We start from the raw sequence: 70322 nt of genomic DNA, 5'->3' as shown, positions 1-70322 counted from the left end.
CACTGGGGAAAGGCAGGCAGAGAATTCCCTGCTAGCACCTTGTCTGTGCCTGGGAAGCAGAAGTCTTCACATTGCTTCGCAGAATCGCTTTTGTGCAGAAAACAGTAACACTTGTTCAGAACGAAAGAAAGCACAGAGCCCCAGATTTTATGTTGTCCTGGAGAGCTTGCAGAGCACTGGGGAAAGGCAGGCAGAGAATTCCCTGCTAGCACCTTCTCTGTGCCTGGGAAGCAGAAGTGTTCACATTGCTTCGCAGAATCGCTTTTGTGCAGAAAACAATAACAGTTGTTCAGAAGGAAAGAAAGCACAGACCCCCAGATTTTATGTTGTCCTGGAGAGCTTGCAGAGCACTGGGGAAAAGCAGGCAGAGAATTCCCTGCTAGCACCTTCTCTGTGCCTGTTCACATTCCTTCGCAGAATCGCTTTTGTGCATAAAACAGTAACACTTGTTCAGAACGAAAGAAAGGACAGAGCCCCAGACTTTACGTTGTCCTGGAGAGCTTGCAGAGCACTGGGGAAAAGCAGGCAGAGAATTCCCTGCTAGCATCTTCTCTGTGCCTGGGAAACAGAAGTGTTCCCATTGCTTCGCAGAATCGCTTTTGTGCAGAAAACAGTAACACTTGTTCAGAACGAAAGAAAGCACAGAGCCCCAGATTTTATGTTGTCCTGGAGAGCTTGCAGAGCACTGGGGAAAGGCAGGCAGAGAATTCCCTGCTAGCACCTTCTCTGTGCCTGGGAAGCAGAAGTGTTCACATTGCTTCGCAGAATCGCTTTTGTGCAGAAAACAGTAACACTTGTTCAGAACGAAAGAAAGCACAGAGCCCCAGATTTGCTGTTGTCCTGGAGAGCTTGCAGAGCACTGGGGAAAGGCAGGCAGAGAATTCCCTGCTAGCACCTTCTCTGTGCCTGTTCACATTGCTTCGCAGAATCGCTTTTGTGCAGAAAACAGTAACACTTGTTCAGACGAAAGAAAGCACAGAGCCCCAGATTTTATGTTGTCCTGGAGAGCATGCAGAGCACTGGGGAAAGGCAGGCAGAGAATTCCCTGCTAGCACCTTCTCTGTGCCTGTTCACATTGCTTCGCAGAATCGCTTTTGTGCAGAAAACAGTAACACTTGTTCAGAACGAAAGAAAGCACAGAGCCCCAGATTTTATGTTGTCCTGGAGAGCTTGCAGAGCACTGGGGAAAGGCAGGCAGAGAATTCCCTGCTAGCACCTTCTCTGTGCCTGTTCACATTGCTTCGCAGAATCGCTTTTGTGCAGAAAACAGTAACACTTGTTCAGACGAAAGAAAGCACAGAGCCCCAGATTTTATGTTGTCCTGGAGAGCATGCAGAGCACTGGGGAAAGGCAGGCAGAGAATTCCCTGCTAGCACCTTCTCTGTGCCTGTTCACATTGCTTCGCAGAATCGCTTTTGTGCAGAAAACAGTAACACTTGTTCAGAACGAAAGAAAGCACAGAGCCCCAGATTTTATTTTGTCCTGGAGAGCTTGCAGAGCACTGGGGAAAGGCAGGCAGAGAATTCCCTGCTAGCACCTTCTCTGTGCCTGGGAAGCAGAAGTGTTCACATTGCTTCGCAGAATCACTTTTGTGCAGAAAACAGTAACACTTGTTCACAACAAAAGAAAGCACAGAGCCCCAGATTTTATGTTTTCCTGGAGAGCTTGCAGAGCACTGGGGAAAAGCAGGCAGAGAATTCCCTGCTAGCACCTTGTCTGTGCCTGGGAAACAGAAGTGTTCCCATTGCTTCGCAGAATCGCTTTTGTGCAGAAAACAGTAACACTTGTTCAGAACGAAAGAAAGCACAGAGCCCCAGATTTTATGTTGTCCTGGAGAGCTTGCAGAGCACTGGGGAAAGGCAGGCAGAGAATTCCCTGCTAGCACCTTCTCTGTGCCTGGGAAGCAGAAGTGTTCACATTGCTTCGCAGAATCGCTTTTGTGCAGAAAACAGTAACACTTGTTCAGAACGAAAGAAAGCACAGAGCCCCAGATTTTATGTTGTCCTGGAGAGCTTGCAGAGCACTGGGGAAAAGCAGGCAGAGAATTCCCTGCTAGCACCTTCTCTGTGCCTGGGAAGCAGAAGTGTTCACATTGCTTCGCAGAATCGCTTTTGTGCAGAAAACAGTAACACTTGTTCAGAACGAAAGAACGCACAGAGCCCCAGATTTTATGTTGTCCTGGAGAGCTTGCAGAGCACTGGGGAAAAGCAGGCAGAGAATTCCCTGCTAGCACCTTCTCTGTGCCTGGGAAACAGAAGTGTTCCCATTGCTTCGCAGAATCACTTTTGTGCAGAAAACAGTAACAGTTGTTCAGAACGAAAGAAAGCACAGAGCCCCAGATTCTATGTTGTCCTGGAGAGCTTGCAGAGCACTGGGGAAAAGCAGGCAGAGAATTCCCTGCTAGCACCTTCTCTGTGCCTGTTCACATTCCTTCGCAGAATCGCTTTTGTGCATAAAACAGTAACACTTGTTCAGAACGAAAGAAAGCACAGAGCCCCAGACTTTACGTTGTCCTGGAGAGCTTGCAGAGCACTGGGGAAAAGCAGGCAGAGAATTCCCTGCTAGCACCTTCTCTGTGCCTGGGAAACAGAAGTGTTCCCATTGCTTCGCAGAATCGCTTTTGTGCAGAAAACAGTAACACTTGTTCAGAACGAAAGAAAGCACAGAGCCCCAGATTTTATGTTGTCCTGGAGAGCTTGCAGAGCACTGGGGAAAGGCAGGCAGAGAATTCCCTGCTAGCACCTTCTCTGTGCCTGGGAAGCAGAAGTGTTCACATTGCTTCGCAGAATCGCTTTTGTGCAGAAAACAGTAACACTTGTTCAGAACGAAAGAAAGCACAGAGCCCCAGATTTGCTGTTGTCCTGGAGAGCTTGCAGAGCACTGGGGAAAGGCAGGCAGAGAATTCCCTGCTAGCACCTTCTCTGTGCCTGTTCACATTGCTTCGCAGAATCGCTTTTGTGCAGAAAACAGTAACACTTGTTCAGACGAAAGAAAGCACAGAGCCCCAGATTTTATGTTGTCCTGGAGAGCTTGCAGAGCACTGGGGAAAGGCAGGCAGAGAATTCCCTGCTAGCACCTTCTCTGTGCCTGGGAAGCAGAAGTGTTCACATTGCTTCGCAGAATCACTTTTGTGCAGAAAACAGTAACACTTGTTCAGAACGAAAGAAAGCACAGACCCCCAGATTTTATGTTTTCCTGGAGAGCTTGCAGAGCACTGGGGAAAAGCAGGCAGAGAATTCCTGCTAGCACCTTGTCTGTGCCTGGGAAACAGAAGTGTTCCCATTGCTTCGCAGAATCGCTTTTGTGCAGAAAACAGTAACACTTGTTCAGAACGAAAGAAAGCACAGAGCCCCAGATTTTATGTTGTCCTGGAGAGCTTGCAGAGCACTGGGGAAAGGCAGGCAGAGAATTCTCTGCTAGCACCTTCTCTGTGCCTGTTCACATTGCTTCGCAGAATCGCTTTTGTGCAGAAAACAGTAACACTTGTTCAGACGAAAGAAAGCACAGAGCCCCAGATTTTATGTTGTCCTGGAGAGCATGCAGAGCACTGGGGAAAGGCAGGCAGAGAATTCCCTGCTAGCACCTTCTCTGTGCCTGTTCACATTGCTTCGCAGAATCGCTTTTGTGCAGAAAACAGTAACACTTGTTCAGAACGAAAGAAAGCACAGAGCCCCAGATTTTATTTTGTCCTGGAGAGCTTGCAGAGCACTGGGGAAAGGCAGGCAGAGAATTCCCTGCTAGCACCTTCTCTGTGCCTGGGAAGCAGAAGTGTTCACATTGCTTCGCAGAATCACTTTTGTGCAGAAAACAGTAACACTTGTTCACAACAAAAGAAAGCACAGAGCCCCAGATTTTATGTTTTCCTGGAGAGCTTGCAGAGCACTGGGGAAAAGCAGGCAGAGAATTCCCTGCTAGCACCTTGTCTGTGCCTGGGAAACAGAAGTGTTCCCATTGCTTCGCAGAATCGCTTTTGTGCAGAAAACAGTAACACTTGTTCAGAACGAAAGAAAGCACAGAGCCCCAGATTTTATGTTGTCCTGGAGAGCTTGCAGAGCACTGGGGAAAGGCAGGCAGAGAATTCTCTGCTAGCACCTTCTCTGTGCCTGGGAAGCAGAAGTGTTCACATTGCTTCGCAGAATCGCTTTTGTGCAGAAAACAGTAACACTTGTTCAGAACGAAAGAAAGCACAGAGCCCCAGATTTTATGTTGTCCTGGAGAGCTTGCAGAGCACTGGGGAAAAGCAGGCAGAGAATTCCCTGCTAGCACCTTCTCTGTGCCTGGGAAGCAGAAGTGTTCACATTGCTTCGCAGAATCGCTTTTGTGCAGAAAACAGTAACACTTGTTCAGAACGAAAGAACGCACAGAGCCCCAGATTTTATGTTGTCCTGGAGAGCTTGCAGAGCACTGGGGAAAAGCAGGCAGAGAATTCCCTGCTAGCACCTTCTCTGTGCCTGGGAAACAGAAGTGTTCCCATTGCTTCGCAGAATCACTTTTGTGCAGAAAACAGTAACAGTTGTTCAGAACGAAAGAAAGCACAGAGCCCCAGATTCTATGTTGTCCTGGAGAGCTTGCAGAGCACTGGGGAAAGGCAGGCAGAGAATTCCCTGCTAGCACCTTCTCTGTGCCTGGGAAGCAGAAGTGTTCACATTGCTTCGCAGAATCGCTTTTGTGCAGAAAACAATAACAGTTGTTCAGAAGGAAAGAAAGCACAGACCCCCAGATTTTATGTTGTCCTGGAGAGCTTGCAGAGCACTGGGGAAAAGCAGGCAGAGAATTCCCTGCTAGCACCTTCTCTGTGCCTGGGAAACAGAAGTGTTCACATTGCTTCGCAGAATCGCTTTTGTGCAGAAAACAGTAACAGTTGTTCAGAACGAAAGAAAGCACAGAGCCCCAGATTTTATGTTGTCCTGGAGAGCTTGCAGAGCACTGGGGAAAGGCAGGCAGAGAATTCCCTGCTAGCACCTTCTCTGTGCCTGGGAAACAGAAGTGTTCCCATTGCTTCGCAGAATCGCTTTTGTGCAGAAAACAGTAACACTTGTTCAGAACGAAAGAAAGCACAGAGCCCCAGATTTGCTGTTGTCCTGGAGAGCTTGCAGAGCACTGGGGAAAGGCAGGCAGAGAATTCCCTGCTAGCACCTTCTCTGTGCCTGTTCACATTGCTTCGCAGAATCGCTTTTGTGCAGAAAACAGTAACACTTGTTCAGACGAAAGAAAGCACAGAGCCCCAGATTTTATGTTGTCCTGGAGAGCTTGCAGAGCACTGGGGAAAGGCAGGCAGAGAATTCCCTGCTAGCACCTTCTCTGTGCCTGGGAAGCAGAAGTCTTCACATTGCTTCGCAGAATCACTTTTGTGCAGAAAACAGTAACACTTGTTCAGAACGAAAGAAAGCACAGAGCCCCAGATTTTATGTTTTCCTGGAGAGCTTGCAGAGCACTGGGGAAAAGCAGGCAGAGAATTCCTGCTAGCACCTTGTCTGTGCCTGGGAAACAGAAGTGTTCCCATTGCTTCGCAGAATCGCTTTTGTGCAGAAAACAGTAACACTTGTTCAGAACGAAAGAAAGCACAGAGCCCCAGATTTTATGTTGTCCTGGAGAGCTTGCAGAGCACTGGGGAAAGGCAGGCAGAGAATTCTCTGCTAGCACCTTCTCTGTGCCTGTTCACATTGCTTCGCAGAATCGCTTTTGTGCAGAAAACAGTAACACTTGTTCAGACGAAAGAAAGCACAGAGCCCCAGATTTTATGTTGTCCTGGAGAGCATGCAGAGCACTGGGGAAAGGCAGGCAGAGAATTCCCTGCTAGCACCTTCTCTGTGCCTGTTCACATTGCTTCGCAGAATCGCTTTTGTGCAGAAAACAGTAACACTTGTTCAGAACGAAAGAACGCACAGAGCCCCAGATTTTATGTTGTCCTGGAGAGCTTGCAGAGCACTGGGGAAAAGCAGGCAGAGAATTCTCTGCTAGCACCTTCTCTGTGCCTGGGAAGCAGAAGTGTTCACATTGCTTCGCAGAATCGCTTTTGTGCAGAAAACAGTAACACTTGTTCAGAACGAAAGAAAGCACAGAGCCCCAGACTTTACGTTGTCCTGGAGAGCTTGCAGAGCACTGGGGAAAAGCAGGCAGAGAATTCCCTGCTAGCACCTTCTCTGTGCCTGGGAAACAGAAGTGTTCCCATTGCTTCGCAGAATCGCTTTTGTGCAGAAAACAGTAACACTTGTTCAGAACGAAAGAAAGCACAGAGCCCCAGATTTTATGTTGTCCTGGAGAGCTTGCAGAGCACTGGGGAAAGGCAGGCAGAGAATTCCCTGCTAGCACCTTCTCTGTGCCTGGGAAGCAGAAGTGTTCACATTGCTTCGCAGAATCGCTTTTGTGCAGAAAACAGTAACACTTGTTCAGAACGAAAGAAAGCACAGAGCCCCAGATTTGCTGTTGTCCTGGAGAGCTTGCAGAGCACTGGGGAAAGGCAGGCAGAGAATTCCCTGCTAGCACCTTCTCTGTGCCTGTTCACATTGCTTCGCAGAATCGCTTTTGTGCAGAAAACAGTAACACTTGTTCAGACGAAAGAAAGCACAGAGCCCCAGATTTTATGTTGTCCTGGAGAGCATGCAGAGCACTGGGGAAAGGCAGGCAGAGAATTCCCTGCTAGCACCTTCTCTGTGCCTGTTCACATTGCTTCGCAGAATCGCTTTTGTGCAGAAAACAGTAACACTTGTTCAGAACGAAAGAAAGCACAGAGCCCCAGATTTTATGTTGTCCTGGAGAGCTTGCAGAGCACTGGGGAAAGGCAGGCAGAGAATTCCCTGCTAGCACCTTCTCTGTGCCTGTTCACATTGCTTCGCAGAATCGCTTTTGTGCAGAAAACAGTAACACTTGTTCAGACGAAAGAAAGCACAGAGCCCCAGATTTTATTTTGTCCTGGAGAGCTTGCAGAGCACTGGGGAAAGGCAGGCAGAGAATTCCCTGCTAGCACCTTCTCTGTGCCTGGGAAGCAGAAGTGTTCCCATTGCTTCGCAGAATCGCTTTTGTGCAGAAAACAGTAACACTTGTTCAGAACGAAAGAAAGCACAGAGCCCCAGATTTTATGTTGTCCTGGAGAGCTTGCAGAGCACTGGGGAAAGGCAGGCAGAGAATTCTCTGCTAGCACCTTCTCTGTGCCTGGGAAGCAGAAGTGTTCACATTGCTTCGCAGAATCGCTTTTGTGCAGAAAACAGTAACACTTGTTCAGAACGAAAGAAAGCACAGAGCCCCAGATTTTATGTTGTCCTGGAGAGCTTGCAGAGCACTGGGGAAAAGCAGGCAGAGAATTCCCTGCTAGCACCTTCTCTGTGCCTGGGAAGCAGAAGTCTTCACATTGCTTCGCAGAATCGCTTTTGTGCAGAAAACAGTAACACTTGTTCAGAACGAAAGAACGCACAGAGCCCCAGATTTTATGTTGTCCTGGAGAGCTTGCAGAGCACTGGGGAAAAGCAGGCAGAGAATTCCCTGCTAGCACCTTCTCTGTGCCTGGGAAACAGAAGTGTTCCCATTGCTTCGCAGAATCACTTTTGTGCAGAAAACAGTAACACTTGTTCAGAACGAAAGAAAGCACAGAGCCCCAGATTCTATGTTGTCCTGGAGAGCTTGCAGAGCACTGGGGAAAGGCAGGCAGAGAATTCCCTGCTAGCACCTTCTCTGTGCCTGGGAAGCAGAAGTGTTCACATTGCTTCGCAGAATCGCTTTTGTGCAGAAAACAATAACAGTTGTTCAGAAGGAAAGAAAGCACAGACCCCCAGATTTTATGTTGTCCTGGAGAGCTTGCAGAGCACTGGGGAAAAGCAGGCAGAGAATTCCCTGCTAGCACCTTCTCTGTGCCTGGGAAACAGAAGTGTTCACATTGCTTCGCAGAATCGCTTTTGTGCAGAAAACAGTAACAGTTGTTCAGAACGAAAGAAAGCACAGAGCCCCAGATTTTATGTTGTCCTGGAGAGCTTGCAGAGCACTGGGGAAAGGCAGGCAGAGAATTCCCTGCTAGCACCTTCTCTGTGCCTGGGAAACAGAAGTGTTCCCATTGCTTCGCAGAATCGCTTTTGTGCAGAAAACAGTAACACTTGTTCAGAACGAAAGAAAGCACAGAGCCCCAGATTTGCTGTTGTCCTGGAGAGCTTGCAGAGCACTGGGGAAAGGCAGGCAGAGAATTCCCTGCTAGCACCTTCTCTGTGCCTGGGAAGCAGAATTCTTCACATTGCTTCGCAGAATCGCTTTTGTGCAGAAAACAATAACACTTGTTCAGAACGAAAGAAAGCACAGAGCCCCAGATTTTATGTTGTCCTGGAGAGCTTGCAGAGCACTGGGGAAAGGCAGGCAGAGAATTCTCTGCTAGCACCTTCTCTGTGCCTGGGAAGCAGAAGTGTTCACATTGCTTCGCAGAATCGCTTTTGTGCAGAAAACAGTAACACTTGTTCAGAACGAAAGAAAGCACAGAGCCCCAGATTCTATGTTGTCCTGGAGAGCTTGCAGAGCACTGGGGAAAAGCAGGCAGAGAATTCCCTGCTAGCACCTTGTCTGTGCCTGGGAAGCAGAAGTCTTCACATTGCTTCGCAGAATCGCTTTTGTGCAGAAAACAGTAACACTTGTTCAGAACGAAAGAAAGCACAGAGCCCCAGATTTTATGTTGTCCTGGAGAGCTTGCAGAGCACTGGGGAAAGGCAGGCAGAGAATTCCCTGCTAGCACCTTCTCTGTGCCTGGGAAGCAGAAGTGTTCACATTGCTTCGCAGAATCGCTTTTGTGCAGAAAACAATAACAGTTGTTCAGAAGGAAAGAAAGCACAGACCCCCAGATTTTATGTTGTCCTGGAGAGCTTGCAGAGCACTGGGGAAAAGCAGGCAGAGAATTCCCTGCTAGCACCTTCTCTGTGCCTGTTCACATTCCTTCGCAGAATCGCTTTTGTGCATAAAACAGTAACACTTGTTCAGAACGAAAGAAAGCACAGAGCCCCAGACTTTACGTTGTCCTGGAGAGCTTGCAGAGCACTGGGGAAAAGCAGGCAGAGAATTCCCTGCTAGCACCTTCTCTGTGCCTGGGAAACAGAAGTGTTCCCATTGCTTCGCAGAATCGCTTTTGTGCAGAAAACAGTAACACTTGTTCAGAACGAAAGAAAGCACAGAGCCCCAGATTTTATGTTGTCCTGGAGAGCTTGCAGAGCACTGGGGAAAGGCAGGCAGAGAATTCCCTGCTAGCACCTTCTCTGTGCCTGGGAAGCAGAAGTGTTCACATTGCTTCGCAGAATCGCTTTTGTGCAGAAAACAGTAACACTTGTTCAGAACGAAAGAAAGCACAGAGCCCCAGATTTGCTGTTGTCCTGGAGAGCTTGCAGAGCACTGGGGAAAGGCAGGCAGAGAATTCCCTGCTAGCACCTTCTCTGTGCCTGTTCACATTGCTTCGCAGAATCGCTTTTGTGCAGAAAACAGTAACACTTGTTCAGACGAAAGAAAGCACAGAGCCCCAGATTTTATGTTGTCCTGGAGAGCATGCAGAGCACTGGGGAAAGGCAGGCAGAGAATTCCCTGCTAGCACCTTCTCTGTGCCTGTTCACATTGCTTCGCAGAATCGCTTTTGTGCAGAAAACAGTAACACTTGTTCAGAACGAAAGAAAGCACAGAGCCCCAGATTTTATGTTGTCCTGGAGAGCTTGCAGAGCACTGGGGAAAGGCAGGCAGAGAATTCCCTGCTAGCACCTTCTCTGTGCCTGTTCACATTGCTTCGCAGAATCGCTTTTGTGCAGAAAACAGTAACACTTGTTCAGACGAAAGAAAGCACAGAGCCCCAGATTTTATGTTGTCCTGGAGAGCATGCAGAGCACTGGGGAAAGGCAGGCAGAGAATTCCCTGCTAGCACCTTCTCTGTGCCTGTTCACATTGCTTCGCAGAATCGCTTTTGTGCAGAAAACAGTAACACTTGTTCAGAACGAAAGAAAGCACAGAGCCCCAGATTTTATTTTGTCCTGGAGAGCTTGCAGAGCACTGGGGAAAGGCAGGCAGAGAATTCCCTGCTAGCACCTTCTCTGTGCCTGGGAAGCAGAAGTGTTCACATTGCTTCGCAGAATCACTTTTGTGCAGAAAACATTAACACTTGTTCACAACAAAAGAAAGCACAGAGCCCCAGATTTTATGTTTTCCTGGAGAGCTTGCAGAGCACTGGGGAAAAGCAGGCAGAGAATTCCCTGCTAGCACCTTGTCTGTGCCTGGGAAACAGAAGTGTTCCCATTGCTTCGCAGAATCGCTTTTGTGCAGAAAACAGTAACACTTGTTCAGAACGAAAGAAAGCACAGAGCCCCAGATTTTACGTTGTCCTGGAGAGCTTGTAGAGCACTGGGGAAAGGCAGGCAGAGAATTCTCTGCTAGCACCTTCTCTGTGCCTGGGAAGCAGAAGTGTTCACATTGCTTCGCAGAATCGCTTTTGTGCAGAAAACAGTAACACTTGTTCAGAACGAAAGAAAGCACAGAGCCCCAGATTTTATGTTGTCCTGGAGAGCTTGCAGAGCACTGGGGAAAAGCAGGCAGAGAATTCCCTGCTAGCACCTTCTCTGTGCCTGGGAAGCAGAAGTGTTCACATTGCTTCGCAGAATCGCTTTTGTGCAGAAAACAGTAACACTTGTTCAGAACGAAAGAACGCACAGAGCCCCAGATTTTATGTTGTCCTGGAGAGCTTGCAGAGCACTGGGGAAAAGCAGGCAGAGAATTCCCTGCTAGCACCTTCTCTGTGCCTGGGAAACAGAAGTGTTCCCATTGCTTCGCAGAATCACTTTTGTGCAGAAAACAGTAACAGTTGTTCAGAACGAAAGAAAGCACAGAGCCCCAGATTCTATGTTGTCCTGGAGAGCTTGCAGAGCACTGGGGAAAGGCAGGCAGAGAATTCCCTGCTAGCACCTTCTCTGTGCCTGGGAAGCAGAAGTGTTCACATTGCTTCGCAGAATCGCTTTTGTGCAGAAAACAATAACAGTTGTTCAGAAGGAAAGAAAGCACAGACCCCCAGATTTTATGTTGTCCTGGAGAGCTTGCAGAGCACTGGGGAAAAGCAGGCAGAGAATTCCCTGCTAGCACCTTCTCTGTGCCTGGGAAACAGAAGTGTTCACATTGCTTCGCAGAATCGCTTTTGTGCAGAAAACAGTAACAGTTGTTCAGAACGAAAGAAAGCACAGAGCCCCAGATTTTATGTTGTCCTGGAGAGCTTGCAGAGCACTGGGGAAAGGCAGGCAGAGAATTCCCTGCTAGCACCTTCTCTGTGCCTGGGAAACAGAAGTGTTCCCATTGCTTCGCAGAATCGCTTTTGTGCAGGAAACAGTAACACTTGTTCAGAACGAAAGAAAGCACAGAGCCCCAGATTTGCTGTTGTCCTGGAGAGCTTGCAGAGCACTGGGGAAAGGCAGGCAGAGAATTCCCTGCTAGCACCTTCTCTGTGCCTGTTCACATTGCTTCGCAGAATCGCTTTTGTGCAGAAAACAGTAACACTTGTTCAGACGAAAGAAAGCACAGAGCCCCAGATTTTATGTTGTCCTGGAGAGCTTGCAGAGCACTGGGGAAAGGCAGGCAGAGAATTCCCTGCTAGCACCTTCTCTGTGCCTGGGAAGCAGAAGTCTTCACATTGCTTCGCAGAATCACTTTTGTGCAGAAAACAGTAACACTTGTTCAGAACGAAAGAAAGCACAGAGCCCCAGATTTTATGTTTTCCTGGAGAGCTTGCAGAGCACTGGGGAAAAGCAGGCAGAGAATTCCTGCTAGCACCTTGTCTGTGCCTGGGAAACAGAAGTGTTCCCATTGCTTCGCAGAATCGCTTTTGTGCAGAAAACAGTAACACTTGTTCAGAACGAAAGAAAGCACAGAGCCCCAGATTTTATGTTGTCCTGGAGAGCTTGCAGAGCACTGGGGAAAGGCAGGCAGAGAATTCTCTGCTAGCACCTTCTCTGTGCCTGTTCACATTGCTTCGCAGAATCGCTTTTGTGCAGAAAACAGTAACACTTGTTCAGAACGAAAGAAAGCACAGAGCCCCAGATTTGCTGTTGTCCTGGAGAGCTTGCAGAGCACTGGGGAAAGGCAGGCAGAGAATTCCCTGCTAGCACCTTCTCTGTGCCTGGGAAGCAGAAGTGTTCCCATTGCTTCGCAGAATCGCTTTTGTGCAGAAAACAGTAACACTTGTTCAGAACGAAAGAAAGCACAGAGCCCCAGATTTTATGTTGTCCTGGAGAGCTTGCAGAGCACTGGGGAAAAGCAGGCAGAGAATTCCCTGCTAGCACCTTCTCTGTGCCTGGGAAGCAGAAGTCTTCACATTGCTTCGCAGAATCGCTTTTGTGCAGAAAACAGTAACACTTGTTCAGAACGAAAGAACGCACAGAGCCCCAGATTTTATGTTGTCCTGGAGAGCTTGCAGAGCACTGGGGAAAAGCAGGCAGAGAATTCCCTGCTAGCACCTTCTCTGTGCCTGGGAAACAGAAGTGTTCCCATTGCTTCGCAGAATCACTTTTGTGCAGAAAACAGTAACACTTGTTCAGAACGAAAGAAAGCACAGAGCCCCAGATTCTATGTTGTCCTGGAGAGCTTGCAGAGCACTGGGGAAAGGCAGGCAGAGAATTCCCTGCTAGCACCTTCTCTGTGCCTGGGAAGCAGAAGTGTTCACATTGCTTCGCAGAATCGCTTTTGTGCAGAAAACAATAACAGTTGTTCAGAAGGAAAGAAAGCACAGACCCCCAGATTTTATGTTGTCCTGGAGAGCTTGCAGAGCACTGGGGAAAAGCAGGCAGAGAATTCCCTGCTAGCACCTTCTCTGTGCCTGGGAAACAGAAGAGTTCACATTGCTTCGCAGAATCGCTTTTGTGCAGAAAACAGTAACAGTTGTTCAGAACGAAAGAAAGCACAGAGCCCCAGATTTTATGTTGTCCTGGAGAGCTTGCAGAGCACTGGGGAAAGGCAGGCAGAGAATTCCCTGCTAGCACCTTCTCTGTGCCTGGGAAACAGAAGTGTTCCCATTGCTTCGCAGAATCGCTTTTGTGCAGAAAACAGTAACACTTGTTCAGAACGAAAGAAAGCACAGAGCCCCAGATTTGCTGTTGTCCTGGAGAGCTTGCAGAGCACTGGGGAAAGGCAGGCAGAGAATTCCCTGCTAGCACCTTCTCTGTGCCTGGGAAGCAGAATTCTTCACATTGCTTCGCAGAATCGCTTTTGTGCAGAAAACAATAACACTTGTTCAGAACGAAAGAAAGCACAGAGCCCCAGATTTTATGTTGTCCTGGAGAGCTTGCAGAGCACTGGGGAAAGGCAGGCAGAGAATTCTCTGCTAGCACCTTCTCTGTGCCTGGGAAGCAGAAGTGTTCACATTGCTTCGCAGAATCGCTTTTGTGCAGAAAACAGTAACACTTGTTCAGAACGAAAGAAAGCACAGAGCCCCAGATTCTATGTTGTCCTGGAGAGCTTGCAGAGCACTGGGGAAAAGCAGGCAGAGAATTCCCTGCTAGCACCTTGTCTGTGCCTGGGAAGCAGAAGTCTTCACATTGCTTCGCAGAATCGCTTTTGTGCAGAAAACAGTAACACTTGTTCAGAACGAAAGAAAGCACAGAGCCCCAGATTTTATGTTGTCCTGGAGAGCTTGCAGAGCACTGGGGAAAGGCAGGCAGAGAATTCCCTGCTAGCACCTTCTCTGTGCCTGGGAAGCAGAAGTGTTCACATTGCTTCGCAGAATCGCTTTTGTGCAGAAAACAATAACAGTTGTTCAGAAGGAAAGAAAGCACAGACCCCCAGATTTTATGTTGTCCTGGAGAGCTTGCAGAGCACTGGGGAAAAGCAGGCAGAGAATTCCCTGCTAGCACCTTCTCTGTGCCTGTTCACATTCCTTCGCAGAATCGCTTTTGTGCATAAAACAGTAACACTTGTTCAGAACGAAAGAAAGCACAGAGCCCCAGACTTTACGTTGTCCTGGAGAGCTTGCAGAGCACTGGGGAAAAGCAGGCAGAGAATTCCCTGCTAGCACCTTCTCTGTGCCTGGGAAACAGAAGTGTTCCCATTGCTTCGCAGAATCGCTTTTGTGCAGAAAACAGTAACACTTGTTCAGAACGAAAGAAAGCACAGAGCCCCAGATTTTATGTTGTCCTGGAGAGCTTGCAGAGCACTGGGGAAAGGCAGGCAGAGAATTCCCTGCTAGCACCTTCTCTGTGCCTGGGAAGCAGAAGTGTTCACATTGCTTCGCAGAATCGCTTTTGTGCAGAAAACAGTAACACTTGTTCAGAACGAAAGAAAGCACAGAGCCCCAGATTTGCTGTTGTCCTGGAGAGCTTGCAGAGCACTGGGGAAAGGCAGGCAGAGAATTCCCTGCTAGCACCTTCTCTGTGCCTGTTCACATTGCTTCGCAGAATCGCTTTTGTGCAGAAAACAGTAACACTTGTTCAGACGAAAGAAAGCACAGAGCCCCAGATTTTATGTTGTCCTGGAGAGCATGCAGAGCACTGGGGAAAGGCAGGCAGAGAATTCCCTGCTAGCACCTTCTCTGTGCCTGTTCACATTGCTTCGCAGAATCGCTTTTGTGCAGAAAACAGTAACACTTGTTCAGAACGAAAGAAAGCACAGAGCCCCAGATTTTATGTTGTCCTGGAGAGCTTGCAGAGCACTGGGGAAAGGCAGGCAGAGAATTCCCTGCTAGCACCTTCTCTGTGCCTGTTCACATTGCTTCGCAGAATCGCTTTTGTGCAGAAAACAGTAACACTTGTTCAGACGAAAGAAAGCACAGAGCCCCAGATTTTATGTTGTCCTGGAGAGCATGCAGAGCACTGGGGAAAGGCAGGCAGAGAATTCCCTGCTAGCACCTTCTCTGTGCCTGTTCACATTGCTTCGCAGAATCGCTTTTGTGCAGAAAACAGTAACACTTGTTCAGAACGAAAGAAAGCACAGAGCCCCAGATTTTATTTTGTCCTGGAGAGCTTGCAGAGCACTGGGGAAAGGCAGGCAGAGAATTCCCTGCTAGCACCTTCTCTGTGCCTGGGAAACAGAAGTGTTCCCATTGCTTCGCAGAATCGCTTTTGTGCAGAAAACAGTAACACTTGTTCAGAACGAAAGAAAGCACAGAGCCCCAGATTTGCTGTTGTCCTGGAGAGCTTGCAGAGCACTGGGGAAAGGCAGGCAGAGAATTCCCTGCTAGCACCTTCTCTGTGCCTGTTCACATTGCTTCGCAGAATCGCTTTTGTGCAGAAAACAGTAACACTTGTTCAGACGAAAGAAAGCACAGAGCCCCAGATTTTATGTTGTCCTGGAGAGCTTGCAGAGCACTGGGGAAAGGCAGGCAGAGAATTCCCTGCTAGCACCTTCTCTGTGCCTGGGAAGCAGAAGTCTTCACATTGCTTCGCAGAATCACTTTTGTGCAGAAAACAGTAACACTTGTTCAGAACGAAAGAAAGCACAGAGCCCCAGATTTTATGTTTTCCTGGAGAGCTTGCAGAGCACTGGGGAAAAGCAGGCAGAGAATTCCTGCTAGCACCTTGTCTGTGCCTGGGAAACAGAAGTGTTCCCATTGCTTCGCAGAATCGCTTTTGTGCAGAAAACAGTAACACTTGTTCAGAACGAAAGAAAGCACAGAGCCCCAGATTTTATGTTGTCCTGGAGAGCTTGCAGAGCACTGGGGAAAGGCAGGCAGAGAATTCTCTGCTAGCACCTTCTCTGTGCCTGTTCACATTGCTTCGCAGAATCGCTTTTGTGCAGAAAACAGTAACACTTGTTCAGACGAAAGAAAGCACAGAGCCCCAGATTTTATGTTGTCCTGGAGAGCATGCAGAGCACTGGGGAAAGGCAGGCAGAGAATTCCCTGCTAGCACCTTCTCTGTGCCTGTTCACATTGCTTCGCAGAATCGCTTTTGTGCAGAAAACAGTAACACTTGTTCAGAACGAAAGAAAGCACAGAGCCCCAGATTCTATTTTGTCCTGGAGAGCTTGCAGAGCACTGGGGAAAGGCAGGCAGAGAATTCCCTGCTAGCACCTTCTCTGTGCCTGGGAAGCAGAAGTGTTCACATTGCTTCGCAGAATCGCTTTTGTGCAGAAAACAATAACAGTTGTTCAGAAGGAAAGAAAGCACAGACCCCCAGATTTTATGTTGTCCTGGAGAGCTTGCAGAGCACTGGGGAAAAGCAGGCAGAGAATTCCCTGCTAGCACCTTCTCTGTGCCTGGGAAACAGAAGTGTTCACATTGCTTCGCAGAATCGCTTTTGTGCAGAAAACAGTAACAGTTGTTCAGAACGAAAGAAAGCACAGAGCCCCAGATTTTATGTTGTCCTGGAGAGCTTGCAGAGCACTGGGGAAAGGCAGGCAGAGAATTCCCTGCTAGCACCTTCTCTGTGCCTGGGAAACAGAAGTGTTCCCATTGCTTCGCAGAATCGCTTTTGTGCAGAAAACAGTAACACTTGTTCAGAACGAAAGAAAGCACAGAGCCCCAGTTTTGCTGTTGTCCTGGAGAGCTTGCAGAGCACTGGGGAAAGGCAGGCAGAGAATTCCCTGCTAGCACCTTCTCTGTGCCTGGGAAGCAGAATTCTTCACATTGCTTCGCAGAATCGCTTTTGTGCAGAAAACAGTAACACTTGTTCAGAACGAAAGAAAGCACAGAGCCCCAGATTCTATGTTGTCCTGGAGAGCTTGCAGAGCACTGGGGAAAAGCAGGCAGAGAATTCCCTGCTAGCACCTTGTCTGTGCCTGGGAAGCAGAAGTCTTCACATTGCTTCGCAGAATCGCTTTTGTGCAGAAAACAGTAACACTTGTTCAGAACGAAAGAAAGCACAGAGCCCCAGATTTTATGTTGTCCTGGAGAGCTTGCAGAGCACTGGGGAAAGGCAGGCAGAGAATTCCCTGCTAGCACCTTCTCTGTGCCTGGGAAGGAGAAGTCTTCACATTGCTTCGCAGAATCGCTTTTGTGCAGAAAACAGTAACACTTGTTCAGAACGAAAGAAAGCACAGAGCCCCAGATTCTATGTTGTCCTGGAGAGCTTGCAGAGCATTGGGGAAAGGCAGGCAGAGAATTCCCTGCTAGCACCTTCTCTGTGCCTGGGAAGCAGAAGTGTTCACATTGCTTCGCAGAATCGCTTTTGTGCAGAAAACAATAACAGTTGTTCAGAAGGAAAGAAAGCACAGACCCCCAGATTTTATGTTGTCCTGGAGAGCTTGCAGAGCACTGGGGAAAAGCAGGCAGAGAATTCCCTGCTAGCACCTTCTCTGTGCCTGTTCACATTCCTTCGCAGAATCGCTTTTGTGCATAAAACAGTAACACTTGTTCAGAACGAAAGAAAGCACAGAGCCCCAGACTTTACGTTGTCCTGGAGAGCTTGCAGAGCACTGGGGAAAAGCAGGCAGAGAATTCCCTGCTAGCACCTTCTCTGTGCCTGGGAAACAGAAGTGTTCCCATTGCTTCGCAGAATCGCTTTTGTGCAGAAAACAGTAACACTTGTTCAGAACGAAAGAAAGCACAGAGCCCCAGATTTTATGTTGTCCTGGAGAGCTTGCAGAGCACTGGGGAAAGGCAGGCAGAGAATTCCCTGCTAGCACCTTCTCTGTGCCTGGGAAGCAGAAGTGTTCACATTGCTTCGCAGAATCGCTTTTGTGCAGAAAACAGTAACACTTGTTCAGAACGAAAGAAAGCACAGAGCCCCAGATTTGCTGTTGTCCTGGAGAGCTTGCAGAGCACTGGGGAAAGGCAGGCAGAGAATTCCCTGCTAGCACCTTCTCTGTGCCTGTTCACATTGCTTCGCAGAATCGCTTTTGTGCAGAAAACAGTAACACTTGTTCAGACGAAAGAAAGCACAGAGCCCCAGATTTTATGTTGTCCTGGAGAGCATGCAGAGCACTGGGGAAAGGCAGGCAGAGAATTCCCTGCTAGCACCTTCTCTGTGCCTGTTCACATTGCTTCGCAGAATCGCTTTTGTGCAGAAAACAGTAACACTTGTTCAGAACGAAAGAAAGCACAGAGCCCCAGATTTTATGTTGTCCTGGAGAGCTTGCAGAGCACTGGGGAAAGGCAGGCAGAGAATTCCCTGCTAGCACCTTCTCTGTGCCTGGGAAGCAGAAGTCTTCACATTGCTTCGCAGAATCACTTTTGTGCAGAAAACAGTAACACTTGTTCAGAACGAAAGAAAGCACAGAGCCCCAGATTTTATGTTTTCCTGGAGAGCTTGCAGAGCACTGGGGAAAGGCAGGCAGAGAATTCCCTGCTAGCACCTTCTCTGTGCCTGGGAAGCAGAAGTGTTCACATTGCTTCGCAGAATCGCTTTTGTGCAGAAAACAATAACAGTTGTTCAGAAGGAAAGAAAGCACAGAGCCCCAGATTTTATGTTGTCCTGGAGAGCTTGCAGAGCACTGGGGAAAAGCAGGCAGAGAATTCCCTGCTAGCACCTTCTCTGTGCCTGGGAAACAGAAGTGTTCACATTGCTTCGCAGAATCGCTTTTGTGCAGAAAACAGTAACAGTTGTTCAGAACGAAAGAAAGCACAGAGCCCCAGATTTTATGTTGTCCTGGAGAGCTTGCAGAGCACTGGGGAAAGGCAGGCAGAGAATTCCCTGCTAGCACCTTCTCTGTGCCTGGGAAACAGAAGTGTTCCCATTGCTTCGCAGAATCGCTTTTGTGCAGAAAACAGTAACACTTGTTCAGAACGAAAGAAAGCACAGAGCCCCAGATTTTCTGTTGTCCTGGAGAGCTTGCAGAGCACTGGGGAAAGGCAGGCAGAGAATTCCCTGCTAGCACCTTCTCTGTCCCTGTTCACATTGCTTCGCAGAATCGCTTTTGTGCAGAAAACAGTAACACTTGTTCAGAACGAAAGAAAGCACAGAGCCCCAGATTTTATGTTGTCCTGGAGAGCTTGCAGAGCACTGGGGAAAGGCAGGCAGAGAATTCTCTGCTAGCACCTTCTCTGTGCCTGCGAAGGAGAAGTGTTCCCATTGCTTTGGAGAATCGCTTTTGTGCAAGTGATACCAAACTGGGAGGTGCTGATGACTCTCTTGAAGGACAGGAGGCATTGCAGAGGGGTCTAGATAGATTGGAGCACTGGGCAATCGTTAATGGGATGAAATTTAAGAAATGAAAATACCGGCTTCTGCACTTGGGAGGGCGCTACGGCAGGCACAAGCGTAATAGGGAGAGGAGTAGCTGGAGAGCATCCCTGCAGAAAGGGATCCAGGGGCACTGGCTGACAGCAGGCTCAGTGTGAGCCAGCAGCGTGCGCCCTGGCAGCCAAGAGCGCAAACCGCACCCTGGGGTGCATCAACCACAGCATAAGCAGCCGGGCAAAAGAGGGGATTATCCTGCTGTGTTCAGCGTTGTTGCGGCCTCACCTTGAGTGCTGTGGTAGTTCTGGGCCCCACCGTTTGAGAAGGCTGTGAAGGTCCTGGAATGTGTCCCGAGGAGGGCAAGCAAGCTGGTGAAAGGGCTGGAAGGACTATCCTGTGAGGAGCAGTGGGGGACTTTGGGTTTGTCTGGCTTGGTGAGAAGGAGGCTGAGGGGTGACCTCATTGTTCTCTAGAGCTTCCTGAGGAGGGGGAAGGGGAGGGGGAGGTGCTGATCTCTTCTCCCTGGTATCCAGGGTGAGGGTGTGTGGGAAAGGTTCAAAGCTGCGCCAGGGGAGGTTTAGGGCGGACATTAGGAAGCATTTGTTTGCCAAGAGGGAGGTCAAACACTGGAACAAAATTCCTGCAGAGGTGGTTGATGCCCCAAGCCTGTCAGTGTTTAAGAGGGCTCTGGACAATGCCCTTAACAACAGGCTTTAACTTTTGGTCAGCACTGAAGTGGTCACGCAGTGGGACTGGACAATCCTAGTAGGTTTCTTCCAGCTGAACTATACATTCCCTTCCCCATTTCCCATTTCCCTTCCCCACTTCCACTTCCCTCCCAGTGAGACGAACAGCAAGGAGACTGTCGCTTGCCTGAAATGTCAGGGCTTTTTGAGCTCCAAAACCACTTTCAAGGACACGCATCACAAAGGTTACAAGGGCTAACAGGATTTTATTGTCTTTTTCTCAAGCTGTTTCAGAGCAGATGCTCACAAGCATTAACATGGTGCAGATGCGTAGCCAGGAGCAGGCTGATGCAATCCTCGGTTTAGCTTGAAAAAAACATCACTTGAAGCCTGGCAAAGGCAAGTGAGAGCCACAGAAAGTCACAAATGTCCTGCGTCGTGTGGAGGGACAGATGCGTGGATATTATGGTTAAGAAAATATTAATCTTTGCCGGAAAAAGGAAAGCAGATAACTGAGATGCACAGAGAAGGTGCTCTTGAGAGCAAACTGAAAAGTTTTAAGAATGTGACCTTTCTCCCTTTTTTTGGGAATGAACTATTTTCACATGAATTTCCATCCTGGCATCCAAAAACCACCTAAACATTCCTGCACCTAGTTTATAATTATTTTTATATTTTTATAATTACATTTTAATAATATTTATATTTTTATAATTTTATTTTTTATTATTATATTTTTTTGCTCTTTACTTTTTATTCTTTTGATTGGGCTTTTAAAATTATTTTTATCCTTAGTTTTCCTCTCGCGTTTCTACATCCTTTCTTTCAGACTGTAAGAAAGGACGATCATCAATGCCACATTTGATTTATATAATTTTTAGAATTATATTTGTATAATTCGATGTTTTAACTGTTTATATTTGTTTTAAAAGCTATTCCTATAACTATTTTATAACTATTTGAATGGCTATTTTTATTATTAATTTTCCTCTTTACCTTTTATTCTTTTAATTGGGCTTTTAAAATTATTTTTATCCTTAGTTTTGCTCTCATGTTTCTAAATTCTTTGTTTCAGACTCTAAGAAAGGACTATCATCAATGCCACGTTTGATTTATATAATTTTTTAGAATTCTATTAAGGTAATTCGATTTTATAGCTTTTTACATTTGTTTTTATAGCTTTTCCTATAACTATTTTATAACTATTTGGCTATTTGTATTGTTAATTTTGCTCTTTAATTTTATTCTTGTAATTGGGCTTTTAAAATTATTTTTATCCTTAGTTTTGCTCTCATGTTTCTAAATCCTTTGTTGCAGACTCTAAGAAAGGACTATCATCAATGCCACGTTTGATTTATATAATTTTTAGAATTATATTTGTATAATTCGATGTTTTAACTGTTTATATTTGTTTTAAAAGCTATTCCTATAACTATTTTATAACTATTTGAATGGCTATTTTTATTATTAATTTTGCTATTTACTTTTTATTCTTTTAATTGGGCTTTTAAAAATTATTTTTATCCTTAGTTTTGCTGTCGTGTTTCTAAATCCTTTGTTGCAGACTCTAAGAAAGGACGATCATCAATGCCACATTTGACTTAAATAATTTCTAGAATTCTATTTTGATATTTCGATTTTATAGCTTTTTATATTTGTTTTTATAGCTATTCCTATAACTATTTTTATAACTATTTGAATGGCTATTTTTATTATCATTTTTGCTCTTTACTTTTTATTCTTTTAATTGGGCTTTTTAAATTATTTTTATCCTTAGTTTTGCTCTCGTGTTTCTAAATCCTTTGTTTCAGACTGTAAGAAAGGACGATCATCAATGCCACGTTTGATTTATATAATTTTTAGAATTCTATTTTTATAATTCGATTTCATAACTGTTTATATTTGTTTTTATAGGTATTCCTATAACGATTTTATAACTATTTGAATGGCTATTTTTATTATTAATTTTCCTCTTTACTTTTATTCTTTTAATTGGGCTTTTAAAATTATTTTTATCCTTAGTTTTGCTCTCATGTTTCTAAATCCTTTGTTTCAGACTGTAAGAAAGGACGATCATCAATGCCACCTTTGACTTAAATAATTTCTAGAATTCTATTGTGATAATTTGCTTTTATAGCTTTTTATATTTGTTTTTATAGCCATTCCTATAATTATTTTATAACTATTTGAATGGCTAATTTTATTATTAATTTTGCTCTTTACTTTTATTCTTTTAATTGGGCTTTTAAAATTATGTTTATCCTTAGTTTTGCTCTCATGTTTCTAAATCCTTTGTTTCAGTCAGTAAGAAAGGACTATCATCAATGCCACGTTTGACTTAAATAATTTCTAGAATTCTATTGTGATAATTTGATTTTATAACTGTTTATATTTGTTTTTATAGCTATTCCTATAATTGTGTTTATAACTATTTGAATGGCTATTTTTATTATTAATTTTGCTCTTTACTTTTATTCTTTTAATTGGGCTTTTAAAATTATTTTTATCCTTAGTTTTGCTCTTGTTTCTAAATTCTTTGTTTCAGACTGTAAGAAAGGATGATCATCAATGCCACGTTTGATTTATATAATTTTTAGAATTCTATTTTGATAATTCGATTTTATAGCTTTTTATATTTGTTTTTATAGGTATTCCTATAACGATTTTATAACTATTTGAATGACTATTTTTATTATTAATTTTCCTCTTTACTTTTATTCTTTCAATTGGGCTTTTAAAATTATTTTTATCCTTAGTTTTGCTCTCGTGTTTCTAAATTCTTTGTTTCAGACTCTAAGAAAGGTTGATCATCAATGCCACGTTTGATTTACATAATTTTTTAGAATTCTATTAAGGTAATTCGATTTTATAGCTTTTTACATTTGTTTTTATAGCTTTTCCTATAACTATTTTATAACTATTTGAATGGCTATTTTTATTATCATTTTTGCTCTTTACTTTTTATTCTTTTATTTGGGCTTTTTAAATTATTTTTAGCCTTTGTTTTGCTCTCGTGTTTCTAAATTCTGTTTCAGACTCTAAGAAAGGATGATCATCAATGCCACGTTTGATTTACATAATTTTTTAGAATTCTATTAAGGTAATTCTATTTTATAGCTTTTTAGATTTGTTTTTATAGCTTTTCCTATAACTATTTTATAACTATTTGGCTGTTTGTATTGTTAATTTTGCTCTTTACTTTTATTCTTTTAATTGGGCTTTTAAAATTATTTTTATCCTTAGTTTGGCTCTCGTGTTTCTAAATTCTTTGTTTCAGAATCTAAGAAAGGACTATCATCAATGCCACGTATGATTTATATAATTTTTAGAATTCTGATAATTAGAATTCATAACTGTTTATATTTGTTTTTATAGCTATTCCTATAATTATTTTTATAACTATTTGAATGGCTATTTTTATTATTAATTTTGGTCTATACTTTTTATTCTTTTAATTGGGCTTTTTAAATTATTTTTATGCTTGGTTTTGCTCTCATGTTTCTAAATTCTTTGTTTCAGACTGTAAGAAAGGACTATCATCAATGCCACGTTTGATTTACATAATTTTTTAGAATTCTATTAAGGTAATTCGATTTTATATCTTCTTATATTTGTTTCTATAGCTATTCCTATAACTATTTTTATAACTCTTTGAATGGTTATTTTTAATATTATTACTCTTTACTTTATATTCTTTTAATTGGGCTATTTTTATTATTTTTATCCTTAGTTTTGCTCTCGTGTTTCTAAATCCTTTGATTCACACTCTAAGAAAGGACTATCATCGACATCTTTGACTTAAATAATTTCTAGAATTCTATTTTGATAATTCGATTTTATAGCTTTTTACATTTGTTTTTATAGCTTTTCCTATAACTATTTTATAACTATTTGAATGGCTATTTTTATTATTAATTTTGCTCTTTACTTTTATTCTTTAATTGGGCTTTTTTTAATTATTTTTAGCCTTAGTTTTGCTCTCGTGTTTCTAAATTCTTTGTTTCAGTCAGTAAGAAAGGACAATCATCAATGCCACGTTTGATTTATGTAATGTTTAGAATTCTATTTTGATAATTCGATTTTATAGCTTTTTAGATTTGCTTTTATAGCTATTCCTATAACTATTTTATAACTATTTGAATGGCTATTTTTATTATTAATTTTCCTCTTTACTTTTATTCTTTTAATTGGGCATTTAAAATTTTTAGCCTTAGTTTTGCTCTCATGTTTCTAAATCTTTGTTTCACACTCTAAGAAAGGACTATCATCAATGCCATCTTTGACTTAAATAATTTCTAGAATTCTATTTTGAAAATTCAATTTTATATCTTTTTATATTTGCTTTATAGCTATCCCTATAACTATTTTTATAACTATTTGAATGGTTATTTTTAATATTATTTTTACTCTTTACTTTATATTCTTTTAATTGGGCTTTTTTTATTATTTTTATCCTTAGTTTTGCTCTCGTGTTTCTAAATTCTTTGTTTCAGACTCTAAGAAAGGACGATCATCAATGCCACGTTTGATTTATATAATTTTGATATTTCGATTTTATAGCTTTTTACATTTGTTTTTATAGCTTTTCCTATAACTATTTTATAACTATTTGGCTGGCTATTTTTATTGTTAAATTTGCTCTTTACTTTTATTGTTGTAATTGGGCTTTTAAAATTATTTTTATCCTTAGTTTTGCTCTCATGTTTCTAAATCCTTTGTTGCAGACTCTAAGAAAGGTCTATCATCAATGCCACGTATGATTTATATAATTTTTAGAATTCTGATAATTAGAATTCATAACTGTTTATATTTGTTTTTATAGCTATTCCCATAACTATTTTATAACTATTTGAATGACTATTTTTATTATTAATTTTGCTCTTTACTTTTTATTCTTTTAATTGGGCTTTTAAAAATTATTTTTATCCTTAGTTTTGCTCTCGTGTTTCTAAATCCTTTGTTTCAGACTGTAAGAAAGGACAATCATCAATGCCACGTTTGACTTAAATAATTTCTAGAATTCTATTTTGATATTTCGATTTTATAGCTTTTTATATTTGTTTTTATAGCTATTCCTATAACTATTTTATAACTATTTGAATGGCTATTTTTATTATTAATTTTCCTCTTTACTTTTATTCTTTCAATTGGGCTTTTAAAATTATTTTTATCCTTAGTTTTGCTCTCGTGTTTCTAAATCCTTTGTTTCAGACTGTAAGAAAGGACTATCATCAATGCCACGTTTGATTTATATAATTTTTAGAATTCTATATTTATAATTCGATTTCATAACTGTTTATATTTGTTTTTATAGGTATTCCTATAACGATTTTATAACTATTTGAATGGCTATTTTTATTATTAATTTTGCTCTTTATTTTTTTTTAATTGGGCTTTTTTAATTATTTTTATCCTTAGTTTTGCTCTCGTGTTTCTAAATTCTTTGTTTCAGACTGTAAGAAAGGACGATCATCAATGCCACGTTTGACTTAAATAATTTCTAGAATTCTATTTTGATAATTCGATTTTATATCTTTTTATATTTGTTTCTATAGCTATTCCTATAACTATTTTTATAACTATTTGAATGGCTATTTTTATTATTAATTTTCCTCTTTATATTCTTTTAATTGGGCTATTTTTATTATTTTTATCCTTAGTTTTGCTCTCATGTTTCTAAATTCTTTGTTTCAGACTGTAAGAAAGGACTATCATCAATGCCACCTTTGATTTATATAATTTCTAGAATTCTATTTTGATAATTCGATTTTATAGCTTTTTAGATTTGTTTTTATAGCTATTCCTATAATTATTTTATAACTATTTGAATGGCTATTTTTATTATTAATTTTGCTCTTTACTTTTTATTCTTTAATTGGGCTTTTTTTAATTATTTTTATCCTTAGTTTTGCTCTCGTGTTTCTAAATTCTTTGTTTCAGACTTTAAGAAAGGACGATCATCAATGCCACGTTTGATTTATATAATTTTTAGAATTCTATTTTGATATTTCGATTTTATAGCTTTTTACATTTGTTTTTATAGCTATTCCTATAACTATTTTATAACTATTTGAATGGCTATTTTTATTATTAATTTTCCTCTTTAATTTTTATTCTTTTAATTGGGCTTTTAAAATTATTTTTATCCTTAGTTTTGCTCTCGTTTCTAAATCCTTTGTTTCAGACTGTAAGAAAGGATGATCATCAATGCCACGTTTGACTTAAATAATTTCTAGAATTCTATTTTGATAATTCGATTTTATAGATTTTTATATTTGTTTTTATAGCTATACCTATAACTATTTTATAACTATTTGAATGGCTATTTTTATTATTATTTTTGCTCTTTACTTTTTATTCTTTAATTGGGCTTTTTTTTATTATTTTTATCCTTAGTTTTGCTCTCGTGTTTCTAAATTCTTTGTTTCAGTCTGTAAGAAAGGACTATCATCAATGCTACCTTTGATTTATATAATTTCTAGAATTCTATTTTGATATTTCGATTTTATAGCTTTTTAGATTTGTTTTTATAGCTATTCCTATAACTATTTTATAACTATTTGAGTGGCTATTTTTTTATTAATTTTGCTCTTTACTTTTATTCTTTTAATTGGTCTTTTTAAATTATTTTTATCCGTAGTTTTGCTCTCGTGTTTCTAAATTCTTTGTTTCATTTTGATAATTCGATTTTATAGCTTTTTATATTTGTTTTTATAGCTATTCCTATAACTATTTTATAACTATTTGAATGGCTATTTTTATTATTAATTTTGCTCTTTTTATTCTTTTAATTGGGCTTTTTTTACTATTTTTATCCTTTGTTTTGCTCTCGTGTTTCTAAATCCTTTGTTTCAGACTGTAAGAAAGGGCTATCATCAATGCCACATTTGACTTAGGATGATAAAGTGGCAGCAAGAAAGCAGGCCAGGTATTCCCTGTTTCCTCAAGAGCGAGAATCTGCAGAATGAGGACCAGGACCAATGACACACTTTGAAAAGAGGAGGAGCGAGAAGGAGGTACGTGGTATTTTCCAAAGTATTACACTTGCCAACGCCAGTCGTACTTTCGGCCCTCCAAAACCTGCTCTGCTGTGCTTCTGGGCCAGGCATGGGAAGGAGAGCCAGGGCACGAGGGGTGTTTCTGGCTTGGTGGTGCCAGAGCCGCAGGCAAGGACGGAGCCAAAAGGACTCAGAGGAGCCCTGACAAGGGGCTGTGCTCAGTGCTACAGAGGACAAGCAGCAACCCCCGGGGGCCACCCTCGGGGCGCACCCTGGGAGTCTAGAAAGCTTCCTCCCCCCGGATGCGGGGCACGAGGGCCACCTTCATGGAGCAAGAGCAGCAGGCAACTGGCCAGCATGGCCCAAAGGACCCCTGGCCAGGGGCCGTGCTCAGCGCTGCAGAGGAAGGCAAAAAACCCCAGGGGACACCTGCTAGCCCACCGTGGGGGAAAAAAAGCCTTCCTCCCCCCAGCTGAAGGTCATGAGAGGCCATCTTCGTGGTGCACGAGCAGCAGGCAGTAAGCCAGCCAAAAGGGACCGGAGGACCCCTGGCAAGTGGTCCTGCTCAGTGCTGCAGAGGAAGGCAAAAAACCCCCGGGGACCAGTGCCAATGTGCCCTGGGGGAAAATTCCTTCCTGACCCCAGAGTGCTGGCGATCGGCTATTCCCTGAGCAGGTGAGCAAGACCTGCCTCCTCATCCCACAGGCTGGTCATGCCTCCCAGGAGATGCCCAAGCCCTGTTCTCCCTCACCTTGGAGCCATCTCAGGGGCTTCCGAGAGTGGCCAAATGCCCCTGGTCAGATTGACCTTGGGGGCAAGAATCTTTCCTGTGCCTGTCTAGCGGGTGCTTCAAAGCACTGGGACCCCTGACAACATCCCTGCATCCCATTTCTTACGGCTGCTGCCCCTGGCTCCGCAGGGGTGAGGACGGCGAGTTCTGCAGTGCTCCTCAAGAAGGCATTCATTCCCTTCGGCTGGCCACGGCTCTCCAGCAGAAACGGCCTGATAGCCTAGGGCACATCCAGCGCTTGGTGGCTCTTCTCATCTCCTGAGGGGTTTGCATCTGTTCCCGGAAGGCTTGAAGCAGGATTTCCATCCATCAGATGAGATTTGAAGGTGGCCCTGCCAGGAGCTGGCCTTGCAGCAGAGAACCTCCAGCATCCTCGAGCAGGTTCCAGCCTTCCTCCCTCAGCCCCCTCCCAGTAATCCCACCCTCTCCTCAAGGGCTTCCTCTCAGATGTCTTTGGGCTGCCCCTGGGGCAGCTCTGGCACAGCTGGACACTGGCAGGTGCCCCCTTTTATACTGCCCCGGGGCACTGCGACTGCTGCGTTGCCGGGGGTGACATTGTGACGTGGGGGCGGCATTGTGACGTGGGGGTGACTGACAGTGCCCCCCACGCGCAGCCCCGCCCGCCCCCTCCACCCAGCACCCTTCAGAGGAAGCCTTTGGGGTGCTGACCTCGAGGCAGTCGCTGTGCCCAGGAGGCCCAGGGGCTGTCCCTGCCCTTGGTGGCCATGCGCTGGGCACAGCTGAAACTGCCTGGATTGGTGGGGGGATGAAGTTACTGATGAGGTTATTCAGATGCAAAGGAGCTGCTTTTTTTGGTTTTCTTTTAAATTAATAAAAGCAACGATATAAACCAATCCTCTAGCACATGCCTGGTAATGAATCAGTCTGCAAAACTAGTGAAATGAGGGCGGAAAGCTGCCAGGCTATGTTGACTCAGTTAAAGAATCACAACATTTTGATGCCAGCCAGGTGTGAAGAGACAGGCCCTCGCCCCTGTCCAGACATGGCTCTGATGGAGCAGCAGGCAGAGTGAGGCTAGAGATGAGTTCCCTTGCCAGGAGTGCCCCCTCTGCAGAGGGCTGTTAGGAAGAAGACAGCCTGTCAGGAGCCAGGACTTCAAACCACATCTACTTTATCAGCTAAAACCTGCACTTTGAGTCACACTTGGAAACGAACCAGTTTCCAAGGCAGTGCATCTTAAGAGCATGCTTTCCTCTTTGCAAGGGCCCTGCAAGGCCAGGAGGTGCTGAAATAGCACATCCTGAAAGAATTTAACTCTGGCAGTACTAACTGCATTCCCAGACAGTGCTCAGTATCAATCGATCACTGCACTGACTGCCACATCCAAAAACACAGGTCGTATCGTTTAGAACAGACTAGAATAGACTGTTTCATGTGGAAGGGACGTACAGCGACCATCCAGTCCAACTGCTTGATCAATTCAGGGCTGACCAAAAGTTAAAACCTGTTGTTAAGGGCGTTGTCCAGATGCCTCTTAAACACTGACAAGCTTGGGGCATCAACCACCTCTCCAGGAATTTTGTTCCAGTGTTTGACCTCCCTCTTGGCAAACAAATGCTTCCTAATAACAGGACGTCTTGGCTCAACCGTTCATCTCCATCGAGGAGGCTGGTCCTAGCAGGGACGAAGGTCCCAGGTGGAGCTCAGTGCCTGCCAAACGCTCTTTCTGCTGGTGAGAAGCCCAGAGGTTGGCTAGGGGTACTTGGAATATCCCAAAGCGCTATCCCTAAAATTTCAGATTCAAACTCCAATTCAGATAAAACTTCAGACCTACCTTACTCCATGTTTTAAGACCTTTTATTTTAATCTTTTTAGCACTTGTCATTTATTCCTTCTTTCCATCTGTCCTGAGAACTGCAGATGATGTGGAGGATGTAGCTGTCGCTGTATTCTTCCACTTTGACAAATGTTGCTTAGTATTGCTGCTGCGGAATGAGAATCCTGGCCGGCTCCTCTGGGTCCAGGCGTTGCGTATGTGGGAATGATTTCTGGCAAGAGCATTTTGAGCACTGGCGCAGTAGCAGCTTTCCTGGTGGGAAAGGTTTCTTCTGCCCCTCCTGAGAGGTGAGCCGTGATTACCAGCAGGGGCTTGAGTTGGTTGACGGGAGGCGTGTTGGTGTCAATGAGTTGTCAGTCTTTGGAATAGAGAGGATGCCCATACGATTGACGGTGATCACACCACGCGCCGCCCGCCCCCCCCCCCCCCCCCCCCCCCCCGCTAGGATTGACGCTGATCAAGCCACGCAACCAGAAGCCACCTGCAGTGACACAGGTCTGACTCCCTCCCCGCTGTCACACGAGGTCGTCTCGGCAGACACAAGGTCAGACGCTCCTGCGGGGAGCCAGGCTGCCTTGTTCGCAAAGCCCCGTCTCTCTCTCTCTCTGACTTGGTACTTAGAGAAAGACATATTTGACCTTTTTAATTATGCTGAAAACTGTGAATTACTAAACTCTTAGTTTAGACGCATTAAGCGTTCTTTTGGGGCTAGAATGTGGTTTTCTAGATGTGATGCATTCTCATTTTCTCAAATTCTTGCAGAAGCATTTAGCCATGAGTTTTTCAAAATGAATTTTGCAGTTGTTCCAGGCCTTCCTTCACTCGAAAGAATGTATTTATGCGTCACCATTTAAAACTGCATCAGACCATCCTAGTTAAATCTACGTTTTAATAACTTTATTTATTGAAATGTTTTACAGGGTCATACCTAATTTCTAGTAAGGAGAATTAATGGGTTTCGTTCAGTGAATGATGTCAGCATGCACAATATTATCAGTGTTTTTGAAGAAGGGATTGGTGACATGGTAATGTTAAATCACGCTTGTGACAGCAGAAACTCTGATTTCACAGGGGTGATGCCAGCATCATCCAGCAACTCGAGTCGCTTTAAAGGATCACATACAAGTCATTTGGCAAATGTTCTCTAATTTAACTGTATGTGTTAAAAATATGTTTTACTTTGAAATCCTTAGCCATCATGTTAAAAAACCCCTTCTATATTATCGGCTTCACTGTGTTACACTGAACTCAGGAGGACTGGGAAGAAAGCTTATCACAAATATACTAATGTGGATTCTTATCTCAGAATTTTTTTTGTATTTCCTTCTTAGATGTTTTTGAGACTTGAGAAAGTTTCTAAGTTTTGACATTTCACCCACCTAGTGGTGAAGGGATGGCAGTGGATGTAGTTCTTCTGGATTCTAGTAAAGGTTTTTGATAGTGTCCCTCATAGCATCCTTCTGGACAAGTTGTCCGACTGTGGGATGAGCAGGTTGATGGTGCACTGGGTGAAGAACTGGCTGAAGGGCAGAGCTCAAAGCCTTGTAGTGACTGAGGCTACATCTGGTTGGAGACAAGCCACCATCGGCGTTCCTCAGGATTCAGTCCTAGGGCCAGCTCTGTTCAGTATTTTATCAATGATCTCACTGGAGGAGTTGAATGTACCACTGGCAAGTTTGCCAGTGATACCAAACTGGGAGGTGCTGATGACTCTCTTGAAGGACAGGAGGCCTTGCAGAGGGATCTAGATAGATTGGAGCACTGGGCAATCATTAATGGGATGAAATTTAAGAAATGAAAATACCGGCTTCTGCACTTGGGAGGGCACTATGGCAGGCACAAGCATAATGGGGAGAGGAGTGGCTGGAGAGCATCCCTGCAGAAAGGGATGCAGGGGCGCTGGCTGACAGCAGGCTCAGTGTGAGCCAGCAGTGTGAGCCGAGCAGCACGGGCCGGCTCCCGCCACCCCCATCCATCTCCTCAGCCTTGTAGGCCACCGCCTTCCACCCCCTGCAGAGCTCATATTTCAGCACCCGACCGCTGCCTCCCGCTCAGCCACCACTGGACCCCTCCGCCATGCTGCAGAGCACCCCTGCGCAGTGTGGAGGACTCCTGCACTTGCCCCAGCCCCGGCGCCACCGGCCCCGCACCCTGGTCTGCTCTGGGTTTACTCCAAAGCAAGCAGGTTTAGTCCAAAACCAACGGTTTAGTCCAAAACTAGCGTGGTTATTGCAAAGGGAAGGGGGTTAGTCCAGAGCAACCGCTGTAGCAGTAACTGCGCCCTCAGGTCACGCCCCAACGGCTGCGGCCTTGAGCCCAAGGGGCTCCTGGGGGGGCACAGCTCACCTGTGAGGGGGAAGGCCCCGGAGGTAGTAGACCCAGGAGACACCCCCCGCCCCAGTGCAGGACACCACCATCTTGCGGGTGACGGGGGCTGTGCCAGGGGTCAGGCCACCCTCGAAGGAGATGGAGAGGGAGGTGGTCTGCTTGGAGCGCAAGCTCTCGGGGGCCCTGAGGGTGAAGGCCAGGTGCTCCACCCGGTACTGGAAGGCCATGGGCTGCAGGAAGATGTTCTTGAAGGGGATGGAGGTGCTGTCATCAGCCTGGATGGGGGAGGGGCCCTGGGACTTGGGGGGAGGGCCAGGCCCAAGAGGGGGATGCTGTATTCCCCACCAAGCAGGGAGGAGAGCTGCAGTGTGGCCCTGGCTTCACCCAGCTGGCAGGGCTCAAAGGTCACATCCATGCTCACCTCCGAGCCTCCCGGGTTGGCAGGGGACACGCCGATGGTTTTCTCCGTCAGGAAGCCGGCGCAGTTGGTCTGCACAGGGGAGAGAAGAGACCATGGAGGGGGCGGGTCACAAAAGCAGATCCAGCACCTCAGGAAGAAACAGAAGGTCCCCACCGTCACATTGTCTAGGGTCCCTGTCCCTTGCCTGTCACTGCGCCTGTCCCCCCCACCACTTGCCAGTGAGGAATGGCCATCAGGAGTGTCCAAACGTGCCCAGCAGGGACAACCCTGCACCCAAGTTCTGGAGGACCTTAAACCCCAGCCCTGGCAGTAACGGGGAAGTCTTGCATGGGCCACGGAACCTGCAAGAGCAGCTCCAGAAAGGGCAGCAGAGAACATCTGCAAGTGAAGACAGGCCGGCTGGGGACAAGCCCAGCATTGGTGGGGAGACCCGCAGGCTCATGTGGCCACCCCAGCTCAGCCAGGCCAAGCTAGAGGGGTAGGATCCCTTGACAGAGAGGGCTGATGCTGGCCAGACAAGCTGCCTCCCAGCAAGGGCCCAGGGCAGGCTGGGGTCACCTGGAGTGGTAGTTGGTCTTCTGCTGGGCGTAATTCATCATTTTGGTGGTCATGGTCTGACTAGAGCCCAGTGTGGTGCAGAAGTAGAGGGGCTTCCCCGGCCCACTCATGGTGGCTTTCAGGTGCAGACTGTAATAGAAAGAGCCCAAGCTGCTGCTCCGGAGCACCAGGCACCCGGTGCTCTCGCCCACTTTCACAGGCTGATACTCAAAGACAAGATCATCCTGGGAGGAACCAAAGGAAAAGCCACTGAGTCAGGCAGAGATGGGGAAAGCAGGGCCTGCAACAGGGGAAATCGGTCCCTGGTGTGCTCCAGCAGTGCTGGAAGGCAGCCCAGCACCCTCCCTTGCTCCAGGTCCCTCTCTCTGGGGCAGAGCCTTGCTACATCTGGGGGACAGTTCACTCGGGGGACCGTCCCCAACAGCTCAGAGCCCTCCAGCACTATCCCAGAAGCTTCCCACCCTAAAATGCCCCTCTACTCCCCCAGGGCACAAAACACCTATCGATTGAGGCTGCAAACTCCCTGCCAGTGGGGTGAGGCATGCCCTGCAGCCACTCTAAACTGAAAATACCCACACTAAATACAGAGCCTGTGGCACAAGGACCCGCCCTGTGAGGCCTGATGGAAACATCTCAGAAGGGGTAGCATGGCAGACTCCACCAGCGCAGGGCGATTCCCACTAGGCATCTTCTTACACTCTGCTTCCCCTCCAGATTATTAGTAGGTGGGAGCTGTCACCCTTGGGAAGAAGCCCCAGATGGTTCATGCAGGGCGTCACCCCTCAGGACCACCCACTCCCAGAAAGGCTGCAGGAGAGGAGAGCACACTGCATGAGCTTTGCTCCTACCTCCGACTGCGCAGGAACAGTGAAATGTGGGGGAACACTGATGTCGGGCACTTTGCAACGTACAGCAAACGTCACCGGGACAGGCAGAGGGTTGTCCACCTTGACGGTGGCAGACACTCTCTGCCCAACAGCACCGGTCACTTCAAGAGTGCTGATGGGTCCTGAAGCAGTGGCCTTGAAAGTCACCATGTAGAACAAGTACTCCTTGGTCACCTTGTTGAGGAAGGTCACCTGAATCGGAGAAAAAGGGCAGCGCTGGTCATTCTGCACATAAAAATATACCAGCTGTGCTGAAGCCAGCCTCAAGAGCACCAAGCTCAGCACCCTGCTTCCAAGAACGGCTGTAAGCAGCCACCGAGGAAGAGTGCGAGGCTGGGGAAAGCGTGTGAGGTATTTCTACTTGATACTCTCCCGACTGCCCATTGATTCCAGCTCACCAGTGTCCTGGTCCACCTGTGCTTAGCAGCCCCCGGTGGGACCCTCACAGAGACTGACAGGTGAGTGGGGGGTGTGGAGAGATGCCTGCTGTTCAGTACCCACCCAGGACACCTACAGTCCCACCAGTGGGCACGGGGAGGTATGAGAGCAGGCGTGTAGCTTCTCAGGAAGTCAACAGCTCCTTGGAAGGCCCCACAGCCCCATGTCCACACTTACCATTGCGTTAAAGACTGCTTCCTTGTAGGAGAGGAAGGTGAGCTTGTAGTCCTTCTTGGCAGAGCCTGGCACATCAATGTATTCCAGCCCCTGCAGCACAGAACTGCTTTCCAGGTTTTCTGGTTTGAGCATGTCTACCACCACGAGGAACCTGTGGGTGAGAAGAATGCAGTGAAGGTCAACAGGAAGGACTCCCACAGGACACCCCTCATGGTGGGGTACAACCCAGCCCCTCTCTTCCTCAATGCCCCCGAGGGAGCCAGCTCTCATCCGCCTGGGAGGAAAGCCCTCCGGGACGGGTCTGCGTAGGCAGAACATGGCCAGTGTGATCCCAGACACCTACAGGCAGAAATAGCCAAGGAGAGTGAAAAGCTTGCAGGAAGGAGCTTCCAGGCAGTGGGAAGCTCTTCCTTGCACCGCTGCAGGGATTGCTGATGGGATGAGACTTCCTGGGCTAGAGTCACCACTGTGTGGCCTGTTCGGCCAGTTGGAGACAGGGATGAGCTCAGTGTAGGAAGTCCTACATGGCACCTGCTGGAAATGGTCTCTGAACACTTTGGGGTCTCAGCAGTCCCTTGAAGGAGATAGTACAAGCCTGTCCCATCTGGCAATGGGAAATAGAGGGAGCCCTAGAGACAAGAAATAGGGTAAGTGAGCTCGCCTGCTCTCTGCCTGGACCAGTTACTGGCTCTTCAGCACACCTGGACAGTCCCATGTCTCAGGCTGCCACCTGAGCAGCTTTGGGCAGGTCCAGCTGGCAGAGCTGTGACCGCAGCCCCGTGTCTTGCGCCGGTGGAGATGGCATCGTCGTACCCACTGGGGCTGGCGCAGTGACAGGACACGGGCAGCATGTCTGGGCAGAGCAAGCTCACAGCGGCCCTGCAGCAGAGCTGCTCTGACCATCCTAACACCCCTTTCCCTGGGCACATCAGCTGCCAGCCCTGTGCTCGTGCAGGGACAGCTGTGCTAAGGGGGTGGCAGTCCCTGCTAAGCTCAACTGCCCCAGCATTACTGCCTGTCAGCTGGCACGGCAGGGTCCCACCAGCCAGGGTGAGCCATGGAAAGTTCATATCCAGTCCTCATCTGGGGTGCCAGTGGATCACAGCCACCTACCCTGGGGCATCTCCTCTGCCTCCAGAGCAGCTGAAAACTGCGGGACTCTTCATGCAGGGCTGTATGTTAAAGAGATGCTGAGCATGTCCAACCCCACAGGGCACGGATCTGCTGAGCACCCTGGAGATTGTGCCCACAAGTCTCCAGCCTCCACTCAGGCCTAAATTCTGGTGTGGGAGAAGGTCAGCTGGAGTGGGACAAGGACCCCAGCAGCTCCAGCACCCCAGAGCACTTCTGCACTGACCCCCTTGATTTAAGAGCTTGCCCCTGGTCTGCCCATGCGACCAGAGGGGCCAGTCACCCCCATCTGCCCAGTCCCAGACCTGCAGGAAGGGCTCTTTCCAAAGCTCCTGAAGGAGATGTCAAGAGAGATCTCAGTGTCATTTCCCACCTGGCTGCTCATGGCCGGGGGGGGCACTGAGAAATGGCAAGGCAGCTTCTCCCCTCTAGTTCCCTGTGTGCTGCAAAAGGGCCCCAGCAGGGCAGTGCAGGCAGAAGTGGTCATGCCCAGGGCGTGGGGAGCCTGTGCAGCCCATAGGGCTGAGCACAGGGGTCTCTGAGCCCCCCTGGGCTGCACAGGCAACGACCAGGAGCTGCACAAAACAAACTTCATTTCCTGGACCATCAGACAGCCTGGCTTTTTAGGTTAGCTGCTCCAGTACGTTTAGTGGTCAGTCCAGACCTCCCACCTGAACTTCCCTTACACCTGGCCTCTAGCCACCAAGAAACCCAGTTTCCAACATAGGATCGCAGGATAATTTCTGTTCATAGGGGACCTCTGAAGGTCATCTCGTCCAACCTCCTGCCCAAAGCAATGAGGGTCATGCTCTGAGGGTCAGCGTGGTGGCACAGCTCACATACCTGATGCTTCTTGTTCTCAGAGCTCATGGTTAGGGGTTTGTAAGTGATCGTGTAGGGCTTGTGGAAAAATTCAGGCCCCTTCCAGTGTTGCCCCTCAATGACGCCTTGCACAGTGCAAGTCCTTATTGTTCGGGTTGGACAGGAGGATGGTCTGACTGTGCTTCTCGCGCACGGCACACGTGAAAGTCAGCGTCTGCAACAGAGGAGCACAGAGGCTGCTTGGTCACAGCGAGGAACCCTTTCCACTCTGACTAGCTTTATGCACAGGGAGAGGCTTTTCCTTGTCGTATACCAAATTTCCATTTGAGCATAGATCTTGGCGTAAATCAAATTGTTGGTTCTTAGAGAAGGAAGAGGAATGAGTCTTTTGCATGCTGGGTGAAGGGGGCTGCTGCCTCCCTAGGAGGGGAGAAAGAAAACTGAAAGCCCTGGAAGGATCTCTCTCCTGTGCAAGGACAAGTCCTGCAGCCGCGCAGTCCCTTCGTGGGCAGGCTGACGAGCAGTTCCTGATTCTCTCTTGGGAGCAAGAGCCAACACCTCCCAGCTGCATGCTCCTGCAAGGCCTGTAAGGGCCAGGAGTCCTTCACGTGGCATCCCTGTTCCCCAGGAGCTGGATGCAGATGCCTTGTCCGCTCCTAGTGCTGAATGCCCTCCCCCACCCCGACAGGGAGGAAAAATGTGGGTGCCGGTGCCATATTGTGGCTATAGATGGGTGGCTCTGGGGGACGTGGGGGGGGTCTCAGAAAAGCCCTGCAGGGTGTCCCCACGGCAAAGGTGCTGCAGGGCAGAGCCAGGACAGCTGAGGTACTCGCTGGAGGAACAGCACCTTTAATAGGGGAGGAAGGCAACTACAGGGCTCACAGATTTTGGGAACCCTGCCCAGGGGTTTTCTCAGCTCTCTGGGACACCCAGGCAGGATGACAGGCAGGAGTGACTCTATGCCTGTAAGATTCCTCTAGTTCCTGCCCTGGTAGAGATGTGGTGCAAATGGTGGGGTAAGGGGGCACCTGTCCTGTCTCTGTTCCAGTTACCTCTTTGGACACAGGGGTCTCCATGCAGCATCCTGCCAGCGTAAGCTGGAGCGGCTCACTGCCCTCGATGAAGCACTGCAGGCCCTCGCACTGGATAGCACAGCTCAGCTTAGAGGGGCAGAAGGTCACAACGAAGGGAACGTCCATTCCTGGGAAGATGTAACCCTTTGTGGCGCTGATGCAGAAATCTGGCTTGAAGCTCTTGATGTCCCACTTAAACCTTGCCAAGGAAAGCACAAGGACAGAAAGGAACGATTAACAACCGGGAGGCTGCGAACACAACGTGCCATTTCTAATTCTCTTGTGGGCTTTTCCACAGCATCTCAGGCAGGGTGCTGAGCCACCTGGCACTAAGGCTTCAGGTTGGGCAGGACTCAGCTGCACCCATCCGTAAACAAGCTTTTGGTTGTACCCCTTGCTAAGTTCCAGGGCCTGACTGCACAGCCTTGGCTGCACAACTCCCCACTGGAATGGAAAAGCAGATGACAACTCTCTGGGCAAGCTACAGCTCCATCCAACCCTCACCCAAGCTCTCGGCCACCAGAGAGGACAGGGTTTTGCATTACTTGACTCCTATGTCGCCCGTGTTCTGCATGGTGAGGTGCCAGGATGTGTAGCTCTGCTGCACCACCACTCCGAAGCTGAGGTGTTCCTGGTCCAAGCTCACGTGGGTGCCCTGGCAGGAGCCCCGCACCATGAAGAGGGAACGCACCAGGCCACTGCACTCCAACATCACTTCTTCGGTGAACGGCTGGATGCAGCACTTTGGGGAGAAGATCACTTCCACTTTACAGGTCTCTCCTTTGGGCTTCAGGCTTAGTTCATTGGTGGGCTTCAAGCAGAGAACCTGCCCAAAGAAATGAGTGGAGACTACTTCATCGGGCAACCGAGCTGTGAATCCTCCATAGAGTCTTCCCATTCCTGTTCTGTTCCCATCAACATTGCCCCAGTCCTACTCATTCCCAGGTACACATCCTCAGCTACCAAAGGAATTTTCCTGTGATGTGTGCATCCAGCCACGGTGAGCTGGACTACGTCTTCCAAAGTAATTTCACTTGAGCTCCAGGAGAGCCATAACTCTTGGTCTTTAAAGATTACATTTCCATACCTAATACATCCTAACATATGTGTCTGAAACAGGTGAGGAATGGTACCTTCTTCTCACTTCTGGCTATGAGGGGAGTCCTGACACCTGGCTCAGATGAGGCACTCACACTGCCCAGCAGGGAGGACAGGACAGCACACAACTGTAATTAGCTACTAGCTCCCCCCAGAGCAGCTCACAGCTACCTGCAGGCATCCCTGGAGGCACAGCAAAGCGCTCTCCAGTGAAGGAAGGGGCCTTCCTGCAGCTCTGGCATGGTTGACTTGAGACTGAGCTTAAAAGTGAGAGGAGCAGCACTGTTGTTGGCTATGGTGACAATCTTCTTCACCGTCTGTCCGATGGAGAGGGCTCCCAGCTTCACCACCTTTCCTTGTGGTTCCACATGAAGTGCTAAGGCTTGGACCATAGGCCCAAGCCAGAGTTGACCTATAGATGAATCCTGTATATTTTATAACCATTGTGCTAACAGGTATTATACTAAGTTATAACAAACCACCTATTCTGATATAAAGGGTGGAAGTGTTGAAGCCTGAGCAACAGGCCCTGAACCAAAACTGTTAACTCAGTATGTAATCATTAATGAAATATGCATGGAGGATGGAGCTATCTTGGATGTATCTTTCCCTTCCTTTGTATATGAATAGAATAACAGAGTCATGGAGGCAGATGCCTGTCCTCGAGGCCTGATGTGAGACCTTGTGCATAATCCGATCCGATAAGCAGAGAAATTCCCTTAGTTTCTTCCTTGAGCCCTGGCCAGGCTCTGGGGGGAACCTAATGTGAAATTTAAACCAGATATTTCCACTTAAAACAAAGGTGCCAGCTATTCTGGCTTGCTGATTTTTAGGTATATAAGGCTGGACCCGCTCACAGTGACTTTGGGTCCCTCACCTATGGGTGGACGCACTGCGTAGGATTTCCCACTCGCCGGGACAGGCTCAGCAAATCCTCGCTGCACCCGGGGCTGCCCAGCGCCTGCAGGTCTGGATGGTGGGAACGGGTGCAAGTGGTGATGGATCTTTCTTAATCACTATTCTCTCTCTCAGGTAGTAATGATTTCATGCATTACCCTGTATTTTCCTATTTGTTTAAGTGCACTATTCTGTCTTTTCTTACTGTATGTTTTCTGTATTATTCTGTTATATTATTTAGTTATTTCTAGTAAAATATGCCTGCTCTTTTCACTCTGGTGTCTGAGTTTAATTGATATCCCTAATCAGCAAAACACCACAACGTCAACCTAAGGCAGGAGAAATTAATATAAAGCAAAAGGAAAGAAGGAGAAAAGGTTTTCTGACACCCTTGTGGCAGAAAACTAAAACATGGTAGGCTGGGGAAGAGACGAGGAAAATGAGCGAGAAAGCTGTGCCCGCGGCCTGTGCCACCTGGGGTTTTAAGATTTGGATTTCATCTCACCTTCATTTCCGTGCCCCTTCCTCGGACCTCAATAGTTTGCTGGCAAAGACCGTTGATTTCAAAAGGGATAAGCTCATGGTAAGACGCAATCTCTCTGGGATAGAAAGTGATGGGCACCGCCACTGTCCCTCCTGGGCGTAGGACGTACCCTGGGAAGTCCACATGGAGGTGTGAGGTGCTGGTGAACAAGCAGCTCAGACTGGCAGAAAGCACAGCTGAGAGGAGCAGAGGTGTCACAAGGCTGTGTGTGCAACATCAGGGCTACTTAGGGCTCTCCTGTCTCCTCTCCCTGCGTCCTCAGGATGTCACCCACAGTGCTCATGAGGACATGGAGCAGGCACATGCTAAGCAAGGGCCGAAGGAGTGTGTGGAGAAGGCCTACCTCACATCCTTATCTGGCTGGTTCGTGATGATGAGGCTCTGATGGGAAGGTGCCATTCCAGCATAGTAGATGAAGCAGGTTCCAAAGTTGAGTCTGGTAGTGGAGAAGTGGACAGTGGGCACTACCACAGTGGCCAGGAACACGCAGGTAAACCCTTGTTGATCTGGCGAGGAGAAAGACAGCATAAGCCCACTGAAGAGATGGGAACTACAACTGCAAACACCGAGGAAGAGGATGGGGGGCAGCTGGCTGCACTGACAATAAGGAAAAGCAAGTGCCAAAAGACTCCAGAATGGCAATAGAAGGTAGAAGGCTTGGTCCAAGAGGGAATGGGTTTTTGGAGAGTCGTGGCCCTGCTTTGTGCAGCCACATGCTGAGCTGTGCGGCCACATGCTGGCAGGACCTTTCTGCACAGTGGGACCAGTGCAGCAGAGGCCTGGCAAGGAGAAACAGCTCCATCTCCACACACATCTAGGACCCCCCCAGATTAGGGGCAGAGGGGGCCTGGGGGATATGCCCTGCCACAAAAGTGCTTCCCAAAGTCATCCTGGGTAAGCACTTATTAAAATACTCCATTCAGAAGCTGTCAGGCTCTTTATTTCTGCAACAGGAGCCTCTTTGCCTCGTTCAGGCTCTTCAGTGACAGAGCTCACCCCTAGCTCTGGGCTCCTGCTGCCAAGCTGCTGCGTAGGAGGTGAAGGTCCCGTATTAAACCCTGGTGCCTCACCTGAAGCGTCAGCTCTACGTCTTTTAAAGAGCACATCCTCTGTGGGTGAAAAGCCAGCTGGGTCTCTGCTTTCCCCTTCGCCTGCAAGACTGTCTGAGGGGTGACAGTAAGGACCTGCTTACAGGCTGCGGGGCCACTCAGTTCCCACGAGAAGGTGAAGCTGAACTTGCTGTTATTGTGGATGCTAAAGAGATGCTGGACATTCTTGTTCAGCTGTACCTGCAGGGAAAAGCAGTGAGGACTGGGGGTTAGAGCACATGCAAAGTGTCAGCTGGCCCAGCAAGTGCTCCTCCCTAATGTGCTCCTGCATTTTTCATATTCAGCTAATGACCTGTATGAAAGATCAATCTCCCTCCCTCCAGAGACCCATAAATGAAGAAAAACATTCCCTTGTGTTCAAACATCTCTGTGAAGCTCCTGGTTCAGGCCCAACATTGCAGGCCTTTGTGGGGCAAATGGTTCAGGGAAGCAGTGCTGCTCACCTCCTTGAAATCAATGACGTTGATCTCCTGTGCACTGAGCTCCATGACACAGCCGTCGCTGTCCTCACACCTGACAGACGTGTGCACGCTATAGCCGGTGGCCTTGATATTCAAGGAGAGGGGCTGGGTCTTCCTCTTGACATCGCACTTGAGGCTGAAGACCGCCTCTCCTTCTAGTGTTGGTGTGAAGAAGACTGTAATGGGAAACCTGGCGAGAGAAGACCCTTTTTGCTCCATTTGCCATCTCTTGGCTTTCCTGGCCACACGTTGCCTGCTCTATGGGAGAGCAGCTGTGCAATGGCCCTGGTGAGGCCCCAGGCCTGGGAGAAAGCAGGAGCAGCACTCTGCCTTTCCAGGGCCTTCCACTATGGAGCAAGCCCTGGTCAGCCCTGCTTAGGGTACGATGATCCCATGCAATGAAATGCCAGAGGATACAACAACAAGGCATCAAACCCTGAGCTAACGCTGACCTTACTGCCCTGTCCACGTGCTACAGGGCACCACCGGGTCAAGACCCCGCTTCTGTCCCAGACACAAAGGAGGGCACTCGTGGAGACCCCCAGTCTCTCTGATCTATATGACAAGGGTAAGTAACATCCTCTTTGCCAAGAGGAGTCGTCCAGCTCCCGTGACAGCAGCACAACGTGGGTGCCACCAAACTGCCTCTTTGTAATTTTTGTGGGTAATTTCTGGGTATGTGATCAAAACCAAACAAACTACAGAGATTTAAGGAATTACCACTTCTCAGGTGAGCCACAGTAACTGATGCAGGATGCTTTCTTGCACTCTGTGGCAAGCCAAAATTCAGCATCTTTTAAGACACAGCAAAGCTGCCTAGAGCTAATGTGTTCTCCTTACACCCTGGCAGGCTGGGAGTGGGCACAGGGACATCCATGATGGATCAGCAAATGAGTTGGTGACTGCTTATACCGCTTGAACTCACGATCACGTCTGAGCACAAATCATGGCTGCAGTTTACAAGAAAAGAGCATCTGCTTTCTGACAGGTGATCCTGCAAAACACAGCTAGTCGCCTAAGCCTGTTGCTGTCCCCCATGACGGGCTCAAATGCTGCCTGCAGTGCTGCTTCTGTGCTTTGTTGCTTTTGGCCCTGCACCGACCACGCATGGTGGGCTTTCTTGCTAAAGGAACACAGGGAAGAGAGGAGACCTTGCCCACTTAGAGCTGCTGGCTCAGGGGTCACAGGGGTAATACCCCCAAACATGCTTTTGTCACCAAAACTAGAAGATCCAAAGCCTGAATTTCTGCACCCACCTCTGCTTGCTTCCCTGGCTGGATGCGACCTCTCTCTGTGTGGCAGAAGGCGGCCACCTGTTCTGGTGGGGCTTCAGGGTCTTGGCAAGTCCACTGGAAGGAATACGTGGAACTGGATGGGTTCATAACCATGAAGGTCCTGGGAACACAAAGCAAAAAGGACTACTAAGGTGGTGCTGGGACATTAGTGACTCTGTCCTGCAGCAGACATCAGGCACTGCCCGTCCTCGACACTACCCGGAAGGAGTTATTTGGTACAGTGGAACAAGATTGGGAGCACAAACATTTCATCTGCTTTATAAGGGCCCTGTCTGTTTCCCGGGTGGCTACAGATTAACGTCTATTGACAAAGAAATTCGCAAGGATATAGCCAAAGTCTTGCATGCTAAAACGATAAGATCAAGCGAAAATGGTAAAATCAAGTCCAGTCAGACTCCTTTGGAAGATGGTACTCTTGGTTGTGGTTGCAGCCTTCATTGACCATGTCTGACTGGTATCTCAAAAGAGCAAGAATGTCCCAAGGATGCTCTTCAAAGGGACGAAGGTTGTACTGGCCCTATTGCACAAGCTGGGGTTACGTGGTCGTCCCAGACTGACCCATACCTTATTGAAGAAAGGGACAAAGAGAACAAAAAATGGGCCAGTTGGACTTCAGTGACCACCTTGTGCCAGGTCCAAAACAGACTCGTGGCCAAGGGTCAGCAGATCAGAGACAAGGCACAAATGTGCCCTGAGGCTTGGAAGAGCAGCTGGAGAGGTCTCTGGTTAAGAAGGGTGACCAGGAGACGGTCATCAGGAGAAGCCATGTCCACACACTTACCTGCTGTGCCTGCCACGCACTCCAATTGCCTCAAACTCAATCACTCTTGTGTTGAGATCTAACGTTGCCCCCTTTGGTCCCTGCAACTCTGGTACACGCCTTTTTGCAGTGATGTAGTCAGAGTCTTCCAGCTCAAAGTGGCAAAGTGACATCAGGCTTCTCCCCTTCACAGCCACCTCTGGGCCCTTCTGATTTGGCCTCAGGTTAGGAATACTAGAAAGAAAGGGACCAGTATTAGCCAGACTAACATTTCCAGCCAGCCAGCTGCTTGTTTATCTCCTTGTGCAGCACAGTGTTGCATCCTCTCTCCATGCAAGCACCGATCAGCAAATCAAACAGAACTGCACTCCCCACCAGAGGCAGTGGAGGTGAAATGGCAGAAACACAGAGACTGACTGCAGCACACAGGTTTCTAGGTAGATAAGGTGGCCATGCTTGTCTGATAAGAAAGCATAGCTAGGGACTAGCTGGCCCCTTGACAGCCTTTCTGGATCTCTCGTTCCAGATTTTGGAACCCTCCGGAAGCTTAGTATTTCATAGTGTCTTGTCCCAGTGTCTCCATACCTGCTTCTACCAAGGCTGGATGATAATTTGCCTTTGCTCCTGTATGTTGGTTGTTTCTGCTGCCTCACTGGGGCTGGCTGTCCCCAGGTCTGCACTCCCACCCACCCCAATCACAGGCAATACCACAACTACCCAGCAGTAGCACGAGTTGAAAAGTGCCTGGATGCTTCCTACCTGCAGAGCATACGGCTCTCAAAGTCCCCCACGTACACCGGAGAGAACTTCATCTACAAGAGCTGCTCCTGTCCTGCAGGGATGGTGCTGCTGCGGGGCTTGACAGAGAACAGTGAGGAGGCACTGACGGTGTTCAGAGACGAGCTCAGGGAGGAAGAGACCTGCTCCAGAGCGCGGCCCAGCTGGCTCGAACAGCGGCTAGACTGGAGCTTCACAGAGGCACCAGAAGTGGAGGCGAGGAAACCCCCTGCAGTAAAGGAAGAGGTTATAGCATGACATCTTCTTTCAAGGAGAAAATCCTTTGTTCCCAGCAACTCTGCCTCCTGCTGCAGGTGGACAGAAGGGAGCTGGGATGCACTCGGAGCACCTCTGGCCAAGGGTTTTCAGCAGGACTCCCAGTGAAGCAAAGGGAAAGTGCACGGTTTGCTTTTTGCTTCTGTGTAACTGCTCACTAAATCATAATCCCAGAAAGTCCTGGGGACAGGTGGGAAAGTGAGGACAGGTGGAGAACAGGGTGCAGGGCAGCAAATACCATGACAAGGCCCAGCAGAGACCCAGAGAGCTGCCTGAATCAAAACACACCACTGAACATCACTCCATAAAGATACTGAGATGACGGACAGGAGACTATGTGTATGTTAGCAAATTCAACAGGCCCAGGACTGAAGCCAACTGCTTCACTCCAGTCTGTTAAACTCTCTCCATCTCCAGGACTGGGGACCTAAATGCAAACTTCTGCAGAATGGTTTCTGGCCAGCTTTCATTCCCAAATCATGTCCAGGAACTAACAGTAGAGATGTGTGTGTGTTACAGCACCTGGATAAATTTCTGGGCATCATTTCATGTCCCAGTACAGCCAGCCTCAGAATCACAGAATCATCTAGATTGGAAAAGACCTTGAAGATCATCCAGTCCAACCGTTAACCTAGCACTGACAGTTCCCAACTACATCATATTCCTAAGCGCTATGTCGACTCTACTCTTAAACACCTCCAGGGATGGGGACTCCACCACCTCCCTGGCAGCCCATTCCAACGCCCAACAACCCCTTCTGGAAAGAAATACTTCCTAATATCTAGTCTAAACCTTCCCTGGTGCAACTTGAGGCCATTCCCTCTTGTCCTATTGCCTATGACTTGGTTAAAGAGACTCATCCCCAGTTCTCTGCAACCTTCTTTCAGGGAGTTGTAGAGGGTGATGAGGTCTCCCCTCAGCCTCCTCTTCTCCAGACTAAACAACCCCAGTTCCCTCAGCCGCTCCTCGTACGACATGTGCTCCAGACCCTTCACCAGCTTCGTTGCCCTTCTCTGGACACACTCTGCTGACGTGGAAGTCCCGGACACAACTTATACGACCAATTTGATCAAGTTGATGCCACTTTATTACAGGATACACATCAATTTATACACTATCAGAAGCTTCACGCAGCACTATCTTCTTGTTAATAGGCTAAAGCTACTTGTTCACTCGCCCTTCTGCCCTCTATGATTGGTCCCGGTGTGGTGTCCATGCGCTGCTCTCCCCCCAGGTAGACCCCCTGTTTTCGACATTCCAACATCTTTATCTCTTGGCCAGGAATGTAGTTTCTCAGGCCATCTCGGCCTTGTTTATGTCCTTGAACACAGCTGCAGCTTGCTGTTACAGTGAGGCCCCTTGGTCTGGATCGCTCACAACATGTCCGTTGTTCTCCAGCAATGCCACAATGCTCGAGTAATTCAATGTCCTTTTTGTAGTGAGGGGCCCAAAACTGAACACAGTAATCGAGGTGCGGCCTCACAAGTGCCGAGCACAGGGGGAAGATCACTTCCCTGTCCCTGCTGGCCACGCTACTGCCGATACAAGCCTCAGTGCTTAGCATTAAGGATATGTTCATTAAGGACAGCATTAAGTCCTGCTCCCCTGTCGCCTGCAGAATTGAGTTTTGTTTGTTACATGTGGTGGAGAGAAGGCTTTGGGGAACAGCGCTGCTCTGACCTTCACACCCTTTCCTCCCTTCCTCTTTGTCGGGCTTTCATAACCAATGACCAGAGAGCTGATGGCACAGGCCAGCAGACTGGTTTCAGCACAAGTGTGCCCTGTGCCGGGGAAGAGCCAATGCCAGGACGCACAGAGGAGGGAGATAAGCATGTTCAGGGCATCAAGGACTTGGGCTGAGTTGTCCCATCTTGACCATCAGGCAAGCTGCCTGTGCTAGGAAACACATGGGTTGCCAGCTCTCCTCACTCCTGTTTCTGATGAGACCTCTTGGACACACAGCCCTGTTTCCCTGTAGAACCACGCTGCTCCCAAGCAGACTGTGCGCTCAGACACAACCGCGTTACTGCGGGTTGGTGAGTCACGGCCCCGCCATTGAGCTCCAATGGCTGCTGCGAGCAGGGGCTCTGCCTGCAGCAAACACTCCCCTGCCCGAGTTAAGAGGGTTAGTTTTCGACAGTGACGTCGCATTTTCCCTGGATCAGGGAATTGCACACGGACAGTGACTGCAGGTCAGCTAACTCGTCATTACACCATCAATTTTCCCCAGTCTCAGAGACTTCCCAAAGAGGTGCCCGAATCTCCCCCTTCCCAGACCTGACCCACCACGTGGCTCTCCCCCGAGCCAGGCTCAGCTCCCGTGCAGAGCACAAGTGTCAGAGCACTCACAGGAGGCTCTGAAAGGTAGAGAAGGGGCAGGGAAAAAGTCTCCAGCTGCAGCTGGGAAGATGCTGATGAAAGTGGACAACCAGACAGGGACAAAAAAGAAATTCATGTTTTGGGGGGAAGCGGCATGGTCATCTCCCCAAGCCCTCAGCTGCCAGCCAAAATGCCCTGGGCACCCTGAGCTGTCACACAGAGCCAGTCCCTTACCATCCAGACTGGGTGGGAGCGGCTCCCCAGCATGGCTCACTGCACTTTCATCCTCCACGGCCGCCATCCAGGTGTATTCCAGGGCCACATTCCCTGTATTGGACAGCTGGAAACTGGAAAGCAAGGAGGAGTTTAAAAAAGAAAAAAAAGAAAAAGCCTAATAAATACAAAGTGCGTAGAGAAGTAACACTGCGTGGTGGGCTCCTGACACCCCTTTCTTTATGCTGAGTAGCATCTTCTTTCCCAGACAACTCTGCCACATCTAGATTGCTGCCCTGGGCTGCCCCAGAAGTATTTCCGAGTTTGGAAGTTACAGAGGAAAGGGCAGACATGGTGCCCAGGAGACTTATTCTGGTCTTACGTCTCCGTTTCACATTATTTTGACTGCAAACCCGTCCTTGAGCAGATAAGGACAAGCACCATGCAATGAAAGCAAAACCACGGCTGTTCTCAGCAGAAAGGCACAGCAGAATTGAACCTCTGCTGGCACGCCTTGGTGCGATGGCAGCCACCATCTCCTGCTTGGCTTTCTGTGCATATATATGGGCCCCAGCACCCAGCCAGGACTTGGAAAGGATGAAACAATAAAGGATTTGTTTAAAAGGATGAACAGCAGGTGAGACTGAATGTAAAGCCCTAGAAGGGACTCAGGTCCACATGTGGGAGATCTCCAGGCCCTGGGATGTGCCAGATTATGTGTGGAAGCTGAAACCTCAGACTCAGCAGGCAGGAGCACCCCCCTCCAAGGCTGATCAGCCTGTTAGATATCAGAAGAGGTTTATTAAGTGGCCGAGCAATAAACATGTCAGTGTAACTTTAGCGGGCACAGGACCATGAGTAGAAGGAAAAGCAGTGGCCACCGGAGAGCACAGCGCAGCTCTGGGGAAGCAGACATGGGTCAGCCCTGGGCAAAGGCAGTCCCCACTTGTAGGTCCCTGTCTGGCACTCATGTGAACATCCTCGTCTGGAAGAGCAAGGTCTCCTTGAACTCAATCATGTCCGTCTTCAGCTTGAACTTGGCATAGTCAACGACAGCACTGAGGCGAAGTTCCACCTCACGGATGCTCTTCTCCAGGACAGTGTGAGCTGGTTCTGGGTCAGTCTCGATCACCTCCAAACAGGAGAGGGAAGAATCACTGACCAGAGCCCAGAAAGCCAGGCTGAGCAGGGAATCTTTTGGCCTCTAAAATCAGCCACATATAAGGGCTAGAAAGGACCATTCCCATTTATTTCCCTCGAAAGATAACCAAATTTGACCCTTCCGCTATAGTATTTGTTTCTACCTACTGATCACAGCAGTCACCACGACTGTGAATACACCCATGGGGACTATGACCGGGTATCAGCCTCTGTGTTTCAACCCTGTAGTGTCTGACCTTTTTCCTGGCCTCCTACAAGTCCAGCAGGCTTCCAAATCAGGATTAAGTTCCCCTGCTGGAGCTCTGTGGATGGAGAACCCCAAGACTGAACAAACCTAGAAAGCACCTTTTCCTTCTTGTCTCAGGAGAAAGTGCTTTCCAGATGTCATGTGCGGGGCAACAGCCACACTGGTGGTGGCTGGGGATGGGCATTTTGGGATGGGAGTGAACTCACTAGGAAAGTCTCCGACTGCTGATGCTCTGATGGGGAAGAAGTTCGGTTTACAGGTCTTAAAATGGTTCAGAAACTGGGGAAGAACCATCACCCAAGATAAATGTGTCTGGCAACAACAATAGTAAAAGCAAGAGTTTCTGGAGATGACACTTCTCCAGACTCCTGCGTGACTGCCATACAGTACCTGGGCTGCTCCATAATGAGACATCCTACACCATACAGAGACCACAACCAGAACCTCTGGTACCAGTGTAGGCAGAGCTCAGAGCTCGCCCACAGCGTGCTGGTGGGCTAGCCAGCACACACAGAAGAGCACTAGTGTTGCTCTCCACTTCAGAACAAGAGACAGAGCACAGTGGATTTAACTCCTTGTTGGTGAAAAGGTACTGAATCAGGTGAAGAGATTTTAACACCATAAAATGTATTATCATAAAATGTGGCATTCAACACAGGCTGCAACACTTCTGCTTTTGGCAGAGACCAATAGTTTGCAAGTGGCAAAATGTCTCTTGTCAAAAAGACTTCCCCATCTTGTGGGGGTGTATCAGGCCACCGTGCATCCACCTCTCCTGAAATGCACTGCTGGTTAACCGCACAGGTGGATTAAATGTCAGGAGGAGGCAGGAGCTGCTTAGCCAGCAGAGATGGCAGCCTGCTGCCGTTGGCTGTTCTTCTTGTGGATGCTCAGTTAGCTTTTGCTATTGTGCTTCTTACCTTCTTCTTGACAGGCCATGTGGCTGCTGGGCCCCTCATGGCATCCACCCACTTGACGGTGTGCAGGCAGTCGTCCCAGTCGGGAACCTGCTCTGGCAGCAGCTGCAAAGCGATCCGAGCCACCTTACACCTCACAGGGTGCTTTTTGAAGGCGACTGCAATGTCCGGTCTCAGGGTCACTGTGATGTTCTTAGCACAGCCAGCATGGAGGTGTCCCACCTAGGCAGAACCAGAGACCGAAGACCAAACTGGAATCCTTGGCAAGGGCAGGACTGACAGCAAAGGGACTGACGTGCTGAGCAGCTGTGCCAGGAATCTGCGTCTTACTGTGTATCTATCTGAAGTTTGATAAAGTACAAACAAAAGATGCCACCTCCCGTAACATGGAGCCTTTTCTGTGGGGCAGACAGCCCTGCCCCAGCAAAGCCAGGGATCGCAGCTCCTACATGGCTCTGAGCCGGGCTCTCACCGGTCTGTGGGGACTCCCTGCGAGGTCCCGGGAACCCGCCGGGCACTGCTTGAGCAGCGGGGAAAGGCAGAGCTGTCCAAGCTCACCTGGGGGGAGAAGTGAAACAGGGCGCCTGCCAGCCACTCAAACCACATCGCCTCCGTCCTGCTGCGATTGGTGATTGTGAAGCTCACGGTGTAGGGTGTCCCGATGTGACAGTCCCCGAACTGGATGTGATCCACCTCTGGCAGCTGTTAACAATGAGAGCAAGGGATCTCAGTGTGTGGTGAGGTCCATCTGCCCCCCCCCATCTACAGACACGTTATGTCCAACTCTTCCTTGCTCCAAACCTTCCTCCCCCTGGGAGATGCAGCTGCTCCCCATCCTACCACTTTCAGGGAAACGCCCTGACACATCCCTAAACATGTGGTTGCAGCTGTGCAGAGACATGCAGTACAGCCTGCACTGCCTCTGTGCACACGGCTGGCACGCTCACAGACCGCCAGCTCCGCTGGGTGACAGCACAGGCCTGCTCATATAGAGGACACAGATTATCATACACGGTCTTCATCTCCACAGTATCCCACGGGCGAGCAGACCTCCTTTTAGAGATACTCAGCTGAATGCTGGTATCTCTGACCCCACCCTACTAGCCTGTAAGCTTCTCCCTTGACAGAGGATCTTCCCTTTGTTCTCAAGTGTGGCTGCTCTCCAGGCTACAAAAGGCAACAGGATCTGTCTCCTAAGGTTGGACCACACCTGCACCAGCACAAGGTGAGCAGAAATGGGGATTTTCCTATTCCTTGCTCCATCTTGTCAGTCTCTCCTCTCTTACCCTCAATTATGTCTTCCTCCATATTGCCCTCAGTGTTCTCCTCGCTGTTTGCCATTAGTTCATGGATGTTATCTAGCATGAAGTCATCCTCGTAGCCTTCACCCACCAGCTGAATGTTGGTTTCTTCGTAGGGGTTGTCCACCACTGATAGGTGGATCCTCCCTTCCACACATTGGGCCAGGGTGGGTTTGAAAAGCACATCAAACTCTGCTGATTCCCCGTGATGCAGGACCAAGGAAGCGGTGTGAGGCCTCCTCTCTGCACAACAATGGAAATCAGAGAAAAGTGATACAGCTGTAGAGAGAAAAATATTTCCATGGGGTATAGGAGGAATAAGAGGTTGAAACCCAGCTGTCTCTAAGCACAGGTTCTCCCACCGATGGTTCCAGACCCTCCTCCTATGGTCACAAGACTATGACACCACTGTGCATATCACTGCTAAAGTGTCTTAACCTCAGGGTAACACCCAGCTCTCACTCAAACTGCACCCAGCCAGCTCCTGCTATACATAAAGCTGAGTCAAAGGGTGGTTTTGATTTCTGTTGGCTGGCTGTGGGCTCAAGGGCTGCCTCCATTCAGGCTGGTAACTTCCCAAATGCAGCGAAGACCTCACTGAAGTGGTGATAGTCCCCCACAACTCAACCCCACCATGTCCAGAAGAACAGAAAAACTTCCTACAACTTGTTAGGAGGAAACCCTACAAAGCATCCACATGAAAAACTAGGGGTACAGAGAGCCCCAGGAAAGAAACTGTGTCTAACATCTGGCTGCTGCTTGGCCAAGCCAAGAGCAGGGCACACATCTTCCCAATGACTGACCACACTTGATGGTTATTGAATTTACCTTCTCCAGGAGCGTCCTCCTCCATGCCTGCAGCTTGGTAGATGCAGTGTGTGGCGGGCCTGGCTTTCAAGAAGAAAACTCCCCCTTCATCCAACAGGTCTATCATCAACTAAGAAAAGGGAACACAGAACACAACCCCACTGGTGTGGGTACAGGATGGCATGTGGATTGACACCGCACTGCTGCTGGTCCAGCATGGAGAATCCAGCATGCTACCCTGCTTCAAACACAGCTGTTAGCACAAAGTTTAAGTAAAATCAGACAGGAAAAAAAACTGTTCAGAGGCATTGGAATGTAATTAAAATACAACCAAACAGGACAGAAAATACTAAAAGGAGCAGAATGTAATTAAACTACAATAGAGTTTAATTCAAATGTAGTAAAATGGGAGTACTGGAGTACTTTGACCCCAGCTTTAAGGCAAGCCTAATCCTGGGTTGCAACCCCAGACTCCTCCAAGGAAGATACCCAGGATTTTTTTTCTCCTGTAAAGCAAGAGGTTTGCTCCAGAACCCACCCAAGACTCCTCTCAGGCATGTCCTGCAGTGCTTTGACCCCAGCTTTAAGGCAGGCCTAATCCTGGGTTGCAACCCCAGACTCCTCCAAGGAAGATACCCAGGATATTTTTTCTCCTGTAAAGCAAGAGGTTTGCTCCAGAACCCACCCAAGACTCCTCTCAGGCATGTCCTGCAGTGCTTTGACCCCAGCTTTAAGGCAGGCCTAATCCTGGGTTGCAACCCCAGACTCCTCCAAGGAAGATACCCAGGATTTTTTTTCTCCTGTAAAGCAAGAGGTTTGCTCCAGAACCCACCCAAGACTCCTCTCAGGCATGTCCTGCAGTGCTTTGACCCCAGCTTTAAGGCAGGCCTAATCCTGGGTTGCAACCCCAGACTCCTCCAAGGAAGATACCCAGGATTTTTTTTCTCCTGTAAAGCAAGAGGTTTGCTCCAGAACCCACCCAAGACTCCTCTCAGGCATGTCCTGCAGTGCTTTGACCCCAGCTTTAAGGCAGGCCTAATCCTGGGTTGCAACCCCAGACTCCTCCAAGGAAGATACCCAGGATTTTTTTTCTCCTGTAAAGCAAGAGGTTTGCTCCAGAACCCACCCAAGACTCCTCTCAGGCATGTCCTGCAGTGCTTTGACCCCAGCTTTAAGGCAGGCCTAATCCTGGGTTGCAACCCCAGACTCCTCCAAGGAAGATACCCAGGATTTTTTTTCTCCTGTAAAGCAAGAGTTTTGCTCCAGAACCCACCCAAGACTCCTCTCAGGCATGTCCTGCAGTGCTTTGACCCCAGCTTTAAGGCAGGCCTAATCCTGGGTTGCAACCCCAGACTCCTCCAAGGAAGATACCCAGGATTTTTTTTCTCCTGTAAAGCAAGAGGTTTGCTCCAGAACCCACCCAAGACTCCTCTCAGGCATGTCCTGCAGTGCTTTGACCCCAGCTTTAAGGCAGGCCTAATCCTGGGTTGCAACCCCAGACTCCTCCAAGGAAGATACCCAGGATTTTTTTTCTCCTGTAAAGCAAGAGGTTTGCTCCAGAACCCACCCAAGACTCCTCTCAGGCATCTCCTGCAGTGCTTTGACCCCAGCTTTAAGGCAGGAATAATCCTGGGTTGCAACCCCAGACTCCTCCAAGGAAGATACCCAGGATTTTTTTTCTCCTGTAAAGCAAGAGGTTTGCTCCAGAACCCACCCAAGACTCCTCTCAGGCATGTCCTGCAGTGCTTTGACCCCAGCTTTAAGGCAGGCCTAATCCTGGGTTGCAACCCCAGACTCCTCCAAGGAAGATACCCAGGATTTTTTTTCTCCTGTAAAGCAAGAGTTTTGCTCCAGAACCCACCCAAGACTCCTCTCAGGCATGTCCTGCAGTGCTTTGACCCCAGCTTTAAGGCAGGCCTAATCCTGGGTTGCAACCCCAGACTCCTCCAAGGAAGATACCCAGGATTTTTTTTCTCCTGTAAAGCAAGAGGTTTGCTCCAGAACCCACCCAAGACTCCTCTCAGGCATGTCCTGCAGTGCTTTGACCCCAGCTTTAAGGCAGGCCTAATCCTGGGTTGCAACCCCAGACTCCTCCAAGGAAGATACCCAGGATTTTTTTTCTCCTGTAAAGCAAGAGGTTTGCTCCAGAACCCACCCAAGACTCCTCTCAGGCATGTCCTGCAGTGCTTTGACCCCAGCTTTAAGGCAGGCCTAATCCTGGGTTGCAACCCCAGACTCCTCCAAGGAAGATACCCAGGATTTTTTTTCTCCTGTAAAGCAAGAGGTTTGCTCCAGAACCCACCCAAGACTCCTCTCAGGCATGTCCTGCAGTGCTTTGACCCCAGCTTTAAGGCAGGCCTAATCCTGGGTTGCAACCCCAGACTCCTCCAAGGAAGATACCCAGGATTTTTTTTCTCCTGTAAAGCAAGAGGTTTGCTCCAGAACCCACCCAAGACTCCTCTCAGGCATGTCCTGCAGTGCTTTGACCCCAGCTTTAAGGCAGGCCTAATCCTGGGTTGCAACCCCAGACTCCTCCAAGGAAGATACCCAGGATTTTTTTTCTCCTGTAAAGCAAGAGGTTTGCTCCAGAACCCACCCAAGACTCCTCTCAGGCATGTCCTGCAGTGCTTTGACCCCAGCTTTAAGGCAGGCCTAATCCTGGGTTGCAACCCCAGACTCCTCCAAGGAAGATACCCAGGATTTTTTTTCTCCTGTAAAGCAAGAGGTTTGCTCCAGAACCCACCCAAGACTCCTCTCAGGCATGTCCTGCAGTGCTTTGACCCCAGCTTTAAGGCAGGCCTAATCCTGGGTTGCAACCCCAGACTCCTCCAAGGAAGATACCCAGGATTTTTTTTCTCCTGTAAAGCAAGAGGTTTGCTCCAGAACCCACCCAAGACTCCTCTCAGGCATGTCCTGCAGTGCTTTGACCCCAGCTTTAAGGCAGGCCTAATCCTGGGTTGCAACCCCAGACTCCTCCAAGGAAGATACCCAGGATTTTTTTTCTCCTGTAAAGCAAGAGGTTTGCTCCAGAACCCACCCAAGACTCCTCTCAGGCATGTCCTGCAGTGCTTTGACCCCAGCTTTAAGGCAGGCCTAATCCTGGGTTGCAACCCCAGACTCCTCCAAGGAAGATACCCAGGATTTTTTTTCTCCTGTAAAGCAAGAGGTTTTGCTCCAGAACCCACCCAAGACTCCTCTCAGGCATGTCCTGCAGTGCTTTGACCCCAGCTTTAAGGCAGGCCTAATCCTGGGTTGCAACCCCAGACTCCTCCAAGGAAGATACCCAGGATTTTTTTTTCTCCTGTAAAGCAAGAGGTTTGCTCCAGAACCCACCCAAGACTCCTCTCAGGCATGTCCTGCAGTGCTTTGTCCCCAGCTTTAAGGCAGGCCTAATCCTGGGTTGCAACCCCAGACTCCTCCAAGGAAGATACCCAGGATTTTTTTTCTCCTGTAAAGCAAGAGTTTTGCTCCAGAACCCACCCAAGACTCCTCTCAGGCATGTCCTGCAGTGCTTTGACCCCAGCTTTAAGGCAGGCCTAATCCTGGGTTGCAACCCCAGACTCCTCCAAGGAAGATACCCAGGATTTTTTTTCTCCTGTAAAGCAAGAGTTTTGCTCCAGAACCCACCCAAGACTCCTCTCAGGCATGTCCTGCAGTGCTTTGACCCCAGCTTTAAGGCAGGCCTAATCCTGGGTTGCAACCCCAGACTCCTCCAAGGAAGATACCCAGGATTTTTTTTCTCCTGTAAAGCAAGAGTTTTGCTCCAGAACCCACCCAAGACTCCTCTCAGGCATGTCCTGCAGTGCTTTGACCCCAGCTTTAAGGCAGGCCTAATCCTGGGTTGCAACCCCAGACTCCTCCAAGGAAGATACCCAGGATTTTTTTTCTCCTGTAAAGCAAGAGGTTTGCTCCAGAACCCACCCAAGACTCCTCTCAGGCATGTCCTGCAGTGCTTTGACCCCAGCTTTAAGGCAGGCCTAATCCTGGGTTGCAACCCCAGACTCCTCCAAGGAAGATACCCAGGATTTTTTTTCTCCTGTAAAGCAAGAGGTTTGCTCCAGAACCCACCCAAGACTCCTCTCAGGCATGTCCTGCAGTGCTTTGACCCCAGCTTTAAGGCAGGCCTAATCCTGGGTTGCAACCCCAGACTCCTCCAAGGAAGATACCCAGGATTTTTTTTCTCCTGTAAAGCAAGAGGTTTGCTCCAGAACCCACCCAAGACTCCTCTCAGGCATGTCCTGTGCAGTGCTTTGACCCCAGCTTTAAGGCAGGCCTAATCCTGGGTTGCAACCCCAGACTCCTCCAAGGAAGATACCCAGGATTTTTTTTCTCCTGTAAAGCAAGAGGTTTGCTCCAGAACCCACCCAAGACTCCTCTCAGGCATGTCCTGCAGTGCTTTGACCCCAGCTTTAAGGCAGGCCTAATCCTGGGTTGCAACCCCAGACTCCTCCAAGGAAGATACCCAGGATTTTTTTTTCTCCTGTAAAGCAAGAGTTTTGCTCCAGAACCCACCCAAGACTCCTCTCAGGCATGTCCTGCAGTGCTTTGACCCCAGCTTTAAGGCAGGCCTAATCCTGGGTTGCAACCCCAGACTCCTCCAAGGAAGATACCCAGGATTTTTTTTCTCCTGTAAAGCAAGAGTTTTGCTCCAGAACCCACCCAAGACTCCTCTCAGGCATGTCCTGCAGTGCTTTGACCCCAGCTTTAAGGCAGGCCTAATCCTGGGTTGCAACCCCAGACTCCTCCAAGGAAGATACCCAGGATTTTTTTTCTCCTGTAAAGCAAGAGGTTTGCTCCAGAACCCACCCAAGACTCCTCTCAGGCATGTCCTGCAGTGCTTTGACCCCAGCTTTAAGGCAGGCCTAATCCTGGGTTGCAACCCCAGACTCCTCCAAGGAAGATACCCAGGATTTTTTTTCTCCTGTAAAGCAAGAGGTTTGCTCCAGAACCCACCCAAGACTCCTCTCAGGCATGTCCTGCAGTGCTTTGACCCCAGCTTTAAGGCAGGCCTAATCCTGGGTTGCAACCCCAGACTCCTCCAAGGAAGATACCCAGGATTTTTTTTCTCCTGTAAAGCAAGAGTTTTGCTCCAGAACCCACCCAAGACTCCTCTCAGGCATGTCCTGCAGTGCTTTGACCCCAGCTTTAAGGCAGGCCTAATCCTGGGTTGCAACCCCAGACTCCTCCAAGGAAGATACCCAGGATTTTTTTTCTCCTGTAAAGCAAGAGGTTTGCTCCAGAACCCACCCAAGACTCCTCTCAGGCATGTCCTGCAGTGCTTTGACCCCAGCTTTAAGGCAGGCCTAATCCTGGGTTGCAACCCCAGACTCCTCCAAGGAAGATACCCAGGATTTTTTTTCTCCTGTAAAGCAAGAGGTTTGCTCCAGAACCCACCCAAGACTCCTCTCAGGCATGTCCTGCAGTGCTTTGACCCCAGCTTTAAGGCAGGAATAATCCTGGGTTGCAACCCCAGACTCCTCCAAGGAAGATACCCAGGATTTTTTTTCTCCTGTAAAGCAAGAGGTTTGCTCCAGAACCCACCCAAGACTCCTCTCAGGCATGTCCTGCAGTGCTTTGACCCCAGCTTTAAGGCAGGCCTAATCCTGGGTTGCAACCCCAGACTCCTCCAAGGAAGATACCCAAGGATTTTTTTTCTCCTGTAAAGCAAGAGTTTTGCTCCAGAACCCACCCAAGACTCCTCTCAGGCATGTCCTGCAGTGCTTTGACCCCAGCTTTAAGGCAGGCCTAATCCTGGGTTGCAACCCCAGACTCCTCCAAGGAAGATACCCAGGATTTTTTTTCTCCTGTAAAGCAAGAGGTTTGCTCCAGAACCCACCCAAGACTCCTCTCAGGCATGTCCTGCAGTGCTTTGACCCCAGCTTTAAGGCAGGCCTAATCCTGGGTTGCAACCCCAGACTCCTCCAAGGAAGATACCCAGGATTTTTTTTCTCCTGTAAAGCAAGAGGTTTGCTCCAGAACCCACCCAAGACTCCTCTCAGGCATGTCCTGCAGTGCTTTGACCCCAGCTTTAAGGCAGGCCTAATCCTGGGTTGCAACCCCAGACTCCTCCAAGGAAGATACCCAGGATTTTTTTTCTCCTGTAAAGCAAGAGGTTTGCTCCAGAACCCACCCAAGACTCCTCTCAGGCATGTCCTGCAGTGCTTTGACCCCAGCTTTAAGGCAGGCCTAATCCTGGGTTGCAACCCCAGACTCCTCCAAGGAAGATACCCAGGATTTTTTTTCTCCTGTAAAGCAAGAGGTTTGCTCCAGAACCCACCCAAGACTCCTCTCAGGCATGTCCTGCAGTGCTTTGACCCCAGCTTTAAGGCAGGCCTAATCCTGGGTTGCAACCCCAGACTCCTCCAAGGAAGATACCCAGGATTTTTTTTCTCCTGTAAAGCAAGAGGTTTGCTCCAGAACCCACCCAAGACTCCTCTCAGGCATGTCCTGCAGTGCTTTGACCCCAGCTTTAAGGCAGGCCTAATCCTGGGTTGCAACCCCAGACTCCTCCAAGGAAGATACCCAGGATTTTTTTTCTCCTGTAAAGCAAGAGGTTTGCTCCAGAACCCACCCAAGACTCCTCTCAGGCATGTCCTGCAGTGCTTTGACCCCAGCTTTAAGGCAGGCCTAATCCTGGGTTGCAACCCCAGACTCCTCCAAGGAAGATACCCAGGATTTTTTTTCTCCTGTAAAGCAAGAGGTTTGCTCCAGAACCCACCCAAGACTCCTCTCAGGCATGTCCTGCAGTGCTTTGACCCCAGCTTTAAGGCAGGCCTAATCCTGGGTTGCAACCCCAGACTCCTCCAAGGAAGATACCCAGGATTTTTTTTCTCCTGTAAAGCAAGAGGTTTGCTCCAGAACCCACCCAAGACTCCTCTCAGGCATGTCCTGCAGTGCTTTGACCCCAGCTTTAAGGCAGGCCTAATCCTGGGTTGCAACCCCAGACTCCTCCAAGGAAGATACCCAGGATTTTTTTTCTCCTGTAAAGCAAGAGTTTTGCTCCAGAACCCACCCAAGACTCCTCTCAGGCATGTCCTGCAGTGCTTTGACCCCAGCTTTAAGGCAGGCCTAATCCTGGGTTGCAACCCCAGACTCCTCCAAGGAAGATACCCAGGATTTTTTTTCTCCTGTAAAGCAAGAGTTTTGCTCCAGAACCCACCCAAGACTCCTCTCAGGCATGTCCTGCAGTGCTTTGACCCCAGCTTTAAGGCAGGCCTAATCCTGGGTTGCAACCCCAGACTCCTCCAAGGAAGATACCCAGGATTTTTTTTCTCCTGTAAAGCAAGAGGTTTGCTCCAGAACCCACCCAAGACTCCTCTCAGGCATGTCCTGCAGTGCTTTGTCCCCAGCTTTAAGGCAGGCCTAATCCTGGGTTGCAACGCCAGACTCCTCCAAGGAAGATACCCAGGATTTTTTTTCTCCTGTAAAGCAAGAGTTTTGCTCCAGAACCCACCCAAGACTCCTCTCAGGCATGTCCTGCAGTGCTTTGACCCCAGCTTTAAGGCAGGCCTAATCCTGGGTTGCAACCCCAGACTCCTCCAAGGAAGATACCCAGGATTTTTTTTCTCCTGTAAAGCAAGAGGTTTGCTCCAGAACCCACCCAAGACTCCTCTCAGGCATGTCCTGCAGTGCTTTGACCCCAGCTTTAAGGCAGGCCTAATCCTGGGTTGTAACCCCAGACTCCTCCAAGGAAGATACCCAGGATTTTTTTTCTCCTGTAAAGCAAGAGTTTTGCTCCAGAACCCACCCAAGACTCCTCTCAGGCATGTCCTGCAGTGCTTTGACCCCAGCTTTAAGGCAGGCCTAATCCTGGGTTGCAACCCCAGACTCCTCCAAGGAAGATACCCAGGATTTTTTTTCTCCTGTAAAGCAAGAGGTTTGCTCCAGAACCCACCCAAGACTCCTCTCAGGCATGTCCTGCAGTGCTTTGACCCCAGCTTTAAGGCAGGCCTAATCCTGGGTTGCAACCCCAGACTCCTCCAAGGAAGATACCCAGGATTTTTTTTCTCCTGTAAAGCAAGAGGTTTGCTCCAGAACCCACCCAAGACTCCTCTCAGGCATGTCCTGCAGTGCTTTGACCCCAGCTTTAAGGCAGGCCTAATCCTGGGTTGCAACCCCAGACTCCTCCAAGGAAGATACCCAGGATTTTTTTTCTCCTGTAAAGCAAGAGGTTTGCTCCAGAACCCACCCAACACTCCTCTCAGGCATGTCCTGCAGTGCTTTGACCCCAGCTTTAAGGCAGGCCTAATCCTGGGTTGCAACCCCAGACTCCTCCAAGGAAGATACCCAGGATTTTTTTTCTCCTGTAAAGCAAGAGGTTTGCTCCAGAACCCACCCAAGACTCCTCTCAGGCATGTCCTGCAGTGCTTTGACCCCAGCTTTAAGGCAGGCCTAATCCTGGGTTGCAACCCCAGACTCCTCCAAGGAAGATACCCAGGATTTTTTTTCTCCTGTAAAGCAAGAGTTTTGCTCCAGAACCCACCCAAGACTCCTCTCAGGCATGTCCTGCAGTGCTTTGACCCCAGCTTTAAGGCAGGCCTAATCCTGGGTTGCAACCCCAGACTCCTCCAAGGAAGATACCCAGGATTTTTTTTCTCCTGTAAAGCAAGAGGTTTGCTCCAGAACCCACCCAAGACTCCTCTCAGGCATGTCCTGCAGTGCTTTGACCCCAGCTTTAAGGCAGGCCTAATCCTGGGTTGCAACCCCAGACTCCTCCAAGGAAGATACCCAGGATTTTTTTTCTCCTGTAAAGCAAGAGGTTTGCTCCAGAACCCACCCAAGACTCCTCTCAGGCATGTCCTGCAGTGCTTTGACCCCAGCTTTAAGGCAGGCCTAATCCTGGGTTGCAACCCCAGACTCCTCCAAGGAAGATACCCAGGATTTTTTTTCTCCTGTAAAGCAAGAGGTTTGCTCCAGAACCCACCCAACACTCCTCTCAGGCATGTCCTGCAGTGCTTTGACCCCAGCTTTAAGGCAGGCCTAATCCTGGGTTGCAACCCCAGACTCCTCCAAGGAAGATACCCAGGATTTTTTTTCTCCTGTAAAGCAAGAGTTTTGCTCCAGAACCCACCCAAGACTCCTCTCAGGCATGTCCTGCAGTGCTTTGACCCCAGCTTTAAGGCAGGCCTAATCCTGGGTTGCAACCCCAGACTCCTCCAAGGAAGATACCCAGGATTTTTTTTCTCCTGTAAAGCAAGAGGTTTGCTCCAGAACCCACCCAAGACTCCTCTCAGGCATGTCCTGCAGTGCTTTGACCCCAGCTTTAAGGCAGGCCTAATCCTGGGTTGCAACCCCAGACTCCTCCAAGGAAGATACCCAGGATTTTTTTTCTCCTGTAAAGCAAGAGGTTTGCTCCAGAACCCACCCAAGACTCCTCTCAGGCATGTCCTGCAGTGCTTCGACCCCAGCTTTAAGGCAGGCCTAATCCTGGGTTGCAACCCCAGACTCCTCCAAGGAAGATACCCAGGATTTTTTTTCTCCTGTAAAGCAAGAGGTTTGCTCCAGAACCCACCCAAGACTCCTCTCAGGCATGTCCTGCAGTGCTTTGACCCCAGCTTTAAGGCAGGCCCAATCCTGGGTTGCAACCCCAGACTCCTCCAAGGAAGATACCCAGGATTTTTTTTCTCCTGTAAAGCAAGAGGTTTGCTCCAGAACCCACCCAAGACTCCTCTCAGGCATGTCCTGCAGTGCTTTGACCCCAGCTTTAAGGCAGGCCTAATCCTGGGTTGCAACCCCAGACTCCTCCAAGGAAGATACCCAGGATTTTTTTTCTCCTGTAAAGCAAGAGGTTTGCTCCAGAACCCACCCAAGACTCCTCTCAGGCATGTCCTGCAGTGCTTTGACCCCAGCTTTAAGGCAGGCCCAATCCTGGGTTGCAACCCCAGACTCCTCCAAGGAAGATACCCAGGATTTTTTTTCTCCTGTAAAGCAAGAGTTTTGCTCCAGAACCCACCCAAGACTCCTCTCAGGCATGTCCTGCAGTGCTTTGACCCCAGCTTTAAGGCAGGCCTAATCCTGGGTTGCAACCCCAGACTCCTCCAAGGAAGATACCCAGGATTTTTTTTCTCCTGTAAAGCAAGAGTTTTGCTCCAGAACCCACCCAAGACTCCTCTCAGGCATGTCCTGCAGTGCTTTGACCCCAGCTTTAAGGCAGGCCTAATCCTGGGTTGCAACCCCAGACTCCTCCAAGGAAGATACCCAGGATTTTTTTTCTCCTGTAAAGCAAGAGGTTTGCTCCAGAACCCACCCAAGACTCCTCTCAGGCATGTCCTGCAGTGCTTTGACCCCAGCTTTAAGGCAGGCCTAATCCTGGGTTGCAACCCCAGACTCCTCCAAGGAAGATACCCAGGATTTTTTTTCTCCTGTAAAGCAAGAGTTTTGCTCCAGAACCCACCCAAGACTCCTCTCAGGCATGTCCTGCAGTGCTTTGACCCCAGCTTTAAGGCAGGCCTAATCCTGGGTTGCAACCCCAGACTCCTCCAAGGAAGATACCCAGGATTTTTTTTCTCCTGTAAAGCAAGAGGTTTGCTCCAGAACCCACCCAAGACTCCTCTCAGGCATGTCCTGCAGTGCTTTGACCCCAGCTTTAAGGCAGGCCCAATCCTGGGTTGCAACCCCAGACTCCTCCAAGGAAGATACCCAGGATTTTTTTTCTCCTGTAAAGCAAGAGGTTTGCTCCAGAACCCACCCAAGACTCCTCTCAGGCATGTCCTGCAGTGCTTTGACCCCAGCTTTAAGGCAGGCCTAATCCTGGGTTGCAACCCCAGACTCCTCCAAGGAACATAACCAAAAGGATTTTTTCCCTCAAAGGACGCTCTCTTCTCTGGCGTCTGCCCAAGATTCCTCACAGACATGTCCCACACTGTCTTGAGCCCTGCTTCAGGGACCTGAGATCCCAGGTAAAACTCTTAGACTCCTCCAAGGAAGACACATGGAATATTTTTTAGTATTGGGGAAAGCTCTTACCTCCAAGATCCACACCACACTCCTCCCAGGCAGCTCCCAGTATCTTCCGACTCTGCTTTAGGGACCTGAGATCTCAGGTAGCAGCACTAGACTCCCCCAAGGAAGCTTCCTGGGTTGTCTTTTCTCCTGTAAAGCAAGAGGTTTGCTCCAGAACCCACCCAAGACTCCTCTCAGGCATGTCCTGCAGTGCTTTGACCCCAGCTTTAAGGCAGGCCTAATCCTGGGTTGCAACCCCAGACTCCTCCAAGGAAGATACCCAGGATTTTTTTTCTCCTGTAAAGCAAGAGGTTTGCTCCAGAACCCACCCAAGACTCCTCTCAGGCATGTCCTGCAGTGCTTTGACCCCAGCTTTAAGGCAGGCCTAATCCTGGGTTGCAACCCCAGACTCCTCCAAGGAAGATACCCAGGATTTTTTTTCTCCTGTAAAGCAAGAGGTTTGCTCCAGAACCCACCCAAGACTCCTCTCAGGCATGTCCTGCAGTGCTTTGACCCCAGCTTTAAGGCAGGCCTAATCCTGGGTTGCAACCCCAGACTCCTCCAAGGAAGATACCCAGGATTTTTTTTCTCCTGTAAAGCAAGAGGTTTGCTCCAGAACCCACCCAAGACTCCTCTCAGGCATGTCCTGCAGTGCTTTGACCCCAGCTTTAAGGCAGGCCCAATCCTGGGTTGCAACCCCAGACTCCTCCAAGGAAGATACCCAGGATTTTTTTTCTCCTGTAAAGCAAGAGGTTTGCTCCAGAACCCACCCAAGACTCCTCTCAGGCATGTCCTGCAGTGCTTTGACCCCAGCTTTAAGGCAGGCCTAATCCTGGGTTGCAACCCCAGACTCCTCCAAGGAAGATAACCAAAAGGATTTTTTCCCTCAAAGGACGCTCTCTTCTCTGGCGTCTGCCCAAGATTCCTCACAGACATGTCCCACACTGTCTTGAGCCCTGCTTCAGGGACCTGAGATCCCAGGTAAAACTCTTTAACTCCTCCAAGTAAGACACATGGAATATTTTTTAGTATTGGGGAAAGCTCTTACCTCCAAGATCCACACCACACTCCTCCCAGGCAGCTCCCAGTATCTTCCGACTCTGCTTTAGGGACCTGAGATCTCAGGTAGCAGCACTAGACTCCCCCAAGGAAGCTTCCTGGATTGTCTTTTCTCCTGTAAAGGAAAAGGTTTGCTCTAGGACTCACCCAAGACTCCTCTCAGGCATGTCCTGGAGTACTTTGACCCCAGCTTTAAGGCAGGCCTAATCCTGGGTTGCAACCCCAGACTCCTCCAAGGAAGATACCCAGGATTTTTTTTCTCCTGTAAAGCAAGAGGTTTGCTCCAGAACCCACCCAAGACTCCTCTCAGGCATGTCCTGCAGTGCTTTGACCCCAGCTTTAAGGCAGGCCTAATCCTGGGTTGCAACCCCAGACTCCTCCAAGGAAGATACCCAGGATTTTTTTTCTCCTGTAAAGCAAGAGGTTTGCTCCAGAACCCACCCAACACTCCTCTCAGGCATGTCCCGCAGTGCTTTGACCCCAGCTTTAAGGCAGGCCCAATCCTGGGTTGCAACCCCAGACTCCTCCAAGGAAGATACCCAGGATTTTTTTTTCTCCTGTAAAGCAAGAGGTTTGCTCCAGAACCCACCCAACACTCCTCTCAGGCATGTCCTGCAGTGCTTTGACCCCAGCTTTAAGGCAGGCCTAATCCTGGGTTGCAACCCCAGACTCCTCCAAGGAAGATACCCAGGATTTTTTTTCTCCTGTAAAGCAAGAGTTTTGCTCCAGAACCCACCCAAGACTCCTCTCAGGCATGTCCTGCAGTGCTTTGACCCCAGCTTTAAGGCAGGCCTAATCCTGGGTTGCAACCCCAGACTCCTCCAAGGAAGATACCCAGGATTTTTTTTCTCCTGTAAAGCAAGAGGTTTGCTCCAGAACCCACCCAACACTCCTCTCAGGCATGTCCTGCAGTGCTTTGACCCCAGCTTTAAGGCAGGCCTAATCCTGGGTTGCAACCCCAGACTCCTCCAAGGAAGATACCCAGGATTTTTTTTCTCCTGTAAAGCAAGAGGTTTGCTCCAGAACCCACCCAAGACTCCTCTCAGGCATGTCCTGCAGTGCTTTGACCCCAGCTTTAAGGCAGGCCTAATCCTGGGTTGCAACCCCAGACTCCTCCAAGGAAGATACCCAGGATTTTTTTTTCTCCTGTAAAGCAAGAGGTTTGCTCCAGAACCCACCCAAGACTCCTCTCAGGCATGTCCTGCAGTGCTTTGACCCCAGCTTTAAGGCAGGCCTAATCCTGGGTTGCAACCCCAGACTCCTCCAAGGAAGATACCCAGGATTTTTTTTCTCCTGTAAAGCAAGAGGTTTGCTCCAGAACCCACCCAAGACTCCTCTCAGGCATGTCCTGCAGTGCTTTGACCCCAGCTTTAAGGCAGGCCTAATCCTGGGTTGCAACCCCAGACTCCTCCAAGGAAGATACCCAGGATTTTTTTTCTCCTGTAAAGCAAGAGGTTTGCTCCAGAACCCACCCAACACTCCTCTCAGGCATGTCCTGCAGTGCTTTGACCCCAGCTTTAAGGCAGGCCTAATCCTGGGTTGCAACCCCAGACTCCTCCAAGGAAGATACCCAGGATTTTTTTTCTCCTGTAAAGCAAGAGGTTTGCTCCAGAACCCACCCAAGACTCCTCTCAGGCATGTCCTGCAGTGCTTTGACCCCAGCTTTAAGGCAGGCCTAATCCTGGGTTGCAACCCCAGACCCCTCCAAGGAAGATACCCAGGATTTTTTTTCTCCTGTAAAGCAAGAGGTTTGCTCCAGAACCCACCCAAGACTCCTCTCAGGCATGTCCTGCAGTGCTTTGACCCCAGCTTTAAGGCAGGCCTAATCCTGGGTTGCAACCCCAGACTCCTCCAAGGAAGATACCCAGGATTTTTTTTTCTCCTGTAAAGCAAGAGGTTTGCTCCAGAACCCACCCAAGACTCCTCTCAGGCATGTCCTGCAGTGCTTTGACCCCAGCTTTAAGGCAGGCCTAATCCTGGGTTGCAACCCCAGACTCCTCCAAGGAAGATACCCAGGATTTTTTTTCTCCTGTAAAGCAAGAGGTTTGCTCCAGAACCCACCCAAGACTCCTCTCAGGCATGTCCTGCAGTGCTTTGACCCCAGCTTTAAGGCAGGCCTAATCCTGGGTTGCAACCCCAGACTCCTCCAAGGAAGATACCCAGGATTTTTTTTCTCCTGTAAAGCAAGAGGTTTGCTCCAGAACCCACCCAAGACTCCTCTCAGGCATGTCCTGCAGTGCTTTGACCCCAGCTTTAAGGCAGGCCTAATCCTGGGTTGCAACCCCAGACTCCTCCAAGGAAGATACCCAGGATTTTTTTTCTCCTGTAAAGCAAGAGGTTTGCTCCAGAACCCACCCAAGACTCCTCTCAGGCATGTCCTGCAGTGCTTTGACCCCAGCTTTAAGGCAGGCCTAATCCTGGGTTGCAACCCCAGACCCCTCCAAGGAAGATACCCAGGATTTTTTTTCTCCTGTAAAGCAAGAGGTTTGCTCCAGAACCCACCCAAGACTCCTCTCAGGCATGTCCTGCAGTGCTTTGACCCCAGCTTTAAGGCAGGCCTAATCCTGGGTTGCAACCCCAGACTCCTCCAAGGAAGATACCCAGGATTTTTTGTCTCCTGTAAAGCAAGAGGTTTGCTCCAGAACCCACCCAAGACTCCTCTCAGGCATGTCCTGCAGTGCTTTGACCCCAGCTTTAAGGCAGGCCTAATCCTGGGTTGCAACCCCAGACTCCTCCAAGGAAGATACCCAGGATTTTTTGTCTCCTGTAAAGCAAGAGTTTTGATCCAGAACCCACCCAACACTCCTCTCAGGCATGTCCTGCAGTGCTTTGACCCCAGCTTTAAGGCAGGCCTAATCCTGGGTTGCAACCCCAGACTCCTCCAAGGAAGATACCCAGGATTTTTTTTCTCCTGTAAAGCAAGAGGTTTGCTCCAGAACCCACCCAAGACTCCTCTCAGGCATGTCCTGCAGTGCTTTGACCCCAGCTTTAAGGCAGGCCTAATCCTGGGTTGCAACCCCAGACTCCTCCAAGGAAGATACCCAGGATTTTTTTTCTCCTGTAAAGCAAGAGGTTTGCTCCAGAACCCACCCAAGACTCCTCTCAGGCATGTCCTGCAGTGCTTTGACCCCAGCTTTAAGGCAGGCCTAATCCTGGGTTGCAACCCCAGACTCCTCCAAGGAAGATACCCAGGATTTTTTTTCTCCTGTAAAGCAAGAGGTTTGCTCCAGAACCCACCCAAGACTCCTCTCAGGCATGTCCTGCAGTGCTTTGACCCCAGCTTTAAGGCAGGCCTAATCCTGGGTTGCAACCCCAGACTCCTCCAAGGAAGATACCCAGGATTTTTTTTCTCCTGTAAAGCAAGAGTTTTGCTCCAGAACCCACCCAAGACTCCTCTCAGGCATGTCCTGCAGTGCTTTGACCCCAGCTTTAAGGCAGGCCTAATCCTGGGTTGCAACCCCAGACTCCTCCAAGGAAGATACCCAGGATTTTTTTTCTCCTGTAAAGCAAGAGGTTTGCTCCAGAACCCACCCAAGACTCCTCTCAGGCATGTCCTGCAGTGCTTTGTCCCCAGCTTTAAGGCAGGCCTAATCCTGGGTTGCAACGCCAGACTCCTCCAAGGAAGATACCCAGGATTTTTTTTCTCCTGTAAAGCAAGAGTTTTGCTCCAGAACCCACCCAAGACTCCTCTCAGGCATGTCCTGCAGTGCTTTGACCCCAGCTTTAAGGCAGGCCTAATCCTGGGTTGCAACCCCAGACTCCTCCAAGGAAGATACCCAGGATTTTTTTTCTCCTGTAAAGCAAGCGGTTTGCTCCAGAACCCACCCAAGACTCCTCTCAGGCATGTCCTGCAGTGCTTTGACCCCAGCTTTAAGGCAGGCCTAATCCTGGGTTGTAACCCCAGACTCCTCCAAGGAAGATACCCAGGATTTTTTTTCTCCTGTAAAGCAAGAGTTTTGCTCCAGAACCCACCCAAGACTCCTCTCAGGCATGTCCTGCAGTGCTTTGACCCCAGCTTTAAGGCAGGCCTAATCCTGGGTTGCAACCCCAGACTCCTCCAAGGAAGATACCCAGGATTTTTTTTCTCCTGTAAAGCAAGAGGTTTGCTCCAGAACCCACCCAAGACTCCTCTCAGGCATGTCCTGCAGTGCTTTGACCCCAGCTTTAAGGCAGGCCTAATCCTGGGTTGCAACCCCAGACTCCTCCAAGGAAGATACCCAGGATTTTTTTTCTCCTGTAAAGCAAGAGGTTTGCTCCAGAACCCACCCAAGACTCCTCTCAGGCATGTCCTGCAGTGCTTTGACCCCAGCTTTAAGGCAGGCCTAATCCTGGGTTGCAACCCCAGACTCCTCCAAGGAAGATACCCAGGATTTTTTTTCTCCTGTAAAGCAAGAGGTTTGCTCCAGAACCCACCCAACACTCCTCTCAGGCATGTCCTGCAGTGCTTTGACCCCAGCTTTAAGGCAGGCCTAATCCTGGGTTGCAACCCCAGACTCCTCCAAGGAAGATACCCAGGATTTTTTTTCTCCTGTAAAGCAAGAGGTTTGCTCCAGAACCCACCCAAGACTCCTCTCAGGCATGTCCTGCAGTGCTTTGACCCCAGCTTTAAGGCAGGCCTAATCCTGGGTTGCAACCCCAGACTCCTCCAAGGAAGATACCCAGGATTTTTTTTCTCCTGTAAAGCAAGAGTTTTGCTCCAGAACCCACCCAAGACTCCTCTCAGGCATGTCCTGCAGTGCTTTGACCCCAGCTTTAAGGCAGGCCTAATCCTGGGTTGCAACCCCAGACTCCTCCAAGGAAGATACCCAGGATTTTTTTTCTCCTGTAAAGCAAGAGGTTTGCTCCAGAACCCACCCAAGACTCCTCTCAGGCATGTCCTGCAGTGCTTTGACCCCAGCTTTAAGGCAGGCCTAATCCTGGGTTGCAACCCCAGACTCCTCCAAGGAAGATACCCAGGATTTTTTTTCTCCTGTAAAGCAAGAGGTTTGCTCCAGAACCCACCCAAGACTCCTCTCAGGCATGTCCTGCAGTGCTTTGACCCCAGCTTTAAGGCAGGCCTAATCCTGGGTTGCAACCCCAGACTCCTCCAAGGAAGATACCCAGGATTTTTTTTCTCCTGTAAAGCAAGAGGTTTGCTCCAGAACCCACCCAACACTCCTCTCAGGCATGTCCTGCAGTGCTTTGACCCCAGCTTTAAGGCAGGCCTAATCCTGGGTTGCAACCCCAGACTCCTCCAAGGAAGATACCCAGGATTTTTTTTCTCCTGTAAAGCAAGAGTTTTGCTCCAGAACCCACCCAAGACTCCTCTCAGGCATGTCCTGCAGTGCTTTGACCCCAGCTTTAAGGCAGGCCTAATCCTGGGTTGCAACCCCAGACTCCTCCAAGGAAGATACCCAGGATTTTTTTTCTCCTGTAAAGCAAGAGGTTTGCTCCAGAACCCACCCAAGACTCCTCTCAGGCATGTCCTGCAGTGCTTTGACCCCAGCTTTAAGGCAGGCCTAATCCTGGGTTGCAACCCCAGACTCCTCCAAGGAAGATACCCAGGATTTTTTTTCTCCTGTAAAGCAAGAGGTTTGCTCCAGAACCCACCCAAGACTCCTCTCAGGCATGTCCTGCAGTGCTTCGACCCCAGCTTTAAGGCAGGCCTAATCCTGGGTTGCAACCCCAGACTCCTCCAAGGAAGATACCCAGGATTTTTTTTCTCCTGTAAAGCAAGAGGTTTGCTCCAGAACCCACCCAAGACTCCTCTCAGGCATGTCCTGCAGTGCTTTGACCCCAGCTTTAAGGCAGGCCCAATCCTGGGTTGCAACCCCAGACTCCTCCAAGGAAGATACCCAGGATTTTTTTTCTCCTGTAAAGCAAGAGGTTTGCTCCAGAACCCACCCAAGACTCCTCTCAGGCATGTCCTGCAGTGCTTTGACCCCAGCTTTAAGGCAGGCCTAATCCTGGGTTGCAACCCCAGACTCCTCCAAGGAAGATACCCAGGATTTTTTTTCTCCTGTAAAGCAAGAGGTTTGCTCCAGAACCCACCCAAGACTCCTCTCAGGCATGTCCTGCAGTGCTTTGACCCCAGCTTTAAGGCAGGCCCAATCCTGGGTTGCAACCCCAGACTCCTCCAAGGAAGATACCCAGGATTTTTTTTCTCCTGTAAAGCAAGAGTTTTGCTCCAGAACCCACCCAAGACTCCTCTCAGGCATGTCCTGCAGTGCTTTGACCCCAGCTTTAAGGCAGGCCTAATCCTGGGTTGCAACCCCAGACTCCTCCAAGGAAGATACCCAGGATTTTTTTTCTCCTGTAAAGCAAGAGTTTTGCTCCAGAACCCACCCAAGACTCCTCTCAGGCATGTCCTGCAGTGCTTTGACCCCAGCTTTAAGGCAGGCCTAATCCTGGGTTGCAACCCCAGACTCCTCCAAGGAAGATACCCAGGATTTTTTTTCTCCTGTAAAGCAAGAGGTTTGCTCCAGAACCCACCCAAGACTCCTCTCAGGCATGTCCTGCAGTGCTTTGACCCCAGCTTTAAGGCAGGCCTAATCCTGGGTTGCAACCCCAGACTCCTCCAAGGAAGATACCCAGGATTTTTTTTCTCCTGTAAAGCAAGAGTTTTGCTCCAGAACCCACCCAAGACTCCTCTCAGGCATGTCCTGCAGTGCTTTGACCCCAGCTTTAAGGCAGGCCTAATCCTGGGTTGCAACCCCAGACTCCTCCAAGGAAGATACCCAGGATTTTTTTTCTCCTGTAAAGCAAGAGGTTTGCTCCAGAACCCACCCAAGACTCCTCTCAGGCATGTCCTGCAGTGCTTTGACCCCAGCTTTAAGGCAGGCCCAATCCTGGGTTGCAACCCCAGACTCCTCCAAGGAAGATACCCAGGATTTTTTTTCTCCTGTAAAGCAAGAGGTTTGCTCCAGAACCCACCCAAGACTCCTCTCAGGCATGTCCTGCAGTGCTTTGACCCCAGCTTTAAGGCAGGCCTAATCCTGGGTTGCAACCCCAGACTCCTCCAAG

The 70322-nt window shown here is 48.7% G+C and overlaps 1 protein-coding gene and 2 pseudogenes across 1 annotated transcript; all 3 read right to left on the bottom strand.

Annotated features, from left to right (window-relative positions):
- Positions 1–31645: 31645 nt before the first annotated feature.
- LOC141938461 (hydrocephalus-inducing protein-like) lies at positions 31646–32285 on the bottom strand (annotated as a pseudogene).
- A 321-nt stretch (positions 32286–32606) lies between these two features.
- LOC141938460 (hydrocephalus-inducing protein-like) lies at positions 32607–42589 on the bottom strand (annotated as a pseudogene).
- Position 42590: 1 nt separating this feature from the next.
- On the bottom strand, positions 42591–47159 carry LOC141938459 (hydrocephalus-inducing protein homolog; the record flags this gene model as incomplete). The annotated part of the gene is made up of 4 exons (XM_074857330.1): positions 46909–47159; positions 44062–44308; positions 43324–43536; positions 42591–42642 (listed from the first exon to the last, which is right to left on the bottom strand). Coding segments are annotated over exons 2-4 (318 nt in total), but the record flags the coding sequence as incomplete, so codon positions are not given.
- Positions 47160–70322: the final 23163 nt, after the last annotated feature.

The sequence above is a fragment of the Strix uralensis genome, unplaced genomic scaffold (assembly GCF_047716275.1).
Source record: "Strix uralensis isolate ZFMK-TIS-50842 unplaced genomic scaffold, bStrUra1 scaffold_41, whole genome shotgun sequence".
Taxonomy (NCBI): Eukaryota; Metazoa; Chordata; class Aves; order Strigiformes; family Strigidae; genus Strix; species Strix uralensis.
The sequence above is the reverse complement of the archived record's forward strand: the minus strand, read 5'-3'. Positions and strand labels throughout refer to the sequence as shown.